This window comes from Triticum urartu, chromosome 1A (genome assembly GCF_056163025.1).
Source record: "Triticum urartu cultivar PI428250 chromosome 1A, HENAU_Tu73, whole genome shotgun sequence".
NCBI classification, from domain to species: Eukaryota; Viridiplantae; Streptophyta; class Magnoliopsida; order Poales; family Poaceae; genus Triticum; species Triticum urartu.
Window position 1 is genome coordinate 325,367,006 of NC_141873.1, and position 72,089 is coordinate 325,439,094.

Genomic DNA, 72,089 nt, shown 5'->3' on the forward strand with positions numbered 1-72,089 from the left:
AGACATAGAGTTTTTGATAAAGCTATTGCGAGGCACCAGACCAATATCGAAGAGACCGTATTGGATGCCTGCAAATGATCTGGAGGAAATTAAGAAGCAGATTAAGGAGTTATTGGAGAAAGGATATATCCGATCAAGTTCATCACCGTGGGGAGCCCCAGTGCTCTTAGTTGAGAAGAAGGATGGATCTTTGAGAATGGTTGTTGATTATCGGGCATTGAATGAAGTGACGATCAAGAACAAGTACCCACTACCGATGATCAATGATTTGTTTGACCACTTGCAAGGAGCTAAAGTATTCTCCAAGATCGATCTTCGATCAGGATACCACCAGTTGAAGATCCGAGAACAGGACATACCTAAGTTAGCTTTTACCACAAGGTATGGGCTGTATGAGTACACGGTCATGTCATTTGGATTGACTAATGCCCCTGCCTATTTTATGAGTATGATTAACAAGGTGTTCATGGAGTTTTTGGATAAGTTTGTTGTGGTGTTCATTATTGATATTTTGGTGTACTCGAAGAATGAAGAGGAACACAAGGAACACTTGCGCTTAGTTCTCGAGAAGGTCAGGGAACACCAGCTGTATGCCAAGTTTAGCAAGTGTGAGTTTTGGTTAAAGGAAGTTGGATTTCTTGGACATGTTATATCAGGAGAAGGTATAGCCGTAGACCCTACCAAAGTTCAGTCTATCACTGAGTGGTTGGCACCCACCTCAGTTGGAGAGATCCAAAGTTTTCTGGGACTCGCAGGTTATTATCGGAGGTTCATTGAGAATTCTTCCAAGATTGTGAAACCCATGACCGAGTTGTTAAAGAAAGACACCAAGTTCAAATGGACCGAGGATTGTGAGGCCAGTTTTCAGGAGTTGAAGAAAAGTTTGGTTACAGCCTCAAGACTGATTCTTCCGGATATACACAAAGATTTCCAAGTGTATTGCGATGCTTCTCGCTTGGGACTTGGAGGTGTACTTATGCAAGATGGAAGAGTTGTTTAATATGCCTCACGGCAGCTTCGACCTCATGAGTTGAATTATGCCACCCATAATTTGGAGTTAGCAGCCGTACTGCATGCGCTCAAGACCTGGAGACATTTTCTGATTGGAAACCGTTGTGATGTGTACATGAATCACAAGAGTTTGAAGTACATTTTCACGCAGAAGGAGTTGAATCTCAGGCAGAGGAGATGGTTGGATCTCATAAAGGATTATGATATGAAATTGCATTATCATCTAGGCAAGGCCAGTGTCGTAGTGGACGCTTTGAGCCGCAAAAGTTATGCCAATACCCTGGTAAGCGGAGGGTTACCGCAGGAGTTAGTTGATGATCTCAAGGAACTACATTTGGAGATAGTTCCAAGAGGTTCTGTTGCAACAATGGAGGTTCAGTCTACCTTATTTGGAAAGATTCGAGAAGCTCAGAAGGATGATAAGGAAATTGCGGAGATAAAGGAGAAGATGAGCAAAAGGAAAAGCCAAAGGTTTTCGTGAGGATGAGCACGAGACTTTATGGTTTGAGGATCGTGTATATGTGCGCAATAATGCGGAGATCAGGAAGTTAATACTTCAGGAAGCTCATGACTCGCCATACTGGATTCACCCCAGAAACACCAAGATGTATTTGGATTTGAAGGAACGTTTCTGGTGGACAGGAATGAAGAAGGATATTGCCAAGTATGTAGCAGTATGCGATGTATGTCAGAGAGTGAAGGCAGAACATCAGAAGCCATCAGGATTATTACAGCCTATGCCGATACATGATTGGAAGTGGGATAAACTTGGCATGGATTTCATCACCGGACTACCCAGGACGCGATCAAGAAATGATTCTATCTGGGTAGTAGTTGATTGCTTGACCAAAGTGGCTCACTTTATCCCCATGAAAACCACATATACAAGCGCGAAGTTGGCCAAGATATATATGACCAGGATCGTATGTTTGCATAGAGTTCCGAGGACCATCGTATTAGATAGAGGGACACAGTTTACCTCGAAGTTTTGGAATCAGCTGCACGAGACTTTGGGTACTAGCCTAGAGTTCAGTACAACCTTTCATACGCAGACCGATGGACAGACAGAGAGAGTTAATCAGATTTTGGAGGACATGTTGAGAGCCTGTGCGCTAGATTATGGATCTAGTTGGCATGACAATTTACCTTACGCAGAGTTCTCATACAACAATAGTTATCAGGCTAGTTTGAAGATGACCCCTTTTGAAGCCTTGTATGGAAGTAGATGCAGGACACCGTTAATGTGGGATGAAGTTGGAGACCGTCACTTGTTTGGACCAGATTTGATCAAAGAGTCTGAAGAGAAGGTTAATTTGATTCGAGATAGACCGAAGGTAGCTCAGTCCAGGCAGAAGAGTTATGCCGATACTAAACGCAAGGAGGTATTTTATGAAATTGGAGATAGAGCATATCTTCATGTGTCACCACTTCGAGGAGTTAAACGATTTGGAGTTAAGGGAAAGTTAGCCCCGAGATTTGTAGGACCATACCAAGTTCTGGAACGTATGGGAGAGGTTGCCTACAAGTTGGAGTTACCCGAAGGATTGTCAGGAGTACATGACGTGTTTCACGTTTCCCAGTTGAAGAAGTGTCATGCTGAGATGGCCGATATTCCTCTAAGAGATATAGTGGCCCTGGAAGCAATTCAATGGGATAATGATCTAACCTACGAGGAGAAACCCGTGAAGATTCTCGAGTTTGCCAGCCGAGTTACTCGCAACAAGGTTATCAAGTTTTGCAAAGTTTAGTGGAGCCACCATACTGAGGATGAAGCCACCTGGGAAAGAGAAGAAGACCTATGGAAAGAACACCCGCACCTATTTTCTAGCCAACCCGAATCTCGAGGGCGAGATTCATCTTAAGTGGGGTAGGTTTGTAACATCCCAATTTTTAGTTTGGATGTTATACATAGGTCATCATATGCATATCATATTTTATTTGCATATTTGGTTGTGATCCTAGAAATCTTAAGTAACTCAAGGACCCAAGGAGGGAGTTGGGGATTTCATAAATTTTCATATTTGAATTTTCTCAAATTTGAAAAGAGGATCAATTTGGTTTTAATAGTTTTCTCTCCAATTATTTCCTATATTTAAAATAAAAGAGAGAAGATAATATGACTTCTTCAAAAGAAAGGAATATTGGAGAAGAAAATTTAAAATCAAATTTATATTTCATTTGGATTTTGTTTGCTATTTTATTTGAATTTAGAAAAATATGCATTTATGAAAATTGCATTTTTAGGCCAGAAAAATGTTCACTTTGTTCTAAATAATAGGTTAAGACGGTGAAAATTGTATCTAGAATTTTTAGAATTTTTTATATTTTATTTGGATTTTCTTCGTGCGAAATTTTATTCAAAAGAAAACTTTTCCCGCCCGACTAGGCCGAAGCCTAGCCGAGCAGGCCGGCCCACCAGCCACCGCCGCCTCCTCCTCCGACTCGGGACAGAGTCCCGAGCCTCGCCACCGCCGCCACCGTGTCCTGGTCAGACACGCGCCGCCGCGCACCCTCCCGCAAGCCTCGCCCCATGGCCCCTTTAAAAGCCGCCCACCCCGCCGCCTCCTCGCCACCTTGCCCGCGCCGCCGCTGCCGCCTTGCCCGCAACCCGCGCCGTCACTTGCCTCGCCCCGCCGCCGCGAGCCTTCGTCGGAGCCCCGCCTCGCCGGACTCGCCGGATCCCGCCGCCGCCGACCCGTCGGTTTTTTAAGAACCGGTAAAGACCGCCGAACTGCTGCCCCAGTTTTTTGGTTTTTCGTTAGATCAGTTTTGTCATTTTTTTGGTTTCGCTAATTAGCGAACGTTCACTCAAACGCCACTGTTAGCGAATGTATTCGTTCGTTTGTCCCTGATGCGAACGTTCATTCGATAGGTTTTTCTCTTTACTTTTATTTTTCGGCCAGGGACCTATCTATGATTATTTTTCTCACAGATTACCCCTGATCTTCAAACCCTCACAACTTTTTGATCGATTGACCAAATCTAGTGAAACCAACGCCGAAATCTTCGTCTTGTTCCCCTCTTTCCATATAATCAACTTGAACATGGTTTTGACAATTTAAAATTTGGTTGCAAGCAGATTTAAATTAGAACTTCTTTTGACCGCAGTTTGAGGCCTCCTTTGGTTTAGAGGAATTTCATAGGAATTCTAGAGGATAGGATTCTTATAGGATTTTTTCCTTAGAGCCCTTTGGTTCATAGGAATGGATTCCTATTCCTACATAGGATTGGTTCCTATCCTCCACATTTCATAGGAAAATAAAAAAGAGCCTAGACTCAATGGAAAAATTCCTTTGGTGTCAACCAAATGATATCTTGTTTCCTATTCCTACTCATAGGATTTGAGATACATGCCATCTCATTTCCTACAAGATTCCTATTCCTATGATAATCCTATCCTATGAACCAAAAGAGGCCTAAGTTCCGTAGCTCTGATTCGATTGATTCTTTTTGCAAATCGAAGCTCTTCAGTTGAACTTTCAGTTTAGATCTTTTTATTTGAGTTTTACCCTTGCATATTATGCTTGATTGCTTATGTATGCCATTGTTTGTTCATGATAGAGTTTCAGGAGTGCGAAGCGTGCTACTACGAGTCACTAGGATTTTCAGATTGTCAGCAAGGCAAGTAACACTTTGATCATATCCCTTGTTACCCAGTTTTTATGCATTAGTCTAAATCCTCAAAACATTGCATGAGTAGGATATGTTTAACATGTGGGTTTCGGGAGGTAGTTGTTGAGGTAGTATCTATTGCCCTTTTATTCAAACCTTGGGAGTTGCTACGTTACACTTATTATACTTTGCTATGCTATGCTCGTAGACGTGGTTTGGTTTGAGTGATTCATGATAGTTGTGAGTATTATTATGAACTAAGGGTTTTACTTATGGTGGCTACTTTAACACACATCTGGGTGGATTGGTTTGTGGGCAGCTGGGGAAATCCAGTGCTGTCCAAAGGAGAATCCTGGGGTATCTATGTGATTTTTCCTATGGTTCGCCACCCAGGCTCAAAGGGATCATTATGTTATTCATGCTGGAAACTTCCGTGTGCAGCCACAAGCCATTATGGGCTCTAGCATAGTTGAGTAAGTTGTGGGAATCCTTTCCATGATGGGCTAGTAGATGTAGGGGATTGTAGGTGTACCGGCCTATCTATCGGTTAAGGGGACCTCTTCGGAAGACTATGTCCTCGTCATCCGTTTGTCAAACATCATGCAGTGCGAGAAATACAACGGAGGAGATTGAGTCTCATGGGGAAAAGTGTGCAAACCTCTGCAGAGTGTATAAACTAATCATGGTTAGCCGTGTCCCCGGTTATGGACATCTTGAGTATCTGGTGCTTGAATTACTATGTTGATCTCATCACTCTAATTTAATTAATCTGTTGGGTTGATGATTATTTTTAATTGGGATTGAGATGGGGTTACCATTCTCAATGTTTTCAACAAACTTTGCAGTTATATAAAATCTATTCCTTTGTTGTAGGGAAAAAACTAGCTTTCTGCAAAAATAACCATAGAGCCTCCACCAGCCATATATGCATATAGTTATGGCTGTTACTTGTTCATTTCTCTATAGTGTTATCTGTCGGCGTTCTGGGAACGGGGGTCCCCAGACTTGCCTACCTGCAGCCTGCGGGGTGGCTCAAAAGGGGCCCCAGCACGGCCCATCTTCATCAACACGGACCCAAGACCCTCGCGAGGGGCCAAGCCTCGCGGGGCGGACGACACGGAGCTTCCTTAGGCATGGCCTCACCAGGCTGGCTCGCGAGAAGGCGGAGAGATCAAGGCGGGGTACCTCACGAGGTGCCCGTGACGCAAGCCATGACGACCAAGGGCGCCAGGCGGGCGCCAGCCCGCCCAGTGTCCTCCTTTCCCCTTTGGTGCAAAGGGGGCAAGCGCAGCCGCGGAGTACCGAGGCCTCAGGCAAAGGTTGCCGTTTCGGTGCAACAAGACCAAGACCAGGAGGACCGCAAGACAGAGGTCATCGTGGAGCCCAAGACGGCGTCACCACCAGAGCTTTGTGCAGGCGAGGACCAACTTTAGTCAGGATAAGTGTACTAGATGTTCCCCTTCAAAATGGCCAATTGTTGGCGCCCTTCCCGCTCAATATTTGGGAAGAGGCCCAGGGCCATTGCCTATAAATAGGACCAGCCACCCACAAGGTTCGGGGGTTCGGGTTCGAGGTAAAAGGAAGGTTAGAGACAGAGATCGAGGATCAAGGATCAGATCAAAATCAGAGAGAGAGAAGGGTGACTGAACTCCTCCTAGCAGTTCGTCCCCCCAGCAAAGAACAGACCCTCACGAGGCTGTTCTCCCTTGTATTGTTCATCACCATCATCCCAAGAGGCAATCCACCACACCACACACTGGAGTAGGGTATTACACCACAACGGTGGCCCAAACCAGTATAAACCCTGTGTCTCTTGTGTTGTTCTTTCCTTAGTTTAGATCTTAGCGAGGCAGAGGGGTGCAGGTAGGTAGGAGGCGAAATCTCCGCACGCACCCCAGTGTTCGAACCTCAAGGGTCTGCCGAAACCCGAAATCCGACATTTGGCGCGCCAGGTAGGGGTGCGCCGGAATCCTCCTTCTACTGTTTCGTGCCCCGTCGCGTCGTCGTCACCATGTCCGGTGACCAGGCGGGCAACCCAGATCCATGGGCGGCATGGCCCGCCTGTGCAGAGCCGCTCGCCTCGGGCGACCCCGTGCCCCAGGCAGCTCGCGGTCCGCAGGGCGCTGCGGGCCACGGGCGACGCGGACAGGCTTCGACAGCTCTCACACCGCGGCAAGCGCGGTCAGCAGCAAGGGCCTCCAATCACGCCGCGACCACGACACCGTACACCCGCCGGGAACAGGCGAACTCGAGGGCCGCGCTCACGGTGGCCCGAGAGCTGCTGCAGTGCAGGCTGCTGCAGGGCGGCCGCGACGTGCTGCTGGAGCGGGTGGCAGAGCTCCTGGGCTTCGCCGCCTCGGGGGCTCACCCCTTCTGCACCCAGCTCCCATCTCAAGCCCAGGGCGGCCCGCGCGGGGGCTCCGCGCGCGCCCGCGGGCTCCAAGGCTACTCCAACGCCAGCAAAGCTGTCGGCACCGGACCGGCGGCGGCGCTACCCCCCCTCTCGGTCCGCAAAGAAGAAGGACTCGACGCGACCCGCGGCCCCAGTGGACAGTCGCGCTACCACCGCACGGTGGGCGTGTCAAGCAGAGCTGCGTGGCACGCGGAGCACTACGGCATGGCCTTCGGGATGACGGCGCCGGAAGAATATGTGCCCCTCATGATGGACCAAGGACACCCTTACCAAGGCAAACAAGGCTCGCTCCTCAGCCCGAGCTGGGGGGACGAGGCGCTAGAAGCTGAGCCCTTCCAGGAGCCCCGGGACGGTCCCACTGGCCACGTTGGAGGCAACGATCATCGGGTACCGCTAATTCCTCAAGAGCAAGCATACGCTAATCATGGATCGCAGGAGGTGCAGGTCGCCACAGCGAGCAGCAGCCCCGCTCCCACAGTCTCCTACCCCTCGGGAGGAGGGCGCAGGGGGCTGTAGGAGAGGGGCCGAGATCCGACATCACCACCGTGGTGTTCGGAGCAAGGTGTTCTCAGGAGGTAGGCCCTCTGCTGGGGAGGTGCCTCAGGGCCTGCCCCTGGTGGAGGACCCGTGGTCGTCGGGGGAACCGCTGGCGACCGCTCTACCCCATCGGCGGCGTCCTGGTTTCCGGTCGTCGTTGATGGCACTAGAGTGTGGCGCAAGGCGGGGCCCTCGTCTGGCGATATGAAGCAAGGCCGGTTCCTGTGAAGAAGGCCCAGTGCCTGTGAAGCTCGCCGCCCCGTGACACTCTCACGTTATAATGAGTGGGGTTGTACACGCCCCGGAGTCTCAGGGGTGCCGGCCTTAGGCCCTGGGGCTCCCTCCCATGCCCAGTGGCAGCACTTAGCTCCGCGCTGGTGAGAAGACGTCCAAGACTAGATTAGGTGCCGGACGCGGCCTTTTGTCTGCTTTCGTTGCTTTTCCCTTTGGTTGTCGCTTTCCCCCGCTGGATTCAAGTTGGATTCGAATTTGAGATTTGCGTGTGTTCGGGGAAGGGGTGCTTAGTCTCGTTCGAGCAATTCCTCGCGTTCTGGTTACCACTTCGCCTCAGCTGCCTCCCCTCGTGAGCCCCTCGCGAGCCGGGTCAGGCCTAGCTTGCGCGCAACCAAGACTGCCGCCGCCGCGTCCTCTCAGGAGGGTGTTTTACTGCAGGTCCTACGGATTCAATCAGGGAACACTCGGGACACCACAGCCTCCCACAAGCTACCTCAGGGCCAGCACGGGACAAAGGTAAACTAGCCGACCAGCGTGTCGCTTAAGCCAACCACTTGGCGCGGGCGCATGGGCAATGTAGCATCTACTAATACGATGAACACAAGTTTTACATGAGGGGCTCCCCCTCCAAAATGCTCTCACAGCCATCAGGCCAAAACCTGAGTTCTATTCATGCAGGGTAAGGAAGCAGGAACGATGCACAATCAGTCAGATAAATCCCCCAATGCGTCCTCAGGAGCACCACCCGAGCCGTTGCTGGCGTCGCTGAACTCGCCATTGCTGTCCGCGTCGCCGCCAGCGGCGTCAGGGCCGTTCACCACGCCGCCCTCGTCGGCAGCCACGATCACGCCGTCGTTGTCTGAAGCGAAGGCCCTGATAAGAGCATCCACATTGTGTTCCACCCAGTGCGCCAGGTCATCTCGGACGGCCTGGGGGACTGGGGCGATGGCGGTGTCGAAATCGAAGTGGGGATCCATGTTCCGGAGATGGCTGAAGACGCGAGAAAAGGCGCGCCCGAGCAGGGTGCGGCTCCTCTCCTCCACCAACCTGTCAGCCCTGACCGACCGCGCCTCCAGCTGCATCACCACGTCGGTGAAGAACTGAAGATTGCCGACATAGTTGACTGCGTGCGGCTCGCCAACAGCCGCCTCGTAGATTTTGCCCAAGGCTGTGTTGGCTCTCTCCCGGAGCATGGTGAGCATGGGGCCGTGCTCATGCTCTAGGATCCGCCGCTGACATATCTCGTCCGCATTCTGGCGCGCGACGACCTCAGCCTCCTCCACCCGCTGGCGAAGAAGGAGCACCTCGGCCTGGGAGGTGGTTAGCTCACCTTGCGCCACCTCAAGGGCGGCCCGGAAAGCATCGGCCCGCCGTGTCGCCTCCTCCAGCTTGGCCTCAAGGAGGCAGTCCTGCCTTCAGCCTCGGCCCGGATCAACCCCAGCTTCTCCTCGAACTCGTGCTCGAGGTTCAAACGCGCCATCGCCACCCGACGTCCGACCTCCTCCAGGACATGGGCTTCCTGTGCAGTGACATCATCCTCTGCCTGCGTCACCAAGCGCTCCCTCGTCTCCAGACGCTCGTACTCGCGGGTACGTTCGGCGGCTTCCAGCGTCAGCGCCTCCTCGCGCTTCTGGAGCTCTGTCGGGTCGCCAGAGGCCACCTTCATCGACGCGAGGGCTGCCTCGCGCAGCTCCACTTGCTCCTCCAGTGAGTGGCACCAGGCCGGGAGCTCCTGAGCCCGCTCCTCTGCCGCCTCTCGCCATCGGTCGGCTTCCTGGGCCTCCTCAGTGGCCCGAGATCAGGCCTCCCGAGAGGCCACCAGCGACGCCTTGGCTTCTGCATCGTCAAGATCGCGCTGACGGCGCGCAAGGGCGACGACGCCCTCCAGCTCGCGCCTCTCTACAGCCAGGCGCAGGCCCTCGGCCTCAAGGCGCGCATCTTCATCAGCAAGCTCCTCACCAAGCAGGCTCACCGCGTCAGCCGCCCTTCGAAGGAATCCTTGGCGAAGAGCGCGACGCTCCCGGGCGCGCTCGAGCACGTCTTCCACACCATCATCTGCCCCGAGCAAGCGCCGGGGGCCATGAATTAGCACTCCCCCTCCGGGTAGGGGGCTGGGGGTTGGCACCCTCACGATGGCCGGGCACGTCATGCCAGAAGCCCGGCCTAGAGCCAGCCCATCCCCAGATGAAGAGCGCAGGGAGCGCCTCAGCCAATCGCAGTCCATGACCAGGCGAGAAGCCCATGGCAGGCTGGCTATGCCACGAGAAGGCCCGCGAAGGAGGATCGCGAGGTGCGCAGGGCCACGACGCGCCTCGGGATGGTTCGCCTCTCCGATCGCCCTCACCACAAGGGCTCTGCTGCTCGGAGCACTTGAGGACGGTGGAGGAGGCGAAGCCAGGGGACGGCACCTCAGCCGTCTCCACGAGCTCGGCTGGAATGGGCATGCGGAGCAAGGATCAGTAAAAGCAACAGAAGGATCAGGAGCCGGGAAAGGAGAAGGCTTACTCATCAGTGGCGAAGTACTTCCTACGCTTCAGCAGGCGACAAGGGTAATCGTCGCCCAGGGCCTCCCTTATCTTCCGGAGGGCCTCAAAGTCCACGCGGAAGCGGCCCAAGAGTTGAGCGCAGGGATCAACCTACGACGAAGATGGAGCGTCAAGGCGATCTGCGTCAGGGGCGCCTGCGTGATGCGCGCTGCCAATCGCCTCGCCAGGAGAAGAAGCTGGAGCCTCAGGGGCCTCAGTCGCAGGCGCTGAGGGCAGCTGCTTGTCACCCTCAGCCTCAGCGGCACGGGCCCCAAGAGATGCTCCCTCATGAGCATCGCCCGGCGCTGCCACCCCGCCGGGAGCCCCCTCGGCCTCTGGCGCCTCATGCCTCCCTGCTCCGCCATTTGAGGAAGAGTCGCCTTGGCCGACTAGAAGGGCAGTCACCATCACTGGGTTATCGCGAGGCCCCTGGAGGCCGGCGGGGCGCGGCCCCCACTCATCAAAGATAGGCATCTGATTCACAAAATCGCCCCTGCTCTGGCAGAGGTACAGCAAGGCCCCTCCCTGCTGGATGCTACCAGGGTTGGGGTCCCCAGTCAGGGTCAAGAGCGCTGTCCTCAGCACTTCAGGCGTCAGGTCCTCTTCCTGGAGCCTCATACGATCATCGCGCCCACAGAAGGCCCACATCCGGCGGGAGTGGCGATGGAGAGGAGCAACGCAGTGTAGCAGGAACTCCTTCACCACCTTGGACGCTGTCATGCCAAGCGACCTCAAGAACGCGAAGCGGTGCCAAACGAAGACGAGCCGGAGGCTCTTAAGCGTCTCCTGGCCCCAGCCCAAATTGGGGACAGTAGGCGAAGTTGGCTCCGATAGCAGGGGGCTGGGCACCCCTGCATCCACATACAGCCACCGCTCGCGGAACCCATCCGTGGGCAGAGGGAGCTTGAAGTCAATCCCAGAGGACGCTGTCTCAGACGCGGCAACGAAGCTCACGCACGCCCAGCATTGGGTAGGGTCGACAAGGCGCAACGAGAAGAAGTGGCGCAGCAAGGCAACCGAAGGAAGGATGCCCATCATAGCCTCGCAAATAAAGGCGAAGACCAAAAGGAGGGTGATGGATTCAGGATCCAGATGCATCATGTGGATCTGATAGTGGGAAAGCATGGCATTGAAGAAATCAGAAAAGGGAGGAACCAGACCTGCCCACAGGGCGTCGGCAAAATACGGGACCTCGGTGACTATCCTGTCGATGGAGAAGTGGGACGCGGGCCAGGCCGTTGTCCTCCCGCATTCATTGAAGATAGTGGCCAGAGCCGAGCTGACCTTGCCCAAGACCTCGACGGGGGCCGCCAACGGTGGCGGGCAAGGCGGATGTTTCTTCCCTCTTCCCTTCTTCGTCGGAGCCATGGCGATGGGAAGGGGGGGGGTTCGAGATTGGGTTGAAAACAGAAGCTGGAGTTCGGGCGGAGGAAGGGCAGAGGGCGTTCGAGCAACTGAAAGGGGAGCGGCTATGTACGACTGCGAGTCCGCCTAGCATGGCGCAAAATAAGGGGGGCGTGGGGGGACAGTGCCGCCCATGTCCAATCGACCGCCACGCGGCACCCAAGGCCGCAGGCTGTTAGGGCCCGCGGCGCTTCGCTCTTGCCCTTCCGCCTCCCTGCACGGCCAAGTCCGGGCGCGCCTTGGGCCCGGGGGCTACTGTCGGCGTTCTGGGAACGGGGGTCCCTAGACTTGCCTGCCTGCGGCCTGTGGCGTGGCTCAAAAGGGGCCCCAGCACGGCCCATCTTCATCAACACGGACCCAAGACCCTTGCGAGGGGCCAAGCCTCGCGGGGCGGACGACACGGAGCTTCCTCAGGCACGGCCTCACCAGGCTGGCTCGCGAGGAGGCAGAGAGATCAAGGCGGGGTACCTCACGAGGTGCCCGTGACGCAAGCCATGACGACCAAGGGCGCCAGGCGGGCGCCAGCCCGCGCAGTGTCCTCCTTTCCCCTTTGGTGCAAATGGGGCAAGCGCAGCCGCGGAGTACCGAGGCCTCAGGCAAAGGTTGCCGTTTCGGTGCAACAAGACCAAGACCAGGAGGACCGCAAGACGGAGGTCATCGTGGAGCCCAAGACGGTGTCACCACCAGAGCTTTGTGCAGGCGAGGACCAACTTTAGTCAGGATAAGTGTACTAGATGTTCCCCTTCAAAATGGCCAATTGTTGGCGCCCTTCCCGCTCAATATTTGGGAAGAGGCCCAGGGCCATTGCCTATAAATAGGACCAGCCACCCACAAGGTTCGGGGGTTCGGGTTCGAGGTAAAAGGAAGGTTAGAGACAGAGATCGAGGATCAAGGATCGGATCGAAATCAGAGAGAGAGAGAAGGGTGACTGAACTCCTCCTAGCAGTTCGCCCCCCCAGCAAAGAACAGACCTTCGCGAGGCTGTTCTCCCTTGTATTGTTCATCACCATCAGCCCAAGAGGCAATCCACCACACCACACACTGGAGTAGGGTATTACACCACAACGGTGGCCCAAACCAGTATAAACCCTGTGTCTCTTGTGTTGTTCTTTCCTTGGTTTAGATCTTAGCGAGGTGGAGGGGTGCAGGTAGGCAGGAGGCGAAATCTCCGCGCGCACCCCAGTGTTCGAACCTCAAGGGTCTGCCGGAACCCGAAATCCGACATTATCTTGCCAGCATATTCCATGTGCTGACCTACACAGGCTGCAATGTACTATGTTGCAGAGTTTTCAGGTGAAGAGTAAGGTGCGCTAGGTCGTTGTCGTGCAGTCAGCTATGCCGTTGGAATTGATGGATCAATTTACCTTTCGAAGCTTCCGATGTTATCTTCATTAAACGGCCTTCCGCCATATTATTGTAATAAGTTCTCTTTTGAGACATTCAATGTAATAAGTGTGTGATTGAACTCTGTTATAAATCCTTCAAGTACTATGTGTCAGCATTACCGATCCAGGGATGACACTTCTATACAGAGATTTGACCGTCTGAGGTCGGATCGCTACAGAACTGGTACTAGCTAAAGAGGAAACTATTATTTATAATGTTGATCCAGTTGTTCCTACTACTTATATTGAGAATGTAAGTGCATCTAGCGCCACCCCTAGTTGGTTTTGGATTATTGACGACAAACTTGGTTGAGGGACTAATGTGTTTGTGAGAATTGCAGGATAACACAGGTAGTAGTCCCTTATTGATTCGGTTTACCTACCAGAGATGACCCCTAAAAATGTGTGAAGACATTGAAGACAATGGTGGTTCATGAAGACATTCACGGTGAAGATTATGACATGAGAAGACATTCATGTGAAGACTATGGAGTGCGAAGACATAGTTGTTTTGTAGTTTCCTTTTCTTCTTTGTTGAGTCATAGGAACCGCCGTATTATTAAGTGGGGTCCTAGTGAACAAAGTCAGAATGACTGATGTGATGCTCAATAAAAATCCTATGTCTTCGAATGAAGATAATTAGAGCAAATCTTATCCAGAGCTGGATGAGGCAGCTTTACTTGTAGCCCAAGTCAAGCTGCCGCGTGTGTTCAAAATCCGACCGTTGGACACGTGTCGGTTCCTTAGTGACCCAGGGTCATTTCAGACAAATCAGGTCGGGTTGCCTCCTGGCTATAAATAGCCCACCCCCTACACCATAAATTGGTGGCTGCTTAGAGTTAGTGCACAGCTGTTATCGTTTGAGAGCAACCCACCTCCGAAGCATTTGAGAGAGAAATCCTTGTGAGGACAAAGCCCAAAACACCTAGAGCCAAAGAGTATTAGGCATCACTGAATTCTTTCTATCCGCGTGACCTGAAGACTTGTTACACTTGAGGACTGTGAATCCTCCAGCTAGTTAGGCGTCGCATTCTGAGCATCCAAGAGCCATTGTGGATCGCCAGTGAACGGAGTATGTGAAGGTTTGGAAGTCTACCTTGAAGACTTACCAGAGTGATTGGGCAAGGACTGGGTGTCCTTAGCTCAAGGGGAATAAGGTGAAGACGCGGTCTTCTGAGTTAAATCTCACCCTCCCTAACCAGACGTACAGTTGTCACAGCAACTGGAACTGATCTACCAAATCCTTGTCTTCACCAAGCAACTGGTTCTATCCTTCACTTCCCTTTACTTTACAGTTTGTCTTCGTGAAGTCATTGCCTGCTTGTCTGATCTGATTCACTTCACTGAGTGAAGACTATTTACTGTTGGCTTCATACTGTCTTCCATCCTGATCCATACTACCTAGCTGCTGATAGTCTTCGTGCTGTCACTTCATTGATTACTTGACTATGGTTGTCTAGTGTAGTCTACCTTCTGCTGCATATCAATAGGTTCATTTCTACTGTTTGTCTTCAAAGACCTCGTGTTTTGAAGACTTTCATAAAAATCTCCTATTCACCCCCTCTAGTCGATAACTAGCACTTTCAATTGGTATCAGAGCAAGGTGCTCCCTTGTTCTGCGTGATCGGTTTAACCACCTGGAGTTTTAGCTATGTCGCAGGGATAATCAAGGTGTCCACTGCATGCCTAGTCTTCGATGGCACTGATTACCCCTACTGGAAGAATAAGATGTGTGTGCATCTTGAAGCCATTGATGTCGACCTCTGGTATGTCGTCAAGAATGGCGTTCCCGAGGTCGGTGAAGGTGTCACCGCTGTTGATGTCAAGAGGTTTATTCAACTGGATGCGGCTTCCAAGAACATCATCTATTGTCATCTGACCAAAGGACAGTATCGTCGTGTGAGTGCACTGGTAACTGCGAAGCTGGTCTGGGACTGGCTCTCCAAGGTCAACGAAGGCGTTTCAACTCAAAGAGATTCAAGGATTGATGTTCTTCGCAACCTCTTCAACTGCTTCAAGAGAAACGACAATGAGAATGTCCAGCTCACATTTCATCGCCTCACTGATATCGCAAATGAGCTCCGCGCATTTGGCGCCACTGCGATCACCAAGCATGAAATCGTCAAGAAGCTCCTGAGATCACTTGACAGCTCATTCGACACCCTGGCCCTGATGATTCAAGAATGTCCTGACTTCAAAAATCTTGATCCGTCTGACATACTTGAGAGGCTCAACACACATGAGTTCCAGCTATTTGAGAAGAGAGACATCTATGGCCCCAACTATGGCAGAACCGGGGCTTTGAAGGCAAAGGTTGTGTCCTCATCTGAAGAAGAATCTGACTGCAGTTCTGAGGATCCTGAAGACATTGGAAAGGAGCTAGCTATGCCCATGAAGAAGTTCCAAAAGTTCTCCAAGAAGAAAGGTTTCAGAAAGTCTTCAAGATCCAGCTCAAGAAATGATGAAGCTTCCACTCATGACCACAAGAATAGAACATGCCACAAATGCAAGAAACCTGGTCACTACATCTCTGAGTGTCCTCATGGGACAATGAGACCAAGAAGAAGAAGAAGAAGAGCAATGAATATGATTCTGATGACAACAAGAAGAAGAAATCCTCAAAGTCTTCTTCAAAGTCATCACCAAAGTATTCATCTCACAAGAAGAGCTCATCCAGCAAGGTTCATGCGTTTTTTGGCAAGGAGATGGATTCAGAGGAGGAGTCTGCTTCTAAGGATTCAGAAGTGGAGTCTGAGGAGGAGTCCGATTCAGGCGTGGCAAGCCTGGCCCTAGCTTCAGCTTACGCCGCCAAGTCAATCTTCAACACCGAAGATAATGGACTCGTCGCCGACGCTGATGCTGGTGATGAGGATGATTCTGGTCCTACCTACTGCTTCATGGCACGTGGTGCCAAGGTAAACTCACGCGATGCTTACTTTCAAACATCCAGTGAAGATGACTTTGAATGTGAATTTAAACCTAGATACAAAACACTTGCTAAAATTGCAACTGAACAACAAAATGCTATGGAACATATTCAAAAGTTGCTAGACAAAAGCGATGACCTATTGGACGCGGAAATGACTCAAACTTAGTCCTTAATTGAAGACATTAAAAATCTTCACGTTAAGTACGAGGAACTTGAAAGTCGTTATGAAACACTCTCAGCTACTCATGAGAAGCTTTCCTATGATTATCTTCAATGGAAGCAAGAACTTGAGAACCTGAGGGCGTCTCATGAAGATCTTGAAAAGGAGAATGAGTCACTTCCTGCTCAACAGATCAGTACCGCTCAAGAAGAATTTGAGCCACCATGTTTAAAATGCCTTGAGCGTGATAATGCTATCTCTGTTGCTGAATGTTCTACTTCTGCTACCGTTGCTATATCTTCAACTGCCGATGTGGTAACTAACCCCTCTTCTGAGGATACCACTACTATTGCTGATGAGAATGCTAGGTTGAAGACATTGCTTGAAATAGGAATGTATAAAAGCCTCAAAGGGCATCAGACACTATGTGATGTCCTCAAGAAACAGATTCTGAGCCGAAACCCTAGGAAAGAGGGTGTTGGGTTCGAGAGGAAAATGAACGTTGATGGTTCATACTGGAAGCCTGAGCAGTACCCCAAAACCACATGGGTTGCTGCAAAGGGTCCTTCAGTGGATCCATCTACCTTATCTAGTTTCACTTGTGCTAACCCGATTATCATTGATGAATCCTTTGATGCAAACTATAAACTATTTAAGAATCAGAATGGTGAAGTGTTTGCCAGGTATATTGGCACTAACTGCAGGAATGGACCTCCTTTGAAGAAGATCTGGGTGCCTAAAAGTTGTCTTGATAAGCTTCTTGTGAATGTCATCATGACACCACCTAGGAAGAAGACAAACTCTAGACCAAAGGTGTCATATGGTTCAAAGGCTTCATACAGGCAGAGAATCCACCAGGGTCACCTTAACGCCAATGTTTTGCAGAGAAACCATACCCAGACTTATGAATATGAGCGCGTTTCATCAAACCTCTATGTTCATAAAACCAAGAACTTTTTAGCTTATTCTTATGAGTATTATTCACCACCTGCAAGGCTATTTGCTAGGGCTCCAAAGCCAAAGTTCTCAGATGCTTCACTTAGACTCATTGCTTCTAAGACACCCCTAAAGATGTGGATGGTTAAGAAAAATTAACTCTCTTTTGTAGGGAAAGGTCTCCAGCCGGAAATCAAAGGCGTCTGATGCTTATGCTGGAGACCTAAAACATCTTGTGGGATGCAAGATAAAATGTCAAAATGGTCTTACTATGTATTTTGTCCCAGGATTTCTTGACAAACATCCTATCTACCCTAATAAGGATCTGAACTTTGATAATATGCTTGCTCGTCAAATGTTTATGCTTCACATTTCCCTTGGTGAAGCCTATCCCCCAAACTGCACTGTAGGGTACGACACCAAAGGCTTCTGAGTGGATTATGGATGGTGGATGCACTAACCACATGACTGGTGATCGAAGTCTTCTTATGGATTCAACCCTACGTCCGTCTAACAAGAGTCACATCACATTTGATGACACTAGTAAAAGCAAGGTATTGGGCCTAGGTAGAGTTGCAATCTCAAAGGATCAGCACATGGACGAAGTGATGCTTGTTGAATCCCTTAGTTTCAACTTAATGTCTGTCTCAATGCTTTGTGATCTAAAACATGATTATGGTATTTGGAAAATATCGTTGCCTTGTGCTTATGGAATCTAACAAATCTCTAGTCTTCGAAGGACATCGAAAAGACGATCTGTATATGGTAGATTTCTCCACAGGACCACAGTTGGCCGTATGTATTCTAGCAAAAGCTTCAGAGTGCTGGCTCTGGCATCGGAGGCTAGGGCATGCGGGCATGAGGAGCTTATACACTCTCGCGAAGAAGAAGCATTACATGGGCATCGAGGGCGTCAACTTCAAGAAGGATCATCTATGCGGTGCTTGCGAGGCTGGAAAGATGAGTAGGGCCAAGCATCCCTCGGAGACAATCATGACGACGACACGTCCCTTCAAGCTGCTTCACATGGACTTATTCGGCCCTACTCACTACTCTACCCTTACTACTATTGCTTGCCTCTATGGTTTTGTCATTGTTGATGATTACTCAAGATATACATGGGTGCACATAATTCTCTACAAGACTAAAGTGCAGGATGTCTTCAGATGATTTGCCAATCGTGCCATGACCAACTATGGCATCAAGATCAAGCACATCAGAAGTGACAACGGCACTAAATTCAAGAACACCGGCCTCGACACTTATCTTGATACATTGGGCATCACACATGAGTTCTCGGCTCCATACACACCTCAGCAGAATGGCATCGTGGAGCGCAAGAATAGAACCCTCATTGAGATGGCACGAACGATGCTTGATGAGTACAAGAATCCAAGGAAGTTCTGGCCTAAAGCTATTAACACTACATGCCATGTCATCAACCGCGTTTATCTTCACAAGTTCCTAAATAAGACATCATATGAGCTCCTGACTGGTAACAAGCCAAACGTCAGCTATTTTAGAGTCTTTGGTGCTAGGTGCTGTATCAAGGATCCACATCACACTTCAAAATTTGCACCGAAAAGCACATGAAGGTTTTATGCTAGGCTATGGGAAGGACTCATAGTCCTACAGAGTCTTTGACCTCTTTCACTACAAAGTGGTTGAAACTGTGGATGTGCGGTTTGATGAGACTAACGGCTCGCAAAGAGAGCACGTGCCAAATGTGCTAGATGAAGCAACACCAAGTGAATCTATCAAGCTTATGGGTACTGGAGAAATCATACCTTCAGAGGCATAGGCTGAAGAGGAAATCATCATTTCTGCACCTAATCAGCCTGAAGACACTGCTCATCCTGAAGCCAATGCAGAAGATGAATACAATGATCAGCAAGGGCAAAATCTTCATCTAGTTCATCCTCGTGTTGCAAATGAAGTACAGATTGAGAAGATAATTGATAGCATCAATGCACCTGGTCCACTCACTCGTTCATGAGCAACACAACTAGCAAATTTCTGTGGACATTTCGCTTTTGTCTCTATATCTGAACCCAAGAAAGTTGACGAAGCCTTCATGGAACCTGAATGGATTCAAGCTATGCAAGAAGAGCTTCATCAGTTCGAGCTGAATGATGTATGAGAGCTTGCAAAGCGTCCAGATCCTCGCAAGCACAATATCATCGGCACCAAATGGATCTATCACAACAAACAAGATGAGCATGGTCAAGTTGTCAAAAACAAGGCTCATCTCGTTGCTTAAGGTTACACACAAGTTGAAGGGATTGACTTCGATGAAAATTTTGCTCCTGTGGCTAGACTTGAAGCCACTCGCATACTGCTAGCCTATGCCAACCACAACAACATTCTTCTGTACCAAATGGATGTAAAGAGTGCCTTTCTCAATGGCAAAATTGAAGAAGAAGTGTATGTTGCACAACCACCTGGTTTTGAAGACCCAAAGCTTCCTGATATGGTATACAAGCTCAACAAGGCACTGTATGGCCTCAAACAAGCACCTCGCGCTTGGTATGACACACTCAAAGACTTCCTGAAGAGCAAAGGCTTCAAACCTAGTTCTCTAGATCCCACTCTCTTCACGAAGACATATGATGGTGAACTGTTTGTATGCCAAATCTATGTGGACATTAACTTTGGCTGCACTGACATAAATACAGTGATGAGTTTGGGCATATGATGCAAGAGCAATACCAGATGTCCATGATGGGTGAGCTGAAGTTCTTCCTTGGTCTTCAAATCCGTCAGCAGAGTAATGACATCTTCATATCAAAGGAAAAATACCTCAAATATTGCCCGAAGAAGTTTGGAATGCAAGACTGCAAAGGGTACACGACGCCAATGCCAACCAAAGGTCAATTGGGCCCCAACGACAATGGTAAAGAGTTTGACCAAAAGGTATACCGCTCTATGATTGGTTCTTTACTCTACTTATGTGCATCTAGGCCTGATATAATGCTTAGCATTTGCATGTGTGCCCGATTCCAAGCGGTACCAAAGGAATCACATCACTTAGCTGTGAAGCGAGTTCTTCGATATATGGCTTACACCCCAAAACTAGGATTATGGTATCCAAAGGGCTCGGAGTTTGATCTAGTTGGATTCTCAGATGCTGATTATGCTGGTGACAAGGTTGATCGTAAGTCCACATCAGGCACATGTCACTTTCTTGGGCGAGTCTGTTGGTCTTCAAAGAAGCAGAACTGCTTGAAATACTTCACTCTCCACTGCTGAATCCGAATACATTGCTGCTGGATCTTGCTGCGCTCAACTTCTATGGATGAAGCAAACTCTCAAGGACTATGGCATCTACCTAAAACATGTGCCACTCTACTATGACAATGAAAGCGCCATCAAGATTGCCAAGAACCCAATTCAGTACTCGAAGACAAGCCACATTCAGATCCGTCATCACTTTCTCAGAGATCATGTCATGAAGGAAGATATTGTTATCATTCACGTCAATACTGAAGAGCAATTGGCAGATATCTTCACAAAGCCCTTGGATGAGAAAAGGGTTTGCAAATTGCGGTGTGAGCTAAATATCTTAGAATCCTCAAATGTCCTGTGATTGGACACACATCCTGATGCTTATTCATGTTGATAACTTAGGTGTGCAACACACGAAGTAACGTATATCTTCAATCAATGAAGACTTACCCTCTACGTGTGAATACATTAACGCGTAATTTGACTTCGGAGCGCCACGATAATTGTGCGCCATGTCTGTGTCTAATACTTCCTATACGGTGGGTAACGCCATCGCCAAGCTTTCTCGAAGATTTTCATCTGGCATCATGATTGCATTATCTTCGCCTTTTGGTTTGTCTTCAACATTCATTTGACTTCAAGGTTTATTTTCGCAATGTTTATTTGGTCTTCTCTGATATATAAATCTATATATGTTCTGTCCTCTACATCATTCACTTATAGCTATGTCTTCAAACTTGCCATCCTCTGAACTAAGTGAATGTGATCGGACCCTAATCCCTTCTGTGCTTCTTCCTCAAATTCTATCTATCTAGTCATATGCATTCTGTTGAAATGTGTCGAATGTGTTCACCGCGTCATTGTCAGCCGAAGATAGAGACACACATTTAAAACTGCTTTTAATGCTATATCTCTTTTGCCTGAATACCGGAGAAGCTGGAACGACCACCTGATAAACCAAGTGTGCATGGGAACATGGACCAACTTTCAATGAGTTGCATGCAGACGCGCCAGGTTTCCATCAGATGTGAACTGCCTGGGGCACCTGCGTAATTACGCTGCATAGCCCTTTACCTTATAAATACACATCCACACATGGTCATTATCTCCTCTTCCATCTCGCCACCTCGCTCAAACCCTAGCGCCACCGCTAGCTCGCGTCGACGCTGGAGACGAAGCGCTTAGCTGCCGCGACCTCTTCGAATCCATCCTCACGCCGGCCGTAGACCTCATCTTCTCCGCCACTGCCGTAGGTGTCTTCCACCCCCAAGTTAGGGCGCGGGAGATTGGACTGCTCGGCCTCCCTTCTGCCTCGTCTAGCAGTTCGTTTGGGGTAAATAAATCTCACTTTTTACAGTCTTTTTGATCTGTCAAATCCATCCACTTCCACCAAAAGTGGTTTCTACACTTCCAAATCTGGATCTGTCTCTTTTTTAATCTCATATCTTGCAAAGTATATTCACTTATGCTTCATAACTAGTTAGATTCCTCACTTGTACCTATTCATGGATTCGTACAAATCTAGAACCAACTCACTTCTAATAAGTGAATGTCTTCGCACTATGAGGTCAATGTCTTCAAACTGATTTATGTTCAAAATCTTCTGAGAATGCATATGACCTCTTCCCCTTCCCTCGCATCTCTAATGATGTCTCAGGTACATGTCCATGGGAGAATCCCTTGGTTCTCGTAGTCTGCATTCGTTTGCAAAATTCTTACAACATCATATTCACTCCCCTGAAGCCAGTTCTTGCTTGACAAGTAGACGAAAGCCTTTCACTGTTCTGAAGCCTATCTGTCTAAATATCATGGCTACTGAGAAATCTACTAGGAAGGGTGGCAGGCTGCGCCGTGGAAATACATCTCTAGATCTGCCCCCGGATCAGTATGAAATGTACAAGACCGATCCAGAGGAGAACTACAATCAGCGCAAAACCCGGATCCAATGGATTCGAAGATATTGGGCAGAACAGTGATTCAAGTACAACTTCGTCACTGCTGAATATGCTGAGAAGAACGTCATCAAGCGCCCGTGGGGCGATATTCTCTACAATAATCTGCAACCCAAGTCCAAGCCTGAAGCCATTGCTCAAGGATTCTATTCTTGCATGGTCAGAGGACCGCAGCCTGAAAATGCCAACCCATCATCTTTGTTATGGTGTCGTGATGACAATCTCTTCAAGTGCAACTATCAGTTTTCAAAGGAGTCAGCGGCCAAGAATAGGAAGGATCTCGGACTCAACTTCAACCCTGGTCCATCTGCTCCAAGACAGGATGTCTCACGTGAAGCCAATCCCAATGTCATCGGCCCATTCACTAGCTTCGATGGGCTTCTCTCTCACATTGCTGCTCAGAGGGCCACCGTGGATCAATCTGCTGATGATGTAGACTCTGAAGATGTTCCTGCACCACCAAAGTAGAAGAAAAAGAAGCCAAAAACTTCAACGCCCTCTGTTGCACCAACCGCTTCGACTGTGAAGCCATTGAAGACTTGTCTCGTGTATCCAAGAGGACCAAGAAGACCGAGAAGCCCAAGAAGTCTTTAGGGCATGACCTGACTGTTGTTGCTGTTCTACGCAACGAGGAAGCCACCACTGATCTGTCTAGTGATGAAGATCTGGGTGATGAAGCTCTAGAGATGCTGATCAAGAGCAAGCAAGAGGTTGAGATCTTTCAAGATCTGCCTCTGTTTGATGTTGATATTCTGAACAACTTCATCGATGAATGGTTTGAGAATCGAAGCATCAACATTGATGATCTGCAGTTGCTAGTGGACATCAGCGTCACATTTCATGGAGCCATTGCTAATGAACTGACCTTGGCTCAGAAAATCGTTGAAATCAAGAACAAGATTGATTATGAGAAGGAACACTTCAAGAAGCACATGGCCAAGCTTAGTGTGGCAGATGTGTAAATCTTCAAGAAGATGATGAATGACCTTAAGGCCGAGTTCACCAAGAAGTGTGAAGAAACCAAAGGCTCACGCGAGCGCATGAAGTACTATGTGCAGAAATGCGTTCAAGCGCACAATGAGGCTGAGAAGCGAAAGGCTCTTGGGCGTCCTGGCATCGACCCTAGGATGGCTGCCAAGCAAAAGAAGAAGTCTTCTAAAGCTCAATCCGAAGCTCAATGGCAGGAATGACCAAGCATTGTCTTCCCTGCCAGCATGACTGACTCGAAGCCAAAGGTCCCCTTAGTAGCTTCAGAAATGAATAAGACAAGAAAAGCTGAGGTCGAAGCTAGGAAGAGGAAGCTCAAGGACACCTCTGATGATGCTCCCTCCAAGAAGAAATTGAAGACAAAGCCTTCAAAGTCTTCAAAGAAAGAGTGTGTTGCTGCCCCAGAGCCCCTCATAGTTGAACCTATCTCAGTTGCTCTCCCTACTTCAACCAACCAAGAATGTCGCCTTGTGATTCATGAGACTGCTTCCACAGAGGCTCCAGAGAGTGAAGAACTTCCAGCTGTGGACCCCAACGCAGCTAAAGACATTGGTCATGAAGACAATATGCATGATGATGAAGTCCTTCCTTAGATCGAGCCCCAGTCGGTATCATCGCCTGCTCCTACGAGCGGTGAACTTATTAGCATTGGTTGTCCATTGACACCAATTACTCAAGATGACCAACAATAAGTCACCCCAGTGCAATTGGCGTCAATGGACGACCCATGCTAATAAGTTCACGTCAGGAGCTAAAGCCGCGTCTGCCAAGGCTTCCAAGTGCTGTCACAACCCATGGTTCATTCAGCGTGCTCAGCTTCATAGAGCACAATACTTTCTTTGACAGCGCCAAGAACCCATACACGAAGCCCAAGATCACCTCTGACAGATTTTGGAGCCATCTGCAGCGAAGCTATTACTCTTGCGTCATGTACAACCAAGACCGGTTTTTTCCGCACAAGCGTTTGGATTGTGATGCTATGGCTGGGCTGCCATGTCTTAAAGATGCCCTTGACTGCTTTAGGTATGTTGGTCTTCTGCCCTTTGTGATCGACAAGGAACATTGGAACGAAGAGCTTCTGCTGCAGTTCTATACTACTCTCCATATTCGAGGCTACAATAGGGATCCGAAGACTTGGATCCTTGAGTGGATGACAGGTGATGTACATCACGAAGCCAAAGCTCAAGATATCATCGAGCTTACTTCCCTGCCCACTCCAGGTGAGTTATACGAACTTGGTTGTCAGATTTATTAGAATGAGATGCAGAGCATTTTTTAGAAGCTTGGGCCAAATATGAGCCAAATGCTTAGCATGATGAAGCCATTGCCACAAGACGCTGAATACCTAAAGGAGTTCTTTGTCAAGGACCTCGAGCACTTGCCACGCACAGTATAACATATTTTGAGGCGTACTCTGGCCCATCAAAGGAAACTATTCTGAAGCTAAACTTGAAGGCGCCATGAAGACTTTTGTATTCTATATCATCAATGGCATCAGATTCAACACTCATGATTTCTTCATTTGACAGCTTGCTACTTCTGGGATTGATCTGTTTGGCCTGAAATACTATGCTCCATGAATGATGCGCTTGATTAAGCTTCATTCAACCATTTACTATCAACCCTCAGCGTGCAACCACATTGTCTTTCTGCCTGATGTTGATATGTCTATTGAAGCCATCTACCCCGAGCCAACAAAGAAGCAAATCCACCTTCAGAATGCAGAGTTCCAGAGCTTCACATAGTCTATTTAAGGGATTCATGTGCCCAATGCTGCAACTCCTGCATACCCTCTGGCTGGCAACATACGCATACCGCACCGAGCCAACACTGAAGCCACTACAAGCACAATTGCTCAAAGGCCTCAGAAGCATCCTCGTTTACTCAATGACCGAGAGCATCTGGTGGCTTTGCATCAAAAGAAGGATAAGCATCATGACTGGCTAAAGCGTCAGATGCAGGGTCTCTTGGTGGATGTCAATCGTATTCGTAACTTGGCCACCAAAAACACATTTGTTGCACATGAAGCCTGTCGGCGGTCCCGGAAGAGCCTCACATTGCTCTGTTCTGAAGATGATCTGCGCGTAGATGGCTTCACACAGAACTTCAAGTTTGACTCCAGGCCTGTGATACATCTCCAACGTATCTATAATTTTTGATTGTTCCATGCTACTATATTATCCATCTTGGATGTTTTATATGCATTTATATGCTATTTTATATGATTTTTGGGACTAACTTATTAACCTAGAGACCAGTGCCAGTTTCTGTGTTTTCCTTGTTTTTGAGTTTTATAGAAAAGGAATACCAAATGGATTCCAATTGACGTGCCAATTTTTGATGATTTTTATGGACCAAAAGAAGCCCCCGAAGTAAAAGAGTTGGGCCAGAAGAGTCCCGAGCCATCCACGGGGGTGGAGGGCGCGCCCTACCCCCTGGGCTCGCCCCCTTATCTCGTGGATGACTCGGAGACCCCCCCTGATGTGAGACTGACGCCAAAAATTCCTATAAATACAGAAACCCCCGAAAAGAAACATAGACCGGGAGTTCCACCGCCACAAGCCTCTATAGCCACCAAAAACCAACCGGGACCCTGTTCCGGCACCCTGCCAGAGGGGGGAATCATCACCGGTGGACATCTTCATCATCCTAGCACTCTCCATGACTAGGAGGGAATAATTCACCCTCGGGGCTGAGGGTATGTACCAGTAGCTATGTGTTTGATCTCTCTCTCTCTCTCTCTCGTGTTCTTGATATGGCACAATCTTGATGTACCGCGAGCTTTGCTATTATAGTTGGATCTTATGATGTTTCTCCCCCTCTATCTCCTTGTGATGAATTGAGTTTTCCCTTTGAAGTTATCTTATCGGATTGAGTCTTTAAGGATTTGAGAACACTTGATGTATGTCTTGCATGTGCTTATCTGCGGTGACAATGGGATATTCACGTGATCCACTTGATGTATGTTTTGGTGATCAACTTGCGTGTTCTGTGACCTTGTGAACTTATGCATAGGGGTTGGCACACGTTTTCGTCCCGACTCTCCGATAGAAACTTTGGGGCACTCTTTGAAGTTCTTTGTGTTGGTTGAATAAATGAATCTGAGATTGTGTGATGCATGTCGTATAATCAAACCCACAGATACTTGAGGTGACATTGGAGTATCTAGGTGACATTAGGGTTTTGGTTGATTTGTGTCTTAAGGTGTTATTTTACTACGAACTCTAGGGCTGTTTGTGACACTTATAGGAATAGCCCAACGGATTGATCGAAAAGAATAACTTTGAGGTGGTTTCGTACCCTACAATAATCTCTTTGTTTGTTCTCTGCTATTAGTGACTTTGGAGTGACTCTTTGTTGCATGTTGAGGGATTGTTATATGATCTAATCATGTTATTATTGTTGAGAGAACTTGCACTAGTGAAAGTATGAACCCTAGGCCTTGTTTCGAAGCATTGCAATACCGTTTGTGCTCACTTTTATCATTAGTTACCTTGCTGTTTTTATATTTTCAGATTACAAAAACCTATATCTACCATCCATATTGCACTTGTATCACCATCTCTTCGCCGAACTAGTGCACCTATACAATTTACCATTGTATTGGGTGTGTTGGGGACACAAGAGACTCTTTGCTATTTGGTTGCAGGGTTGTTCGAGAGATACCATCTTCATCCTACGCCTCCCACAGATTGATAAACCTTAGGTCATCCACTTGAGGGAAATTTGCTACTGTCCTACAAACCTCTACACTTGGAGGCCTAACAACGTCTACAAGAAGAAGGTTGTGTAGTAGACATCAAGCTCTTTTATGGCGCCGTTGCCGGCGAGGTTAGTGCTTGAAGGTATATCTTTAGATCTTGCAATCGGATCTTTTAGTTTCTTGTTTTATCACTAGTTAGTTTATAAAAGAAAACTACAAAAAGAAATTGGAATTAAGGTTGCCTCATATGCTTCATCTTTTTAGTGTCTTTCGTGAAAATAAGGATTCCGATAATTGTGCCAAAGTGTTAGAAGAGGAATGTATTAAAATGTTTGGCACTAGATCTTTGGATGGTGAGCATGATTGCAATGTTGTTAGTATGAATTCTTTGAATATCCATGATGCTAATGATATGCAAAGCCACAAGCTTGGGGATGTTATGTTTGATGAAGATGATATTTTTTGTCCCCCAAGTTTTGATGAGCAAGTTTATTATGATGAAAGCATCCCTCCTATCTGTGATGATTATTGTGATGACACACATGCTATAAAGAATAATGATATCCTTGAAACTTGTCATCATGATTTTAACTTTCAATTGGATTATGCCTCACATGATAGTTATTTTGTTGAGTTTGCTCCCACTACTATTCATGATAAGAAATTTTCTTATGTGGAGAGTAATAAAAATTCTATGCTTGTAAATCATGAAAATAATGCTTTATGTGTTGTATATTGTTGAATTCATTCATGATGCCACTGAAAATTATTATCAGGGAGGAATATATGCTCGTAGGAATTGCAATAATATCAAGTTTCCTCCCTATGTGTTGAAAATCTTGAAGTTATCCTTGTTTTACCTTCCTATGCAAGTTGATTCTTGTTCCCACAAGTTGTTTGCTCACAAATCCCTATGCATAGTAAGTGGGTTAGACTTAAATGTGTTTTTCATATGCTTCATGATGCTCCCATTATGTTTCAATTCTTATCTTTTATGTGAGCATCATTGAAATCATCATGCCTAGCTAAAAAGGCATTAAAGAAAAGCGCTTGTTGGGAGACAACCCAACATTTACCCCTACTGTTTTTGTGTGTTCACATGATTAAGCTACTGTAGTAATCATGTTTTATAGCTTTTGTTTCAATAAAGTGCCAACTAAGACCTTTGGGATGGCTTACGGTGATAGTTGATTTGATCTTGCTGAAAAACAGAAACTTTTGCGCCCCGGAGATTAGTTTTCGTTTTTAACAGAAGCGCGATAAAATACTGATTCGTTTCGAGGACGACTAATAAAATAATTTCCTAGGACTTCCTAATTTCTCAGGATTTTTGGAGTTACGGAAGTATTCGAGAGTTACAGATTACTACAGACTGTTCTGTTTTTGATAGATTCTGTTTTCAATGCATAGTTTGCTTGTTTTCTAGTTTCTATGGCTTATATCGCTTAATATAAATTGTAGAAATGATATGGTACAATAGGCATCATGTAAGAAAAATTATGAATCTTGTCTTGACAGTTCCTAAGTGGTGATTTGCTTTCTTATACTAACGGAGCTTACAAGTTTTCTGTTAAGTTTTGTGTTGTGAAGTTTTCAAGTTTTGGGTAAAGATTCGATGGACTATGGAATAAGGAGTGGAAAGAGCCTAATCTTGGGGATGCCGAAGGCACCCCAAGGTAATATTCAAGGACAACCAAGAGCCTAAGCTTGGGGATGCCCCAGATGACATCCCCTCTTTCGTCTTTGTCTATCAGTAAGTTTACTTGGAGCTATATTTTTATAAACCACATGATATGTATTTTGCTTGGAGCATCATTTTATTTCATTAGGATTTGCTTGCTGTTATTTATAGTAATGTTTTGCATCTTTTAGTTTAATAAAAAGGTCAAGTGTAGCCTTTACCATGCTTATTTTTCAAGTCTATTTGTTGTTGTTTTAAAAATAGAAGATTTGCTATTATGTTTTGAATATTGGTGAATAGTCATAACATGATAAAATCTTGAAATTTTTACACCATCAGTAACAAAAAATTATCTACAGTGTGGTAATTTTTCAGAATTTTTGGAGTTAGGGAAGTATGATTCCTCTTGCATTCTTTATAGACTGTTCTGTTTAGACATATTGTTGTTATGTTTGCATTGTTTGCATATGATTAATGATCCTATTTGAGGATAGGAGTGTTAAATATGCAGAGGCATTTAGTATGCAATGTCAAAATTATAATTTTTAGTGATTTTCTACAGTAGAGAATGATAAGGTTTAGCATGGATTTATACTAACTTATCTCACGAGTTCTTGTTGAGTTTGGTGTGGATGAAGTTTTTAAGATTTAGGGAAACCGCGATATGAATGAAATTAAGGAGACAGAAAAGCTCAAGTTTGGGGATGCCCAAGGTATCCCTAGTCAATATTTCAAGAAGTCTCAAGCATCTAAGGTTGGGGATGCCCCGGTTGGCATCCCACCTTTCTTCTTCAACAACTATCGGTCAATTTTGGTTGAGCCTAAGTTTTTGCTTCTTCACATGGTATGTGCTATAGTTGCAATGTCATTTTATTTTGTTTTGATTGCTGTTCGAATAAAGTACTTAAGATTAGAAATTTTATTTATGAGAACGAGTCTTCACATAGTTACATAATTATTCAACTACTCATTGTGCTTCGCTTATATCTTTTGGAGTAGTTTGTCATTTGCTCTAGTGCTTCACTTATATCTTTTTAGAGAACGGCGGCGGTTTTATTTTGAAGAAATTGTTGAACTCTCATGCTTCACTTATATCATTTTGAGAGTCTCTAAACAGCATGGTAGTTTGCTTTGGTTATGAATTTAGTCCTAATATGATGGGCATCCAAGAGGGATATACTAAAAACTTTCATATAAAGTGCATTGAATACTATGAGAAGTTTGATTCCTTATGATTGTTTTGATATATGAGGATGGTGATATTAGAGTCATGCTAGTAGAGTAGTTGTGAATTTGAGAGATGCTTGTGTTAAAGTTTGTGATTCCCGTAGCATGCACGTATGGTGAACTGTTATGTAACGAAGTTGGAGCATGATATATTTTTTGATTGTCTTCCTTATGAGTGGCAGTCGGGGATGAGCGATGGTCCTTTCCTACCAATCTATACCCCTAGGAGTATGCACATAGTACTTTGTTTCGATAGCTAATAGACTTTTGCAATAAGTATGTGAGTTCTTTATGACTAATGTTGAGTCCATGGATTATACGCACTCTCATCCTTCCACCATTGCTAGCCTCTCTAGTACCGCACAACTTTCGCCGGTACCATAAACCCACCATATACCTTCCTCAAAACAGCCACCATACCTACCTATTATGGCATTTCCATAGCCATTCCGAGATATATTGCCATGCAACTTTCCACCGTTTCGTTTATTATGACACACTCCATCATTGTCATATTGCTTTGCATGATCATGTAGTTGACATTGTATTTGTGGCAAAGCCACCGATCATAATTCTCATACATGTCACTCTTGATTCATTGCACATCCCGGTACACCACCGGAGGCATACATATAGAGTCATATTTTGTTCTAAGTATCGAGTTGTAATTCTTAAGTTGTAAGTAAATAAAAGTGTGATGATATTCATTATTAGAGCATTGTCCCATGTGAGGAAAAAAAGGAGAAAGGCCAAAAAAAAGTAGGCCCCAAAAAAACAAAAAATGAAAGAAAAATAGAGAAGGGGCAATGCTACTATCCTTTTACCACACTTGTGCTTGAAAGTAGCACGATGATCTTCATGATAGAGAGTCTCCTATGTTATCACTTTCATATACTAGTGGGAATTTTTCATTATAGAACTTGGCTTGTATATTCCAACGATGGGCTTCCTCAAATGCCCTAGGGCTTCATGAGCAAGAAACTTGGATGCACAACCACTTAGTTTCTTTTTGAGCTTTCATAAACTTATAGCTCTAGTGCATCCGTTGCATGGCAATCCCTACTCACTCACATTGATATATATTGATGGGCATCTCCATAGCCCATTAATACGCCTAGTTGATGTGAGACCATCTTCCTCCTTTTTTTCTTCTCCACAACCACCACTCTAATCCACCTATAGTGCTATGTACATGGCTCACGCTCATGTATTGCGTGAAAGTTGAAAGAGTTTGAAAAGGCTAAGTATGAAACAATTGCTTGGCTTGTCATCGGGGTTGTGCATGATTTGAATATTTTGTGTGATGAAGATGGACCATAGCCAGACTATATGATTTTGTAGGGATAAGCTTTCTTTGGCCATGCTATTTTGAGAAGACATAATTATTTTTTTAGTATGCTTGAAGTATTATTGTTTTTATGTCAATATTAAACTTTTGTTTTGAATATTATGGATCTGAATATTCTTGCCACAATAAAGAACATTACATTCATAAATATGTTAGTTAGCATTCCACATAAAAATTCTGTTTTTATCATTTACCTACACGAGGACGAGCAGGAACTAAGCTTGGGGATGCTTGATACGTCTCCAATGTACCTATATTTTTTGATTGTTCCATGCTATTATATTATCCATCTTGGATGTTTTATATGCATTTATATGCTATTTTATATGATTTTTGGGACAAACCTATTAACCTAGAGCCTAGTGCTAGTTTCTGTTTTTTCCTTGTTTTGGAGTTTTATAGAAAAGGAATACCAAATGGAGTCCAATTGACTTGCCAATTTTTGATGATTTTTTATGGACCAAAAGAAGCCCCCGAAGTAAAAGAGTTGGGCCAAAAGAGTCCCGATCCATCCATGATGGTGGAGGGCGCGCCCTACCCCTAGGCTCGCCCCCTATCTCGTGGATGACTTAGAGACCCCCCTGACGTGAGACCGACGCCAAAAATTACGATAAATATAAAAACCCCCGAAAAGAAACCTAGATCGAGAGTTCCGCTGCCGCAAGCCTCTGTAGCCACCAAAAACCAATTGGGACCCTGTTCCGGCACCCTGCCGGAGGGGGGAATCATCACCGATGGCCATCTTCATCATCCCGGCGCTCTCCATGACTAGGAGGGAATAATTCACCCTCGGGGCTGAGGGTATGTACCAGTAGCTATGTGTTTGATCTCTCTCTCTCTCATGTTGTTGATATGGCACGATCTTGATGTACCGCGAGCTTTGCTATTATAGTTGGATCTTATGATGTTTCTCCCCCTCTATCTCCTTGTGATGAATTGAGTTTTCCCTTTGAAGTTATCTTATCGGATTGAGTCTTTAAGGATTTGAGAACACTTGATGTATGTCTTGCATGTGCTTATCTGTGGTGACAATGGGATATTCACGTGATCCACTTGATGTATGTTTTGGTGATCAACTTGCGAGTTCTGTGACCTTGTGAACTTATGCATATGGGTTGCCACACGTTTTCGTCTTGACTCTCCGGTAGAAACTTTGGGGCACTCTTTGAAGTTCGTTGTGTTGGTTGAATAGATGAATCTGAGATTGTGTGATGCATGTCGTATAATCAAACCCACGGATACTTGAGGTGACATTGGAGTATCTAGGTGACATTAGGGTTTTGGTTGATTTGTGTCTTAAGGTGTTATTTTACTATGAACTCTAGAGCTGTTTGTGACACTTATAGGAATAGCCCAACGGATTGATCGGAAAGAATAACTTTGAGGTGGTTTCGTACCCTACAATAATCTCTTCTTTTGTTCTCCGCTATTAGTGACTTTGGAGTGACTCTTTGTTGCATATTGAGGGATTGTTGTATGATCTAATTATGTTATTATTGTTGAGAGAACTTGCACTAGTGAAAGTATGAACCCTAGGCCTTGTTTCGAAGCATTACAATACCATTTGTGCTCACTTTTATCATTAGTTACCTTGCTGTTTTTATATCTTCAGATTATAAAAACCTATATCTACCATCCATATTGCACTTGTAACACCATCTCTTCGCCGAACTAGTGCACCTATACAATTTACCATTGTATTGGGTGTGTTGGGGACACAAGAGACTCTTTGCTATTTGGTTGCAGGGTTGTTTGAGAGAGACCATCTTCATCCTACGCCTCCCATGGATTGATAAACCTTAGGTCATCCACTTGAGGGAAATTTGCTACTGTCCTACAAACCTCTGCACTTGGAGGCCCAACAACGTCTACAAGTAGAAGGTTGTGTAGTAGACATCAGCCTCCTCAAAATGCAAGCTGGCGTCGCACTCCCTCTATCGAAGATTCTGAGCATTGATCTTCGGCTACAACTGTTGTTGCGAGAGTCATCGACGAAGAACACAATGCGACTTCACCAACCTTAGCTGCACTGCATCACAATTCTGCGTCAGGCCCGTCAGCACCACCAAACTCCAACGACGACCCTGCTCCATCCTCTACTCCAACTAGGAACGAGTAGATCCTCTATGTCTTCAAACCTTTTTGGTCCTTACTGACAAAAGGGGGAGAAGCATATGAGGTTGATAGTCTTCAAGTGGGTCCCTATGGGTGGTTGCATTATTTTTGCTAAGTTCTTACAACTCTCGTTTTGAAACTATTTGGCTTTTGAGTTGTAACACTTAAACTCGATGGTCGTCTGCTACCTTTTACTGCTACTTTGTGATGCGATGGTAAATTCCGCATGAATTTATTCTGCAGACGCCCATTTTTCATTGTGCATGTCATTATGTTCGTTATTCTCACATATGCATGATAAATTGTCTTCGTAAGTTGAAGAGGATCTCCACAAAGTAAAACCCACCATGTGCATTTGCATTCAAAAGGAAACTACTTATATGCACATCTTCAAGGGGAGCCTTTTGCAACTTATGAAGACAATGCCTTTATCCTTATCTCTCACATACTTTTATCCCCATTGAAAACTTCAACCAGTTTGTCATCGATCACCAAAAAGGGGGAATTGTAAGTGTATATAGTGCCACCCCTAGTTGGTTTTGGAGTATTGACTACAAACTTGGTTGAGGGACTAATATGTTTGTGAGAATTGCAGGATAACATAGTAGTAGTCCCTTATTGATTCGATTTACCTACCAGAGATGACCCCTAAAAATGTGTGAAGACATTGAAGACAATGGTGGTTTGTGAAGACATTCACGATGAGGATTATGACATGAGAAGACATTCATGTGAAGACTATGGAGTGTGAAGACATAGTTGTTTCGTAGTTTCCTTTTCTTCTTTGTCGAGTCATAGGAACCACCGTACTGTTAAGTGGGGTCCAAGTGAACAAAGTCAGAGTGACTGATGTGATGCTCAACCAAAATCCTATGTCTTCGAACGAAGACAATGAGAGCAAATCTTATCTAGAGCTGGATGAGTCAGCTTTACTTGTAGCCCAAGTCAAGCTGTCACGTGTGTTTGAAATCCGACCGTTGGACACGTGTCGGTTCCTTAGTGACCCAGGGTCATTCCGAACAAGTCAGGTCGAGTTGCCTCTTGGCTATAAATAGCCCACCTCCTACACCATAAATTGGTGGCTGCTCAGAGTTAGTGCACGGCTTTTGTTGTTCAATAGCAACCCACCTTCGAAGCATTTGAGAGAGAAATCCTTGCAAGGACAAAGCCCAAAACATCCCAAGCCAAAGGCTGTTAGGCATCACTGAAGTCTTTCTATCCGCGTGACCTGAAGACTTGTTACACTTGAGGACTGTGAATCCTCCAGCCGATTAGGCGTCGCGTTCTGAGCATCCAAGAGCCATTGTGGATCGCCAGTGAACGAAGTTTGTGAAGGTTCGGAAGTCTACCTTGAAGACTTACCAGAGTGATTGGTTGAGGACTGGGTGTCCTGAGCTCAAGGAGAATAAGGTGAAGACACAGTCTTCTGAGTTAAATCTCAGCCTCCCTAACCAGACGTATAGTTGTCACAACAACTGGAACTGGTCTACCAAATCCTTGTCTTCACCAAGCAACTGGTTCTATCCTTCACTTCCCTTTACTTTACAGTTTGTCTTCGTGAAGTCATTTCCTTCTTATCTGGTCTGATTGACTTCACTAAGTGAAGACTATTTACTGTTGGCTTCATACTGTCTTCCATCCTGATCCATACTACCTAGCCGCTGATAGTCTTCATGCTTTCACTTCATTGATTACTTGACTATGGCTTGTCTAGTGTAGTCTACCTTCTGCTGCATATCAATAGGTTCATTTCTACTGTTTGTCTTCAAAGACCTCGTGTTTTGAAGACTTCCACAAAAATGCCTATTCACCCCCTCTAGTCGATAACTAGCACTTTCAGAGAAACCACCTTCCCTGTTAGGATCAAGGAACATGCTAAAGTTTCAACTGTGGTCAACAAAAGTTATATTAGAACATCTAAACCTGATGAACAAATCAAAGTAAAACCTAGTGTTTCTATGGTTAAAGATCTCCTAGAAGAAAATATAGATAGGCATGTTATTTACTTCTGTGAAGAAGCTGCTAGGATTGCCCAACCTGATAAAATGGATAAACATAGACCTGTTGTTGGCATGCCCGTTGTCTCAGTTAAAATAGGAGATCACTGTTATCATGGTTTATGTGACATAGGTGCTAGCGTGAGTGCTATTGCCTTTACCTTAAATCAAGAAATTACGAATGACATAGCACCCGCAGAGATAGTGTAACATCCCAAAATTTCAATTTGGAATGTTATACACTAGATCATCATTGCATATCATATTTATTGCATTTTGGTTGATCCTAGAAATTTTCGCAACTCAAGGACCCTCGGAGAGAGTTGGGGATTTCATTATTTTCATGTTTGAGTTGTCTCAAATTGTGAGAATAGGATCATTTGATTTTATTTATTTTATCTTCAATTATTTCTAATATAAAAATATGAGAGAGGGAATAAAATGACTTTCCCAAAATAGAGAAATATTGAGGATTTAATAAAAAATCAAACAAGATTTTATTTGCTATTTTATTTGAACTTAGGAAAAATGCACGTTTTTCAAATTTGCATTTAGGCCCCAAATAAATGTTCATCCTGTGCGGCTTGATTTTAGAAGCCGGGGAAAATTTATTTCGGGATTTTTGGAGTCCGTTTAGTAGTCCTTTTGTTTTTTTCTTAGCGTAACTATTTATATAAAAAAAACGCAACCGACCTACGGGCCGTGTCCGACCCGGACACTAAGGCCCGTCCGGCTTTATAAGCCGGGGAGGCCCAGCCGGAACCCCCCAAACCCTAGCCCCGCGCCCCGCCGCCGCCTTTGCCCCGTGCCGCCGCCGCCTTCGCCCCGCGCCGTTGACCGCCGCCGCCGCCTTGCCGCCCCGCCGCCCCGCGCCGCTGACCACTGCCGCCGCCGGACTAGTCGCCGGAGTTGCCGGAGGTAGTTTTTTTAGTCGCCGGTTTTTCCCGAAAAACCGTTCGGTTTTCCGACGGTTTTGTTCGTTTTTTTAAGTTTCGATTTTTTTAAATAGATCCGTTTTCTAGTTTATTTAAATAGTGAGCGTTCGCCCGTTCATTCATTTTAATGAACGTTCGTCGTTTTTCTTTTTCTCAGATTAAATCTGCGATTTTTCTGATCGCGATTTCTGATCCGATTTTCGTTTTAGTCTAACTTTTCGCTCGTTTATCGGAATCAGGCGATTCAAGCGCCTGGAGTTTTGTCTCGAAACCCTCTTTCCGATTAACCAACTCAAACAAGTTTTTGCCACTATAAAAAATTGCCTTAGATCCAGAATAGTAAACGAAGCCTGTTTCTTTTGCCGTTTGTCTTTCGTTGCTTTGTTCGATTTGATTCTTTTTGCCAACCGGAGTTCTTAAGTTGAACCTTCTAGTTAGATCTCTTATTTGAGTTTTACCTGCGCATTATTTGAGTACTTATTGTATGCTTGTTTGTTTGCGATAGAGTACCCGGAGTGCGCCGCTTGTTACTTCGAATCGCTAGGTTTCCCGGATCATCAGCAAGGCAAGTAACACTTTGATCATACCTCCTACTACCCAGTTTTATTGCATTAGATCAATCCTTACACATTGCATGATTAGGATCCAAATTGAATTGTGGGTTTGGGAAGTAGTTGAGGTAGTACCTATTACCTGTTTATTATCAAACCTTTGGGAGTTACTTCTACGTTGCTTATTATGCCATGCTATGCTAGTAGACGTGGATTGGGTGAGTGTATCCATGACAGATGTGAGATTGTTAATTAATGGTTTATTTAAGGTGGCAACTTAAACACACATCTGGATGGATTGAGGTACCTGGGGTATTCCAGGATTGCCTGTTTTTCTTCATGGACCGCCACCCAGACTCGAAGGGATCATGAGATTATTCATGCTAGAAACTTCCGTGTGCAGTCACAAGCTATTATGGACTCTAGCATAGTTGACTAAGTCGTGCGAACTCTTACAGTGGTAGACTAGCAGATGTAGGGGATGTAGGTGGTACGGTCTACCCATCGTAAGGTGCTAGCGCTTCTGAAAGACTATGTCTCGGTCATCCGTTTCTCAAACACCGTGTAGTGCGAGAAACCAAACGGAGGCGATCGAGTCTTGTGGGGAAAAGTGCGCAAACCTCTACAGAGTGTATAAACTAAACATGGTTAGCCGTGTCCCCGGTTATGGACATCTTGAGTATCTAGTACCTGGATTATCATGTGAATCTCAACATGTTACTATAAAATTTAATTTTGACGGGTTTGTTTAATGATGATGTTTAATTGGGATTGAGAATGCTGTCAACCATTCTCAATGTTTAACAACCACCATGATAGTTAAATAAATTTATTCCTTTGCAGTAGGGAAAAATTAGATTTTCGCAAAACTGTAACCATAGAGCTTTCCACCAGCCAAAGATGCATATAGAACAGCTGTTTCTTTCCATTACTCTCTATGTGTTACATTGCCAGCATATTCCATGTGCTGACCCATTTCGGGCTGCAACGTTAATGTTGCAGGCTTTTCAGACGATGATTAAGGAGTTTTAGGTCGTGGTTCTATACTCAGTGATGCCGTTGGAGTTGATGGACTCACTTATCTTCCAAGCCTTTCACTGTTATCGTTATTAGATGGCCTTAAGCCATATTTACTGTAATAAGTTCTCTTTTGGAGACACTCGATGTAATAAGTGTGTGATCGCTACTCTGTTATAAATCCTTCAAGTACTGTGTGGTGTCAGCATTACTGATCCAGGGATGACACCGGAGCACAGAGATTGGACCGTTTGAGGTCTGGTCGCTACGAGATGGTATCAGAGCACACGCTAATTGTAGGACACGACCACTAAGCTAAAGACCTAGATCACTACTCACTCTCTTCTCTTTCTGACTCCTCATCTTTTCTACTCTTTTAGGATGGCGGATGCAAGGAACAAGTTCACTCAACCGGAGGAAGATACACCCTTTGGACGTCACTTGAAGGAAGTCACTAGATACCTGAACATAGGAGTACCAAGCTTCACCAGAACTTGCAACGCCACTTTACCCGAAGAAGAGCGCTGGATGATTCAAGTTCAAGTTCCAGGAAGGACGTTCATGCCAGTCACTGAGCCCATAGAGTTTTCTTTTGATGCACCAACTTGGAGCCTAGGAAAGAGCATGGTAGCTCACAACGCCATGGGACGCATTGGAGAAGTCTACCGCAATGATCTCAAGGATACTATCTACCAGATTTGTGGGCGCCGAGATGAGCACTGGGAGATGATCAGCACCAGGAAGGATAGATCAGTTGCAGCTTTTATCCAGGAGTTAAACCAGCACATTAGACGTCAGGAGAACCAGATGTGCACCGACATGATAGACCTGAAGAAGGCAAAGACAAGAATCAAGGAACCGGAGGAAGAACTCAAGGCTACACATGAAGATTGTGAAGAAGAAATTGAAGTATTAGTAGAGAAGAATGACGATCTGATCAAGAAGATTGGAATATTTATGGGAGGCCCTACACCAGTAGAAGAAGACTAAGAACCCAAGGAGATTCGCCCAGAAGACTACATCATCATCGACGACACCGACTCGGATCCCGACGATAGCGATGATGACTATGTTGATGAAGCCGGAGCAGATATCATGGAGTCTGCAACCGAAGAATTTTTCTAGTAGACCACCCCAACAGTAGTAGTAGTCCACATGTAAATATTATAGTCCGAGCACTTTTGCGATAGTTAGATCGATTGTATGCCCTTGTTTGATTGAATGAATTGTTTGCTTTTGCCTCATGTGCATATGGGTAGTGTTTTCTCTTTAGACCCCCTCTATTCTTAAATCTCATCTTTTCTAAACCCTCAGATGCCTCCGAGACGTGACCCCGGATTTACCTTTCCACCGGAGCTCACCCAGTTGATCCAGCAGCAGAACACATTGATGAAGTTACTAGTCCAGAATCAGAATCAAGGGAACAACAACAACAACAACCCACCGCCACCACCACCACCTGTTGATCACTTAGCCCATTTTCTTAGGCTAAATCCACCGGTGTTTTCCAGTAGCACCGAGCCGATAGTAGCAGATGATTGGCTCCGCAAGACAGCTAGAGAGTTGACCACAGCAGGATGCACGGATGCGGAGAAGGTGAAGTTTGCCGCACATCAGCTTGAAGGACCCGCAGCATCATGGTGGGAGAATTTCACAGCCACTTTCCCTGTCGATACTGTCACATGGGACCAGTTTCAGCAGGCTTTTCGAACTGCCCATGTTTTAGCAGGAGCTATGGCCATGAAGAAGCGAGAGTTTCGCAACTTGCGCCAAGGAGGACGGACAGTTGGCCAGTATGTGGAGGACTTTAGTAAATTAGCACGTTATGCCCCAGATGACGTTGCTACGGATGCAGCAAAGCAGGAGAAATTTCTGGAAGGACTGAATGATGAGTTGAGCATGCAGTTGATGGTAGAAACCTTCAACAACTACCAGGAGTTGGTAGATCATGCTCTTATGATTGAAGGGAAGCAGCAGCAAATTGAAAATCGCAAGAGGAAGTATGGACAAGGAAAGTACAATTCAGGAGCTCAGCAGAAGCCATGTTTTACCCCTAGACCGGGAGGACATTTCCAGCATACCCATGGAGGAGGAAGCTCACACAACCACAACGGCACCAAGAATGGTAATGGGAATGGAGGAAGCAACGGCCAGAACCGCCCCAACCCATCGACCCCAGCCAAGAGAGACCTGAGCCAAGTCACTTGCTTTAAGTGCCAGAAGACCGGACATTATGCCAATGAATGTCCTGAATCCCAGAATGGAAATGGCAATGGAAGCTCTGGGAAGAAGCCGAACCCTTTCAACAGGGGACAGGTGAACCACGTTAACGTGGAAGAGGTTGAAGAGCAGCCGGATGCAGTAACCAGTAAGTTTTTGGTTAAGTCATTTACTACACTCGTTCTTTTGATACTGGTGCATCGCATTCATTCATATCAAGGGGATTTGTGGATAAGTATAAACTGCCAACCCAAGCCCTTAGGTCACCCATGTTAGTAACTTCGCCTAGAGCAGAATATATGGCTAGCCTATGGTGTGATCTGTTACCATTAAGGATTGGTAACTAAGTATTTCCCTCAGACCTAATAGTGTTGGAATCTCAAGGATTGGATGTGATATTAGGCATGGATTGGTTGTCAAAGTATGAAGGGAATATTGAATGTGCCAGTAAGTCAATTTTGCTTACCACCCCAGAAGGGAGAAGGATCAAGTATGTATCTTGACATGTGCTAAAGAGGACTCAAGTAAATTGTTTAACATGAGTTGTGCAGGAGGAAGTACCAGTAGTGAAGGATTTCCCCGACGTATTTCCAGAAGAGTTGCCAGGCATGCCACCGGATAGAGATATTGAGTTTTTGATTGAGCTTTTGCCAGGCACAGGGCCAATATCAAAGAGACCATATAGGATGCCTGCAAAGGATTTGGTGGAAATTAAGAAGCAAATTAAGGAGTTACTGGATAAAGGATATATTCGCCCAAGTTCTTCACCTTGGGGATCGCCAGTACTTCTAGTAGAAAAGAAGGATGGATCATTAAGGATGGTTGTCGATTATCGAGGATTGAATGAAGTAACCATCAAGAACAAGTACCCACTACCGATGATCAATGATCTGTTTGATCGATTCCAAGGAGCTAAGGTATTTTCCAAGATCGATATGCGATCAGGATACCACCAGTTGAAGATTCGGGAACAGGATATACCCAAGACGGCTTTTACCACCAGGTATGGGATGTACGAGTATACCGTTATGTCATTTGGTCTGACTAACGCACCTGCATATTTTATGAACATGATGAACAAAGTGTTTATGGAGTTTCTGGATAAGTTCGTCATAGTGTTCATTGATGATATCCTGGTTTACTCGAAGAATGAAGAGGAGCATAAGGAACATTTGCGTTTGGTTCTTGGAAAGCTCAGAGAACATCAGTTATATGCCAAGTTTAGCAAATGTGAGTTTTGGTTGAAAGAAGTTGGATTTCTAGGACACGTTATATCCGGAGAAGGTATAGCAGTAGATCCCACTAAAGTTGATACCGTGACTAAGTGGGAAGCACCAACCACAGTTGGAGAGATCCGGAGTTTTCTTGGACTCGCAGGATACTACCGGAGGTTTATTGAGAACTTCTCAAAGATTGCGAAGCCTATGACGGAGTTGTTGAAGAAGGATACCAAGTTCATATGGACGGAGGAATGTGAGGCTAGTTTTCAGGAGTTGAAGAAACGTTTGGTTACCTCATCAGTGTTGATTTTACCATACCAGACCAAGGATTATGAGGTGTATTGTGACGCTTCACGTCGAGGACTTGGAGCAGTGCTTATGTAGGAAGGGAGAGTTGTTTCATGTGCCTTACGACAGCTTAAGCCTCATGAGTTGAACTATGCTACGTATGATTTGGAGTTAGCAGCCGTAGTGCATGCACTGAAGACTTGGAGACATTTTCTGATTGGAAACCATTGCGAAGTGTATACGGATCATAAGAGTTTGAAGTATATTTTCACACAGAAGGAGTTGAATCTCAGACAAAGGAGATGGTTGGAGCTCATCAAGGATTATGATATGAGATTGCATTATCACCCTGGAAAGGCTAACGTAGTAGCTGACGCGTTGAGCCGTAAGAGCCACGTCAACACCTTAATGACGGGAGATTTACCAAGGGAGTTAGCCGAAAATCTTCGAGAGCTATGTTTGGAAATAGTCCCGAAGGGCTATGTAGCAGCATTGGAGATTCAGTCTACGTTGATGGAAAAGATCAGAGAAGCTCAAAGGACTGACAAGGAGATTGCCTCTATTAAGGAGATAATGAGCAAAGGAAAAGCTAAGGGATTTCGTGAGGATGAGCACGATACCTTATGGTTTGAAGACCGTGTCTATGTACCAAATGATTCGGAGATCAGGAAGTTAATTTTACAAGAGGCCCATGATTCACCATACTCGATTCACCCAGGAAATACCAAGATGTATTTGGATTTGAAGGATATTTTCTGGTGGACCAGAATGAAGAAGGAGAATGAAGAAGGATATTGTGGAGTATGTAGCAGTTTGTGATGTATGTCAGAGAGTGAAGGCAGGGCATCAGAAGCCAGCAGGATTGCTACAACCATTGCCGATACCCGAATGGAAGTGGGATAAGCTAGGCATCGATTTTATTACAGGATTGCCCAGAACACGTTCAGGCTATGACTCGATATGGGTTGTAGTCGATCGTTTGACAAAGGTAGCTCATTTCATTCCAGTGAAGACTACCTATACCAGTGCAAAGTTGGCAAAGATATACATGACCAGAATCGTATGTCTGCATGGAGTTCCAAGGAGCATTGTATCAGATAGAGGAACCCAGTTTACCTCAAAGTTTTGGAATCAGTTGCATGAGACTTTGGGAACCAGACTAGAGTTTAGCACAGCTTTCCACCCGCAGACAGATGGACAGACTGAGAGAGTCAATCAGATTTTGGAGGATATGCTAAGAGCTTGTGCGCTAGATTACGGATCTAGTTAGGATGAGAATTTGTCGTATGCAGAGTTCTCTTACAACAACAGCTATCAATCCAGTTTGAAGATGGCCCCTTTCGAAGCCTTGTACGGAAGGAGGTGCAGGACCCCATTGTCCTGGGATGAAGTTGGAGATCGCCAGTTGTTTCGACCGGATCTGATAAAGGAGTCTGAACAGAAAGTGAAATTAATTCGCGACAGGCTAAAGGTAGCTCAATCCAGGCAGAAGAGTTATGCAGATTCTAAATGCAAGGAGACAGTTTACGAAGTTGGAGACCGAGTTTATCTTCGAGTATCACCACTTCGAGGAGTTAAGCACTTTGGAGTTAAGGGAAAATTAGCGCCACGTTTTGTAGGCCCATACAAAGTTTTGGAGCGTATGGGAGAAGTAGCCTACAAGTTGGAATTACCCGAAGGACTGTCAGGAGTTCACGACATGTTTCATGTATCCCAGTTGAAGAAGTGCCACGCAGAGATGGCTGACATACCGCTGAGAGATACGGTACCACTGGAAGCAATTCAGTTGGATAGTGATTTGACCTATGAAGAGAAACTAGTTAAGATTCTAGAATATGCAAGTCGAGTCACCCGCAGCAAGGTTATCAAATTTTGCAAGGTTCAGTGGAGCCACCACACGGAGGATGAAGCCACCTGGGAACGAGAGGAAGATTTGCTGAATGACCACCCTCACCTATTTTCTAGCCAACCCGAATCTCGAGGGCGAGATTCATCTTAAGGGTGGTAGGTTTGTAACATCCCAAATTTTCAATTTGGAATGTTATACACTAGGTCATCATTGCATATCATATTTATTGCATTTTGGTTGATCCTAGAAATTTTCGCAACTCAAGGACCCTCGGAGAGAGTTGGGGATTTCGTTATTTTCATGTTTGAGTTGTCTCAAATTATGAGAATAGGATCATTTGATTTTATTTATTTTATCTTCAATTATTTCTAATATAAAAATTTGAGAGAGGGAATAAAATGACTTTCCCAAAATAAATAAATATTGAGGATTTAATAAAAAATCAAACAAGATTTTATTTGGTTTTATTTGCTATTTTATTTGAATTTAGGAAAAATGCGCGTTTTTCAAAATTGCATTAAGGCCCCAAATAAATGTTCATCCTGTGTGGCTTGATTTTAGAAGCCGGGGAAAATTTATTTCGGGATTTTTGGAGTCCGTTTAGTAGTCCTTTTGTTTTTTTCTGAGCGTAACTATTTATATATAAAAAAACGCAACCGACCTACGGGCCGTGTCCGACCCGGACACTAAGGCCCGTCCGGCTTTATAAGCCAGGGAGGCCTAGCCGGAACCCCCCCCCCCCAAACCCTAGCCCCGCGCCCCGCCGCCGCCTTCGCCGCCGCCGCCGCCTTCGCCCCGCGCCGCCGCCGCCTTCGCCCCGCGCCGCTGTCCGCCGCCCCGCGCCGCTGACCACCGCCGCCGCCGGACCACTGCTGCCACCGGACCACTGCCGCCGCCGCCGGACCACCGCCGCCGCCGAAGTTGCCAGAGGTAGTTTTTTTTAGTCGCCGGTTTTTCCCGAAAAACCGTTCGGTTTTCTGACGGTTTTGTTCGTTTTTTTTAAGTTTCGGTTTTTTTAAATAGATCGGTTTTCTGGTTTATTTAAATAGTGAGCGTTCGCCCGTTCATTCGTTTTAACGAACGTTCGTCGTTTTTCTTTTTCTCGGATTAAATCCGCGATTTTTCTGATCACGATTTCTGATCCGATTTTCGTTTTAGTCTAACTTTTCGCTCGTTTATCGGAATAAGGCGATTCAAGCGCCTGGAGTTTCGTCTCAAAACCCTCTTTCCGATTAACCAACTCAAACAAGTTTTTGACACTATAAAAAATTGCCTTAGATCCAGAATAGTAAACGTAGCCTGTTTCTTTTGTCGTTTGTCTTTCGTTGCTTCGTTCGATTTGATTATTTTTGCCAACCGGAGTTCTTAAGTTGAACCTTCTAGTTAGATCTCTTATTTGAGTTTTACATGTGCATTACTTGAGTACTTATTGTATTCTTGTTTGTTTGTGATGGAGTACCCGGAGTGCGCCGCTTGTTACTTTGAATCGCTAGGTTTCCCGGATCATCAGCAAGGCAAGTAACACTTTGATCATACCTCCTACTACCCAGTTTTATTGCATTAGATCAATACTTACGCATTGCATGATTAGGATCCAAATTAAATTGTGGGTTTGGGAAGTAGTTGAGGTAGTACCTATTACCTGTTTATTATCAAACCTTTGGGAGTTACTTCTACGTTGCTTATTATGCCATGCTATGCTAGTAGACGTGGATTGGGTGAGTGTATCCATGACAGATGTGAGATTGTTAATTAATGGTTTATTTAAGGTGGCAACTTAAACACACATCTGGGTGGATTGAGGTACCTGGGTATTCCAGGATTGCTTGTTTTTCTTCATGGACCGCCACCCAGGCTCAAAGGGATCATGAGATTATTCATGCTAGAAACATCCATGTGTAGCCACAAGCTATTATGGGCTCTAGCATAGTTGACTAAGTCGTGCGAATTCTTACAGTGGTAGACTAGCAGATGTAGGGGATGTAGGTGGTACGGTCTACCCATCGTAAGGTGCTAGCGCTTCTGAAAGACTATGTCTCGGTCATCCGTTTCTCAAACACCGTGTAGTGCGAGAAACCAAACGGAGGCGATCGAGTCTTGTGGGGAAAAGTGCGCAAACCTCTGCAGAGTGTATAAACTAATCATGGTTAGCCGTGTCCCCAGTTATGGACATCATGAGTATCTAGTACCTAGATTATCATGTGAATCTCAACATGTTACTATAAAATTTAATTTTGACGGGTTTGTTTAATGATGATGTTTAATTGGGATTGAGAATGCTGTCAACCATTCTCAATGTTTAACAACCACCATGATAGTTAAATAAATTTATTCCTTTGCAGTAGGGAAAAATTAGCTTTTCACAAAACTGTAACCATAGAGCTTTCCACCAGCCAAATATGCATATAGAATAGTTGTTTCTTTCCATTACTCTCTATGTGTTACATTGCCAGCATATTCCATGTGCTGAACCGTTTCGGGCTGCAACGTTAATGTTGCAGGCTTTTCAGACGACGATTAAGGAGTTTTAGGTCGTGGCTCCATACTCAGTGATGCCGTTGGAGTTGATGGACTCACTTATCTTCCAAGCCTTCCACTGTTATCGTTATTAGATGGCCTTAAGCCATATTTACTGTAATAAGTTCTCTTTTGGAGACACTCGATGTAATAAGTGTGTGATCGCTACTCTATTATAAATCCTTCAAGTACTGTGTGGTGTCAGCATTACTGATCCAGGGATGACATAGGAGCACAGAGATTGGACTGTTTGAGGTCTGGTCGCTACAGATAGAAGACATAGATTTTACTATTAAACTTGCTAATAGAGATACTATATCACCAATTGGGATTGTTAGAGATGTTGAAGTCTTGTGTGGGAAAATAAAATACCCTACAGATTGTATTCTTCCTGGTTCCCCACAAGATGATTTTTGTCCCATTATCTTTGGTAGACCTTTCTTGAACACCGTTAATGCTAAAATAGATTGTGAGAAACAAACTGTCAGTGTTAGCCTTGGTGATGAGCCTCATGAGTTTAATTTTTCCAAGTTTAGCAAAAAGCTTCATGAAAAAGAATTGCCTAGTAAGGATGAAATAATTGGTCTTGCTTCTATTGTTGTGCCTCCTACTGATCCACTAGAACAATATATGCTATACCATCAAAATAATTTACATATGCATGAAAGAAATGAAATAGATAAGATTTTCTTTGAACAACGTCCTCTGCTTAAACACAATTTGCCTATTGAAACTCTAGGAGGTCCTCCTCCGCCTAAGGGTGATCCTGTGTTTGAATTAAAACAATTGCCATACACTTTGAAATATGCTTATCTTGATGAGAAGTAGATATATCCTGTTATTATTAGTGCCAACCTTTCAGAACATGAAGAAGAAAGATTATTGAAAGTTCTAAGGAAGCACCGAGCTGCTATTGGATATACTCTTGATGATTTAAAGGGCATTAGTCCCACTCTATGTCAGCACAAGATTAATATGGAACCTAATGCTAAACCCGTTGTTGATCACCAACATCAGTTAAATCCGAAGATGAAGGAAGTGGTAAAAACAGAAATATTAAAACTTCTGGAAGCAGGTATAATCTATCATATATTTGATAGTAGATGGGTAAGTCATGTTCTTGTGTCCCTTAGAAAGGAGGTATTACCATTTTCCTAATGATAAGAATGAACTTATTCCACAAAGAATTGTTACAGGCCATAGAATGGTAATTGATTTTAGAAAATTAAACAAAGCAACTAGAAAAGATCATTACCCTCTGCCTTTTATTGATCAAATGCTAGAAATATTATCTAAGCACACACATTTTTGCTTCCTTGATGGATACTCTGGTTTTTCACAAATACCTGTTTCTCAACTTGATCAAGAAAAGACCATGTTCACTTGTCCCTTTGGAACTTATGCTTATAGACTTATGCCTTTTGGTTTATGCCATGCACCTGCTACCTTTCAAAGATGTATGACTGCTATATTCTCTAACTTTTGTGAAAAGATTGTTGAGGTTTTCATGGATGACTTTTCTGTTTATGGGAAGTCTTTTGATGATTGTTTAAGCAATCTTGATCTAGTTTTGTAGAGATGCGAGCAAACAAATCTTGTCTTGAATTGGGAGAAGTGCCACTTTATGGTTAATGAAGGTATTGTTTTGGGCCATAATATTTCAGACAGAGGTATTGAAGTGGACAAAGCTAAGGTTGATGCAATTGAGAAAATGCCATGTCCTAAAGATATCAAAGGTATTCGTAGTTTCTTAGGTCATGCTAGTTTCTATAGGAGATTTATCAAAGATTTTTCTAAAATTTCTAGGCCTCTTAAAATCTTTTACAAAAGGATGTTGCTTTTGTTTTTGATGATGATTGTTTAGAAGCTTTCGAAACACTCAAGAAAGCCTTAATTTCTGCACCTATTTTTCAACCACCTACCTGGAACTTGCCTTTTGAAATTACTAGTAGAATGCCCGTGCGTTTCCACGGGCTTTTTAATTTTTTTTACTTGTTTCATATGCAAATATAATGCATGTCAAATTTTACATGTATAGAAAAGAGAGTTGGTAATAAAAGAAAAATATTGAAATTTCACTTGCAATATATTTGTATAAAAAAATGCAATTCGACGATGTATACATAAATGGACTTATATACCTGGATTGATGCACAAAACAAAGAAAGTGGTACAAAAACATATAACTCTTTATTATGCGTCACATTACAAATGCTAGATAGCACCTGCATGCCTTCTTATGCTTAAGATCGACCGTCTCATGAAGCATGTCCATTGTTGTTATCCATTAATTAAACATGTGGAGGATTTTGTTGTTGGGGAACGTAGTAATTTCAAAAAAATTCCTACGCACACACAGGATCATGGTGATGCATAGCAACGAGAGGGGAGAGTGTTGTCCACGTACCCTCGTAGACCGAAAGAGGAAGCGTTTGCACAACGTGATTGATGTAGTCGTACGTCTTCATGATCCGACCGATCAAGTACCGAACATACGACACCTCTGAGTTCAGCACACGTTCATCTCGATGACGTCCCTCGAACTTCGATCCAGCCGAGCTTTGAGGGAGAGTTCCGTCAGCACGACGGCGTGGTGACGATGATGATGGTCTACCGACGCAGAGCTTCTCATAAGCACCACTACGATATTATCGAGGTGGACTATGGTGGAGGGGGGCACCGCACACGGCTAAGAGATCCAACGGATCAATTGTTGTGTCTAGAGGTGCCCCTGCCCCTGTATATAAAGGAGGAAGGGGGAGAGGCGGCCGGCCAGGAGGAGGCGCGCCAGGGAGAAGTCCTACTCCCACCAGAGTAGGAATCCCTCCTTTCCAAGTTGGAGTAGAAGAAGGGGGAAGGAGGAGGGAGAGAGGAAGGAAAGGGGGGCGCCGCCCCCCTCCTTGTCCAATTCGAACTAGAGGGAGAGGGGGCACGCGGCCTGCCCTTGCCACCCCTCCTCTTCTCCACTAAGGCCCATCTTGGCCCATTAAACCACCCCCCCGGGGGGGGGGGTCCGGTAACCCCCGGTACTCTGGCAAAATCCCGATTTCACCCGAAACACTTCCGATATCCAAATATAGGCTTCCAATATATCAATCTTTATGTCTCGACCATTTCCAGACTCCTCGTCATGTCCGTGATCACATCCGGGACTCTAAACTTCCTTAGGTACATCAAAACACATAAACTCATAATATAACCATCATCGAACTTTAAGCGTGCGGACCCTACGGGTTCGAGAACTATGTAGACATGACCGAGACATGTCTCTGGTCAATAGCCAATAGTGGAACCTAGATGCTCATATTGGCTCCTACATATTCTACGAAGATCTTTATCGGTCAAACCGCATAACAACATACGTTGTTCCCTTTGTCATCAGTATGTTACTTGCCCGAGATTCGATCGTCGGTATCTTAATACCTAGTTCATTCTCGTTACCGGCAAGTCTCTTTACTCGTTCGGTCACACATCATCCCGCAACTAACTCATTAGTTTCAATGCTTGCAAGGCTTATAGTGATGTGTATTACCGAGTGGGCCCAGAGATACCTCTCCGACAATCGGAGCGACAAATCCTAATCTCGAAATATGCCATCACAACAAGTACCTTCGGAGACACCTGTAGAGCACCTCTATAATCACCCAGTTATGTTGTGATGTTTGGTAGCACACAAAGTGTTCCTCCGGTAAACAGGAGTTGCATAATCTCATAGTCATAGGAATATGTATAAGTCATGTAGAAAGCAATAGCAGAATATTAACCCATCGTGTGCTAAGCTAACGGAATGGGTCAAGTCAATCACATCATTCTCCTAATGATGTGATCCTGTTAATCAAATGACAACTCATGTCAATGGCTAGGAAACATAACCATCTTTGATCAACGAGCTAGTCAAGTAGAGGCATACTAGTGACACTCTGTTTGTTTATGTATTCACACAAGTATTACGTTTCCGGTTAATACAATTCTAGCATGAATAATAAACATTTATCATGATATAAGGAAATAAATAATAACTTTATTATTGCCTCTAGGGCATATTTCCTTCAGTCTGCCACTTGCACTAGAGTCAATAATCTAGATTACATAGTAATGATTCTTACACCCATGGAGTCTTGGTGCTGATCATGTTTTGCTCGTGGAAGAGGCTTAGTCAACGGGTCTGCAACATTCAGATCCGTATGTATCTTGCAAATTTCTATGTCTCCCACCTGGACTTGATCCCGGATGGAGTTCAAGCGTCTCTTGATGTGCTTGGTTCTCTTGTGAAATCTGGATTCCTTTGCCAAGGCAATTGCACCAGTATTGTCACAAAAGATTTTCATTGGACCCGATGCACTAGGTATGACACCGAGATCGGATATGAACTCCTTCATCTAGACTCCTTCATTTGCTGCTTCCGAAGTAGCTATGTACTCCGTTTCACACGTAGGTCCTGCCACAACGCTTTGTTTAGAACCGCACCAACTGACAGCTCCATCGTTCAATGTAAACACGTATCCGGTTTGCGATTTAGAATCGTCCGAATCAGTGTCAAAGCTTGCATCGATGTAACCATTTACGACTAGCTCTTTGTCACCTCCATAAACGAGAAACATATCCTTAGTCCTTTTCAGGTATTTTAGGATGTTCTTGACCGCTGTCCAGTGATCCACTCCTGGATTACTTTGGTACCTCCCTGCTAAACTTATAGCAAGGCACACACCAGGTCTGGTACACAGCATTGCATACATGATAGAGCCTATGGCTGAAGCATAGGGAACATCTTTCATCTTCTTTCTATCTTCTGCAGTGGTCGGACATTGAGTCTTACTCAACTTCACACCTTGTAACATAGGCAAGAACCCTTTCTTTGCTTGATCCATTTTGAACTTTTTCAAAACTTTGTCAAGGTATCTGCTTTGTGAAAGTCCAATTAAGCGTCTTGATCTATCTCTATAGATCTTGATGCCCAATATATAAGCAGCTTCACCAAGGTCCTTCATTGAAAAACTCTTATTCAAGTATCCCTTTATGCTATCCAGAAATTCTATATCATTTCCAAACAGCAATATGTCATCCACATATAATATAAAAAATGCTATAGAGCTCCCACTCACTTTCTTGTAAATACAGGCTTCTCCAAAAGTCCGTATAAAACCATATTCTTTGATCACACTATCAAAACATTTATTCCAACTCCGAGAGGCTTGCACCAGTCCATAAATGGATCGCTGGAGCTTGCACACTTTGTTAGCTCCCTTTGGATCGACAAAACCTTCCGGTTGGATCATACACAACTCTTCTTCCAGAAATCCATTCAGGAATGCAGTTTTGACATCCATTTGCCAAATTTCCTAATCATAAAATGCAACAATTGCTAACATGATTCGGACAGACTTAAGCATCGCTACGGGTGAGAAAGTCTCATCATAGTCAATCCCCTGAACTTGTCGAAAACCTTTTGCAACAAGTCAATCTTTATAGACAGTAACATTACCGTCAGCGTCAGTCTTCTTCTTGAAGATCCATTTATTTTCAATGGCTTGCCGATCATCGGGCAAGTCAACCAAAGTCCACACTTTGTTCTCATACATGGATCCCATCTCAGATTTCATGGCCTCAAGCCATTTTGCGGAATCTGGGCTCACCATCGCTTCTTCATAGTTCGTAGGTTTGTCATGGTCTAGCAACATAACCTCCAGAACAGGATTACTGTACCACTCTGGTGCGCATCTCACTCTGTTTGATCTACGAGGTTTAGTAACAACTTGATCTGAAGTTTCATGATCATCATCATTAACTTCCTCACTAATTGGTGTAGGTGTCACAGGAACTGGTTTCTGTGATGAACTACTTTCTAGTAAGGGAGCAGGTACAGTTACCTCATCAAGTTCTACTTTCCTCCCACTCACTTCTATCGAGAGAAACTCCTTCTCTAGAAAGGATCCAAATTTAGCAACAAAAGTTTTGCCTTCAGATCTATGATAGAAGGTGTACCCAACAATTTCCTTTGGGTATCCTATGAAGACACGTTTCTCCGATTTGGATTCGAGCTTATCAGGTTGAAGCTTTTTCACATAAGCATCGCAGCCCCAAACTTTAAGAAACGACAACTTTGGTTTCTGGCCAAACCACAGTTCATAAGGCGTTGTCTCAACGGATTTTGATGGTGCCCTATTTAATGTGAATGCAACCGTCTCTAAAGCATAACCTCAAAATGATAGCGGTAAATCAGTAAGAGACATCATAGATCGCACCATATCTAGTAAAGTACGATTACGATGTTCGAACACACCATTACGCTGTGGTGTTCCGGGTGGCGTGAGTTGCGAAACTATTCCGCATTGTTTCAAATGAAGACCAGACTCGTAACTCAAATATTCTCCTCCACGATCAGATCGTAGAAACTTTATTTTCTTGTTATGATGATTTTCATCTTCACTCTGAAATTCTTTGAACTTTTCAAATGTTTCAGACTTATGTTTCATTAAGTAGATATACCCATATCTGCTTAAATCATCTGTGAAGGTGAGAAAATAACGATACTCGCCGCGAGCCTCAACATTCATCGGACCACATACATTTGTATGTACGATTTCCAACAAATCTGTTGCTCGCTCCATAGTTCCGGAGAACGGCGTTTTAGTCATCTTGCCCATGAGGCACAGTTCGCAAGTACCAAGTTATTCATAATCAAGTAGTTCCAAAAGTCCATCAGTATGGAGTTTCTTCATGCGCTTTACACCAATATGACCTAAACAGCAGTGCCACAAATAAGTTGCACTATCATTATCAACTCTACATCTTTTGGCTTCAATATTATGAATATGTGTATCACTACTATCGAGATTCAATAAGAATAAACCACTCTTCAAGGGTGCATGACCATAAAATATATTACTCATATAAATAGAACAACCATTATTCTCTGATTTAAATGAATAACCGTCTTGCATCAAACAAGATCCAGACATAATGTTCATGCTCAACGCTGGCACCAAATAACAATTATTCAGGTCTAAAGCTAATCCCGAAGGTAGATGTAGAGGTAGCGTGCCGACCGCGATCACATCGACTTTGGAACCATTTCCCACGCGCATCGTCACCTCGTCCTTAGCCAATCTTCGCTTAATCTGTAGCCCCTGTTTCGAGTTGCAAATATTAGCAACAGAACCAGTATCAAATACCCAGGTGCTACTGCGATCATTAGTAAGGTACACATCAATAACATGTATATCACATATACCTTTGTTCACCTTGCCATCCTTCTTATCCGCCAAATACTTGGGACAGTTCCGCTTCCAGTGACTAGTCTGTTTGCAGTAGAAGCACTCAGTCTCAGGCTTAGGTCCAGACTTGGGTTTCTTCTCTTGAGCAGCAACTTGTTTGCCGTTCTTCTTAAAGTTCCCCTTCTTCTTCCCTTTACCCTTTTTCTTGAAAGTAGTGGTCGTGTTGACCATCAACACTTGATGCTCCTTTTTGATTTCTACCTCCGCAGCCTTTAGCATCGCGAAGAGCTCGGGAATTGTCTTATTCATCCCTTGCATATTATAGTTCATCACGAAGCTTTTGTAGCTTGGTGGCAGTGATTGAAGAACTCTGTCAATGACACTATCAATAGGAAGATTAACTCCCAGTTGAGTCAAGTGATTATGATACTCAGACATTTTGAGTATATGTTCACTGACAGAACTATTCTCTTCCATCTTGCAGCTATAGAACTTATTGGAGACTTCATATCTCTCAATCCGGGCATTTGCTTGAAATATTAACTTCAACTCCTAGAACATCTCATATGCTCCATGACATTCAAAACGTCGTTGAAGTGCTGGTTCTAAGCCGTAAAGCATGGCACGCTGAACTATCAAGTAGTCATTAGCTTTACTCTGCCAAATGTTCTTAACATCATTAGTAGCATCTGCAGTAGGCTTGGCACCCAGCGGTGCTTCCAAGACATAATTCTTATGTGCAACAATGAGGATATTCCTCAAGTTACGGACCCAGTCCGTGTAATTGCTACCATCATCTTTCAACTTTGCTTTCTCAAGGAACGCATTAAAATTCAACGGAACAACAACACGAGCCATCTATCTACAATCAACATAGACAAGCAAAATACTATCAGGTACTAAGTTCATGATAAATTTAAGTTCAATTAATCATATTACTTAAGAACTCCCACTTAGATAGACATCCCTCTAATCCTCTAAGTGATCACGCGATCCAAATCAACTAAACCATGTCCGATCATCACGTGAGATGGAGTAGTTTCAATGGAGTAGTTTGTCAAGTTAGTGCTGTTTTAACCTTCTTAAGGACCGGCGTAGCCACACTTGGTTAAACTAAAGTTGGAGAAACTGACACCCGCCAACCACCTATGTGCAAAGCACGTCAGTAGAACCAGTCTCGTGTAAGCGTACGCATAATGTCGGTCCAGGCCGCTTCATCCAACAATACCGCTGAACCAAAGTATGACATGTTGGTAAGCTGTATGACTTATATTGCCCACAACTCACTTGTGTTCTACTCGTGCATATAACATCTACGCATAAAACCTGGCTCGGATGCCACTGTTGGGGAACGTAGTAATTTCAAAAAAATTCCTACGCACACACAGGATCATGGTGATGCATAACAACGAGAGGGGAGAGTGTTTTCCATGTACCCTCGTAGACCAAAAGCGGAAGCGTTTGCACAACGCGGTTGATGTAGTCGTACATCTTCACGATCCGACCGATCAAGTACCGAATGTATGGCATCTCCGAGTTCAGCACACATTCAGCTCAATGAAGTCCCTCGAACTCTGATGCAGCCGAGCTTTGAGGGAGAGTTCCGTCAGCACGACGGCGTGGTGACGATGATGATGTTCTACCGACGCAGGGCTTCGCCGAAGAACCACTACGATATTATCGAGGTGGACTATGGTGGAGGGGGGCACCGCACACGGCTAAGAGATCCAAGAGATCAATTGGTGTGTCTAGAGGTGCCCCTGCCCCCTATATAAAGGAGCAAGGGGGGAGAGGTGGCCGGCCAGGAGGAGGCGCGCTAGGGAGGAGTCCTACTCCCACCGGGAGTAGGACTCCCTCCTTTCCTAGTTGGAGTAGGAGAAGGGGGAAGGAGGAGGGAGAGAGGAAGGAAAGGGGGGCGCCGCCCCCCTCCTTGTCCAATTCGGACTAGAGGGAGAGTGGGTGAGCGGCCTGCCCTAGCTTCCCCTCCTCTTCTCCACTAAGGCCCATCTTGGCCCATTAAACCCCGGTTGGGGGGGTTCCGGTAACCCCCGGTACTCCGGTAAAATCCCGATTTCACCCGGAACACTTCCGATATCCAAATATTGGCTTCCAATATATCAATATTTATGTCTCGACTATTTCGAGACTCCTCGTCATGTCCGTGATCACATCTGGGACTCCAAACTTCCTTCGCTACATCAAAACACATAAACTCATAATATAACCGTCATCGAACTTTAAGCGTGCGGACCCTACGGGTTCGAGAACTATGAAGACATGACCGAGACATGTCTCCGGTCAATAACCAATAGTGGAACCTGGATGCTCATATTGGCTCCTACATATTCTACGGAGATCTTTATCGGTCAAACCGCATAACAACATACGTTGTTCCCTTTGTCATCGGTATGTTACTTGCTCGTGATTCGATCATCGGTATCTTAATACCTAGTTCATTCTCGTTACCAGCAAGCCTCTTTGCTCGTTCTGTAATACATCATCGCGCAACTAACGAGTGAGCCCAGGGATACCTCTCCGACAATCGGGGTGACAAATCCTAATCTCGAAATACGCCAACCCAACAAGTACCTTCGGAGACACCTGTAGAGCACCTTTATAATCACCCAGTTACGTTGTGACGTTTGGTAGCTGTAACACCCCAGTGTCATGCTATAGTAACCCTCTGTGATTAAGCTAATAATTTTTCCAAACAGTGCTTAATCACCTTTGTTCGATATCCCATTTGAAATTTCAGTCAATTCAATTTGCAAGTGAGATATGGAGTTGCACCAAAGTTGCTGCAAAATAGTTCATCACTTGGACAAAATTCCATAACATTTAATTGTTAAGGAAAACTACACCTAAGAGCTAAGATGAACTGTAGCAATTATTACAATGCAATTTCAGCATTTTAAAGTGCTATTTTATTTGTGAAAATGCAAATGGATTTCCTTTGGCCTCGAAACCTTTTTGTAGCATCGCCTAAAGATGCAAACTATTTGATAGGCTAAGTCCATTTTCTTAGCTCTTTTGGTTACCCTAAATAATCATTTTCAATCTCTGTTTTTCTATAAAATAAAAATATGGAGAAAGACAGACCCCCCTCCCTCGGGCCTCTCGGTCCAGCTGGCAGCGGGGCACGGCCCACCCCGGTCCAACCGGCCACCCATCTCTCTGGCCTACTAAAGCCGCTGCAACCACCCGACAGAAACCCTAACCACTACCCCTCACTCTCCCTTGTTCCCTCCCCGCGCCGTCACCCACGACGCACTCACTTACACACACACACGCAGACGCATAGAGGAGGGGCGCCCCCTGTCCGATCTCCTCCTCCCGGCACCCCCATGCTCGAGGACCGCCGTGCCCTCCCCTGTCGCCGCTCGACAACATCGCCACCGTCACCCGGAGGCCTTTCCCCCCTCGCCGGACCTTGCTGGACGCCGCCCTCGACCTCTTCGTCCCCGACGTCGTTCGCCTCGCCATTGCAGACTCCGGCCACCCCCGCCTCGAGCCCACTGCCCCCTCCCTACCGCTTCGCGGTGAGCCGCCGCGCCGGTTGCGCCTCCCCTCTCCTCCCCCCTCTATGCTCTTGTACTCCGCCGCGGTCGCCGCTTGTGTCGTGCGACTCGGCCGCGCCCGATGCACGTACCCGCGCACCACCGTCCTCCCGATAGCAGCGTCCGCCGTGCCCCCTTGCACGCCCACCTCCAGCCGCTGTCGCCGATGTGACCGTTGCCGTCCCCTGCAGCGCCGCCCTCGCTTCCCTCCATCGCTGGTGAGGCCCCTGGCCTCATCTCCCTTTCTCTCCGCCCCCACGCTCGCCGGCGTCACCCTATGCAGCTGATACGTCTCCAACGTATCTATAATTTCTGATTGCTCCATGCTATATTATCTACTGTTTTGGACTATATTGGACTTTATTTTACACTTTTATATTATTTTTGGGACTAACCTATTAACCGGAGGCCCAGCCCAGAATTGCTGTTTTTTTGCCTATTTCAGTGTTTTGGATAAACAGAATATCAAACGGAGTCCAAACGGAATAAAATCTTCGGAAACGTGATTTTCTCACCGAACGTGATCCAGGAGACTTGGACCCTACTACAAGGGATCAAAGAGGTGGTCACGAGGGTGGGGGCGCCCCCCCTCGTGGGCCCCTCGGTGCTCCACCGACGTACTCCTTCCTCCTATATATACACACGTACCCCCAAACGATCAGAACAGGAGCCAAAAACCTAATTCCACCGCCGCAACTTTCTCTATCCACGAGATCCCATCTTGGGGCCTGTTCCGAAGCTCCGCCGGAAGAGGGCCGTCATCACCGAGGGCTTCTACATCATCCTAGCCCCTCCGATGAAGTGTGAGTAGTTTACCTCAGACCTTCGGGTCCATAGTTAGTAGCTAGATGGCTTCTTCTCTCTCTCTGAATCTCAATACAAAGTTCTCCCCCTCTCTTGTGGAGATCTATTCGATGTAATCTTCTTTTTGCGGTGTGTTTGTTGAGACCGATGAATTGTGGGTTTATGATCAAGTCTATCTATGAATAATATTTGAATCTTCTCTGAATTCTTTTATGCATGATTGGTTATCTTTGCAAGTCTCTTCGAATTATCCGTTTGGTTTGGCCAACTAGATTGGTAGTTCTTGCCATGGGAGAAGTGCTTAGCTTTGGGTTCGATCTTGCGATGTCCTTACCCAGTGACAGAAGGGGCAGCAAGGCACGTATTGTATCGTTGCCATCGAGGATAACAAGATAGGGTTTATTTCATATTGCATGAATTTATCTCTCTACATCATGTCATCTTGCTTAAGGCGTTACTCTGTTTTTAACTTAATACTCTAGATGCATGCTGGATAGCGGTCGATGAGTGGAGTAATAGTAGTAGATGCAGAATCGTTTCGATCTACTTGTCACGGACGTGATGCCTATATACATGATCATGCCTAGATATTCTCATAATTATGCACAATTCTATCAATTGCTCAACAGTAATTTGTTCACCCACCGTAGAATACTTATGCTCTTGAGAGAAGCCACTAGTGAAACCTATGGCCCCCGGGTCTATTCTCATCAAATCAATCTCCATCACTTTTATATTGTTTTGCTATTTACTTTGCTTTTACTTTTTACTTTGCATCTTTATATCAAAAATACCAAAAATATTTTATCTATCAGATCTCACTCTCGTAAGTGACCGTGAAGGGCTTGACAACCCCTAATCGCGTTGGTTGCGAGTAGCTATCGCTTTGTGCAGGTACGAGGGACTTGAGCGTGGGCTCCTACTGTTTTGATACCTTGGTTCTCAAAAACTGAGGGAAATACTTACGCTACGCTGCTGCATCATCCCTTCCTCTTCGGGGAAAACCAACGCAAGCTCAAGACGTAGCAAGAAGGATTTCTGGCGCCATTGCCGGGGAGTCTACGCAAAAAGTCAATATACCAAGTACCCATCACAATCCCTATCTCTCACATTACATTATTTGCCATTTGCCTCTCGTCCCCCCCAATTCACCCTTGCCGTTTTATTCGCCCTCTCTCTCTATCCTCCCTCTCTATTTGCCTCTTTTGTCCGCTTGCTTTTTGTTTGCTCGTGTGCTAGATTGCTTGTTTGTCGTGATGGCTCAAGATACTACCAAATTGTGTGACTTCACCAATACCAATAATAATGATTTCCTTAGCACTCCGATTGCTCCTCTTACCGATGCTGAATCTTGTGAAATTAATACTGCTTTGTTGAATCTTGTTATGAAAGATCAATTCGCCGGCCTTCCTAGTGAAGATGCCGCTGCTCATCTGAATAGCTTCGTTGATTTATGTGATATGCAAAAGAAAAAATATGTCAATAATGATGTCGTTAAATTGAAGCTATTTCCTTTTTCGCTTAGAGATCGTGCTAAAGCTTGGTTTTCGTCTTTGCCTAAGAATAGTATTGATTCGTGGAACAAATGCAAAGATGCTTTTATCTCTAAGTATTTTCCTCCCGCTAAGATCATCTCTCTTAGAAACGATATAATGAACTTTAAACAACTTGATCATGAACATGTTGCGCAAGCTTGGGAGAGAATGAAATTAATGATACGTAATTGCCCTACTCATGGTTTGAATTTGTGGATGATTATACAAATTTTTTATGCCGGATTGAATTTTGCTTCTAGAAATCTTTTAGATTCGGCCGCGGGAGGCACTTTTATGGAAATCACTTTAGGAAATGCTACTAAACTCCTAGATAATATTATGGTTAATTATTCTCAATGGCATACTGAAAGAACTTCTAATAAAAAAGTGCATGCGATAGAAGAAATTAATGTGTTGAGTGGAAAGATGGACGAACTTATGAAATTATTTGCTACTAAGAGTGTTTCTTCTGATCCTAATGATATGCCTTTGTCTACTTTGATTGAGAATAACAATGAATCTATGGATGTGAATTTTGTTGGTAAGAATAATTTTGGTAACAACGCTTATAGAGGGAATTTTAATCCTAGGCCATATCCTAGTAATCCTTCTAATAATTATGGGAATTCCTACAACAACTCTTATGGAAATTATAATAAGATGCCCTCTGATTTTTAATCTAATATTAAAGAATTTATTTCTTTGCAAAAGAATTTTAATGCTATGATTGAAGAAAAATTGCTTAAGATTGATGATTTGGCTAGGAACGTTGATAGAATTGCTCTTGATGTTGATGCTTTGAAACTTAGATCTATTCCACCTAAGCATGATATTAATGAGTCTCTAAAAGCCATGAGAATTTCAATTGATGAGTGTAAATAAAGAACCGCTAGGATGCGTGCTTCCAAAGATGCCTTTATTAAAGCATGTTCTTCCAATTCCTATGAAAATCAAGATGAAGATCTAAAAGTTATTGATGTGTCTCCAATTAAATCTTTATTTTGCAATATGAATCTTGATGAAACTGAATATGATCTTCCTTTACCTAGAAGGCGTTCAAAAAATTCAGAGTGTTTAGATCTTAATGATGAAATTGATGAAAGTGGGATGGAAAGAAATAAAAATCTAGATGTTGCTAAACCCACTATATTGGATTTCAAGGAATTTAATTATGAAAATTGCTCTTTGATTGATTGTATTTCCTTGTTTAAATCCGTGCTAAATTCTCCATATGCTTATAGTCGAAATAAAGCCTTCACCGAACATATTGTTGATGCCTTGATGCAATCTTATGAAGAAAAACTTGAGTTGAAAGTTTCTATCCCTAGAAAACTCTATGATGAGTGGGAACCAACTATTAAAATTAAAATTAAATATCATGAGTTTTATGCTTTGTGTGATTTTGGGTGCTAGTGTCTCTACTATTCCCAAGACTTTGTGTGATTTACTAGATTTCCGTAATTTTGATGATTGCTCTCTAAACTTGCATCTTGCGGATTCCACTATTAAGAAACCTACGGGAAGAATTAATGATGTTCTTATTGTTGCAAATAGGAATTATGTGCCCGTAGATTTCATTGTTCTTGATATAGATTGCAACCCTTCTTGCCCTATTATTCTTGGTAGACCTTTCCTTAGAATGGTTGGTGCGATTATTGATATGAAAGAAGGGAATATTAGATTTCAATTTCCATTGAAAAGGGCATGGAACACTTTCCAAGAAATAAAATAAAATTACCATATGAAACTATCATGAGAGCCACTTATGGATTGCCTACCAAAGATGGCATACCTAGATCTATTCTTGCTCGTTATGCCTAGCTAGGGGCGTTAAACGATAGTGCTTGTTGGGAGGCAACCCAATTTTATTTTTATTCCTTGCTTTTTTCTCATGTTTAGTGATAAATAAATTATTTAGCCTTTGTTTTGGTTGTGTTTTTTGTGTTTAATTAGTGTTTGTGCCAAGTAGAACCGTTGGGAAGACTTGGGGAAAGTCTTGTTGAACTTGCTGTAAAAAACAGAAACTTTAGCGCTCACGAGAACTGCTGTCGTTTTTATTTGAAGAGTGCTATTTAGTTAATTCTTTTTGAATATGATTAATAGATAAATTCCTCACGTCCAGCAATTTATTTTAGAATTTTTGGGGTTCCAGATCTTGCGCTAGCTACAAATTACTACAGACTGTTCTGTTTTTGACAGATTCTGTTTTTCGTGTGTTGTTTGCTTATTTTGATGAATCTATGGCTAGTAAAATAGTTTATAATACATAGAGAAGTTGGAATAAAGTAGGTTTAACACCAATATAAATAAATAATGAGTTCATTACAGGACCTTGAAGTGGTGTTTTGTTTTCTTTCGCTAACGAAGCTCACGATTTTTCTATTTTGAGTTTTGTGTTGTGAAGTTTTCAAGTTTTGGGTGAATTCTTTTGATGGATCATGGAAAAAGGAGTGGCAAGAGCCTAAGATTGGGGATGCCCATGGCACCCCCAAGATAATCCAAGGACACAAAAAAGTCAAAGCTTGGGGATGCCCCGGAAGGCATCCCCTCTTTTCATCCAATTCCATCGGTAATTTACTTGCAGCTATATTTTTATTCACCAACATGATATGTGTTTTGCTTGGAGTGTCTTGTATTATTTGTGTCTTCGTTTGTTAGTATGCCACAATCATCCTTGCTGTACACACCTTTTGAGAGAGCCATACATGAATTAAAATTTGATAGAATACTCTATGTGCTTCACTTATATCCTTTGAGCTAGATAATTTTGCTCTATGTGCTTCACTTATATCTTTTGAGCTAGATAATTTTGCTCTATGTTCTTCACTTAGATCTTTTAGAGCACAGTGGTGGATTCGTTTGAAAGAAACTATTGATCTCTCATGCTTCACTTAAATTATTTTGAGAGTCTCTTAATAGCATGGTAATTTGCCTAATAATAATATGCTTGGTATTCAAGATTTGTGAAACTTTCTTTTGAGTGTGTTGAATACTAAAAAAATATTGAAGCATGATAATTGTTTTAAGATATGGAGGTGATAATATTAAAGTCATGCTAGTTGAGTAGTTGTGAATTTAAAGAATACTTGTGTTGAAGTTTGTGATTCCCGTAGCATGCACGTATGGCTAACCGTTATGTGATGAAGTCGGAGCATGATTTATTTATTGACTGTCTTCCTTATGAGTGGCGGTCGGGGACGAGTGATGATATTTTCCTACCAATCTATCCCCCTAGGAGCATGCACGTAATACTTTGCTTTGATAACTTCTAAATTTTTGCAATAAGTATATGAGTTCTTTATGACTAATGTTGAGTCCATGGATTATACGCACTCCCACCCTTCCACCCTTGCTAGCCTCTCTAATACCGTGCAACTTTCACCGGTATCATATGCCTACCATATACCTTCCTCAAAACAGCCACCATACCTACCTATTATGGCATTTCCATAGCCATTCCGAGATATATTGCCATGCAACTTTCCACCATCTAGTTCATCATGACACATCCATCATTGTCATATTGCTTAGCATGATCATGTAGTTGACATAGTATTTGTGGCAAAGCCACCGTTCATAATTCATTCATACTTGTCACTCATGATTCATTGCATATCCCGGTACACCGCCGGAGGCATTCATATAGAGTCATACTTTGTTTTAGTATCGAGTTGTAATCATTGAGTTGTAAATAAATAGAAGTGTGATGATCGTCATTCAATAGAGCATTGTCCCAAAAAAAGGCCAAAAAAATAAATAAATACAAAAGGGGCAATGCTACTATCCTTTTTTCCACACTTGTGCTTCAAAGTAGCACCATGATATAGCAAGTCTCATATATTGTGCTTCAAAGTAGCACCATGTTCTTCATATAGAGAGTCTCATATGTTGTCACTTTCATATACTAGTGGGAATTTACGTTATAGAACTTGGCTTGTATATTCCAATGATGGGCTTCCTCAAATTACCCTAGGTCTTCGTGAGCAAGCAAGTTGGATGCACACCCACTAGATTCTTTTGTTGAGCTTTCATACATTTATAACTCTAGTGCATCCGTTGCATGGCAATCCCTACTCACTCACATTGATATATATCGATGGGCATCTCCATAGCCCGTTGATACGCCTAGTTGATGTGAGACTATCTTCTCCTTTTTGTCTTCTCCACAACCACCATTCTATTTCACCTATAGTGCTATATCCATGGCTCACGCTCATGTATTGCGTGAAGATTGAAAAAGTTTTGAAAAAGTTAGAGTATGAAACAATTGCTTGGCTTGTCATCGGGGTTGTGCATGATTTAAATACTTTGTGTGGGGAAGATGGATCATAGCCAGACAATATGATTTTGTAGGGATAACTTTCTTTAGCCATGTTATTTTGAGAAGACATAATTGCTTTGTTAGTGTGCTTGAAGTATTATTATTTTCTATGTCAATATAAACTTTTGTCTTGAATCTTTCTAATCTGAATATTCATACCACAATTAAGAAGATTTGCATTGAAATTATGCCAAGTAGCACTCCGCATCAAAAATTCTCCTTTTATCATTTACCTACTCGAGGACGAGCAGGAATTAAGCTTGGGGATGCCTGATACGTCTCCAACGTATCTATAATTTTTGATTGCTCCATGCTATATTATCTACTGTTTTGGACTATATTGGGCTTTATTTTCCACTTTTATATTATTTTTGGGACTAACCTATTAACCGGAGGCCCAACCCAGAATTACTATTTTGGACTAGATGGCTTCTTCTCTCTCTTTGAATCTCAATACAAAGTTCTCCCCCTCTCTTGTGGAGATCTATTCGATGTAATCTTCTTTTTGCGGTGTGTTTGTTGAGACCGATGAATTGTGGGTTTATGATCAAGTCTATCTATGAATAATATTTGAATCTTCTCTGAATTCTTTTATGCATGATTGGTTATCTTTGCAAGTCTCTTCGAATTATCCATTTGGTTTGGCCAACTAGATTGGTAGTTCTTGCCATGGGAGAAGTGCTTAGCTTTGGGTTCGATCTTGCGATGTCCTTACCCAGTGACAGAAGGGGCAGCAAGGCACGTATTGTATCGTTGCCATCAAAGATAACAAGATAGGGTTTATTTCATATTGCATGAATTTATCTCTCTACATCATGTCATCTTGCTTAAGGCGTTACTCTGTTTTTAACTTAATACTCTAGATGCATGCTGGATAGCGGTCGATGAGTGGAGTAATAGTAGTAGATGCAGAATCGTTTCGATCTACTTGTCACGGACGTGATGCCTCTATACATGATCATGCCTAGATATTCTCATAATTGTGCACAATTCTATCAATTGCTCAACAGTAATTTGTTCACCCACCGTAGAATACTTATGCTCTTGAGAGAAGCCACTAGTGAAACCTATGGCCCCCGGGTCTATTCTCATCATATCAATCTCCATCACTTTTATATTGTTTTGCTATTTACTTTGCTTTTACTTTGCTTTTACTTTGCATCTTTATATCAAAAATACCAAAAATATTTTATCTATCAGATCTCACTCTCGTAAGTGACCGTGAAGGGCTTGACAACCCCTAATCGTGTTGGTTGCGAGTAGCTATCGCTTTGTGCAGGTACGAGGGACTTGAGCGTGGGCTCCTACTGGATTGATACCTTGGTTCTCAAAAACTGAGCGAAATACTTACGCTACTCTGTTGCATCATCCCTTCCTCTTCGGGGAAAACCAACGCAAGCTCAAGACGTAGCAGCAGCCGCCCTGCGTCCTCCTCCCGCTCCACCGTATCTGCCTCCCCGCCTCCTCCCAGCGCCGCGCTGCCCCCTGCCCTGCAGCCACGCTCGCCGCCGCCGCCTGGCCCCAACCGAGCCATGTCCGCTCGGCTGGGCCTTGCCGTGGCCTCGGTCGGCCGCCCACGGGCGCCCGCGCCTGGCAGGCCCGTTTTCGCCCACACGCGCATGCGGCGCCGGCCGCCCCTCACCCCGCAGGCGCCACCCACTGCCGCTATCGGGCACAGCTCCGGCCGGCCGGCCTCGCCGCGGCCCCGCTTACTGGCCGCGCCCTGATCCGGCGCCTGCACCCGCTAGGGCCTGTGTGCCACTGCACATGGGGCCCGCCCCCAGAATGTTTAAGAAAATTAAACGAAACGAAAATGTTTTTTTAAATAATAATAATTAAAATTAATTTAATTAATCGATTAACCTAATTAATCATGTTAATTAACCTGTTAACTACTTAATTAGTTAAACTAATCCTATTAGTTAAATAGGCAGGCAATGACAGGGGGGCCCACCCCCTGTTGACCAGTCAAATGTTGACTCGTCAACTGGGACCCCCTAGCCCACCTGTCAGCCCCTGGATACACTTCTATGTACCCTGTGCTGGGTGCATCTAGCATTTTAGCTCTTAATTTCGAATTAATAATAATTTGAGAATATTGTTTAAATCTTTGAAAAATCATATGAATTAATCCATAGCTCGGATCAAAAAACTTTGTACATGAAAGTTGCTCAGAACGACGAGACGAATCCGAATACGCAACACGCTCGTCCTCCACACATCCCTAGCATAGCAAACACGCAACTTTCCCCTTCTGGTTCATCGGTCCGAAAACGCGAAACACCGGGTATCCATTCCCGGTAGATTTCCCCTTTACCTATATCGTGTAGTCTTATGTTAGGTCACACCCGGCACATCATATTGCCATGTTATGCTTTGTGATGCTATGTTTGCTTTATATTTATGGTTTCTTCCCCCTCTTCTCTCCGGTAGACCCCGAGACTGCTGCTGATGCCCCTGTGATCGACTACGTCGATGACGACACTTCTTTCTTTTCAGCAGAGCTTCCAGGCAAGCAACCCCCCCCCTTGAGCATTCCGGTATCGCCCATTCCTTTCCCTCTCATGCTTGCATTAGAACTGCTTCTGCTTTCTGTATGATCCTACTCTGATGCATAGCCTGTTTTTGTTACCTGCTTTCATACCTTACTTGCTTATCCTAAACTGCTTAGTATAGGTTGGTTAGTGATCCATCAGTGACCCCCACCTTGTCCCTGTTGCCCCTGCTTCATCATCGAGGACCCGATCAACGGGATCGAAGACCAGGCCCCAACACCGCACATCACTTTCCCCTTAGTTGCTCGACACTACTAGGTTACTATCAAGTGCCGAGGGTGAGACCTCATCAGCACTTCTGATGTTACCCTGTAGTGTAGCTATTCGGTCGTGGTCATCGAGGGTGATTCCGCCTTAACCACTTCCGATACGACTCTGTCGTGCAACCGCTCAAGTGTGAACTTCGAGGGTGGTTCCTCTTACGTTCACCTTGATGATAACATCGAGTGGAATTCACCAGGGTGATTCCACGGGTTTTCCCCTTGGTGTTAGACACACAGTTACTATGGTTACTATGACTTTATACTAAACCATGTTACTAAAGACGGGTCGGCCCTAAGGGGTACCCGCGCGAGCTTAATAGCGAGTGATGTGGAGTCGGGTTGACCTGGAAGGTGCCCGCGAGATACTTAGGAGGCGTGGCCGGGCATTCTTAGCCCTTGCCACAAGTACTCGAGACAGGGCGGCGGGGTCACATCGATCGTGAGTCTCTGCTCGTTACCGCGTGCTCCTAATCCACTACGATTTGCATATTTGATCCGAGGGGCCTCTGGCCTGATAGCACTAACCATCACGTGGGCATAGTATGGGTGTTCTGCGTCATATGCATCAGCCGAAGCTTAATAGACATCAGCGACTGAGCGGCACGCGCCGGGTTGGACTAGTAAGCACCTGCCTTTTTGAAGGGGGTAGCTAGGTCTGCTCACCGGCCACCCATGCAACGTGCAGGAGTTCCCGGGGCGATGGCCCATGACCCCTGGGGGCATAGGTTTAGTTCGGCGTGCTTGACCTCTCTATTAAGCCTAGGTCGGGTTGCGGCGTATTGTTTGGCCGAGGCCGGACATGACCCAGGAAAGTGTGTCCGGCCGGAGTTAATCGAGCGTGGTGGGTAAGTTGGTGCACCCCTGCAGGGAAGAAAACATCTATCGATAGCCTGTCCTACGGTAACAGACACTTGGAGTTGTATGCCGATCGATACAACTAGAACTAGATACTTGTGGTGAGAAATGAATGGGTATGAGAAATGGATAGTCTGGCTCTGGGATTGCTTTCTCGCAGAGAGTCGAGAAAGGATCTCTGGCCGAGGTTGATAACACTAATGATATTTTTACTTTATGTTACTCTACTCCCTCCTGTTGCTGCAAGATGGTGGTTTCCAGAAGATGCTAGTCTTTGATAGGCCAGGCTTTCCCCTTCTTTCTGGCATTCTGCAGTTTAGTCCACGGATACAACCCATTTCCTTTGATACAGATGCATACTTAGTTTAGATCTGATGTAAGTCTTGCGAGTACTTTGGATGAGCACTCACGGCTGCTTTGCTACCTCTTTTCCTCCATACCCGATTGTTGCGACCAGATGACGGATCCCAGGAGCCAGACGTCACCATTGATGACTACTGCTACCCCGAGGATGCCTACTACTACGTGATGGCCGTTGACGACCTGGAGTAGTTAGGAGGCTCCCAGGCAGGAGGCCTTGCCTTTTTGATCGATGTTGTTTTTGTGCTAGCCTTCTTAAGGCAAACTTGTCTAACTTATGTCTGTACTCAGATATTGTTACTTCTGCTGACTCTTGTGTATTCGAGCTTATGTATTCGAGCCCCTGAGGCCCCTGGCCTGTAATATAAAGCTTGTATTATTTTAATTTGTGTCTAGAGTTGTGTTTTGATATCTTCCTGTGAGTCCTTGATCTTGATCATACACATTTGCGTGTATGATTAGTGTACGATTGAATCGAGGGCGTCACAAGTTGGTATCAGAGCCGACTGCCTATAGGATCTCCCCTTTCCAACTCCTTGGCCGAAGTTGAGTCTAGAAACCGAAAACCGTTTTACTAACTTGGCTGTGTGTCTTATGGGCCCACGTCGCCAATTGAGTGGTATTAGGATCTTTTATTCCTCGTCTATACTCTGGGACTCTGATCTCTCTTCTATTCGGGTTAAATGGTTTTACTAACTCGAACATTAGGATCTCGTGATCACATCCGCCCGAGAGCCTCTTATTTCAGATGATCGCCTGCTGCATCAGAAGATTCCGAAGATACTCTATGATATTCTCTCGAGACTTTGTGCCTATTGCCTTTGCAATTCCTTACCACCGAAATATCCTTATGGATAACTACACACACTTACCAATCTTACATTCTATCCCATTGATCTTGTTATTACAAGATGCCCTAAACTGCTCTCCTTTTTCCGAGAATCCTTTGAGCTTACTGCCTTGTAGTTCCTTGTCGTCTGAATACCCCTACGGATAACTTTGTGCACCTATCGAGTATCCACTCATCCTCAGTTGATTCTTGTACTTCACCAAAGTCTTCGTAATACCATTCGTTCTTGTGAAAATCCTCAACAGCCTATTGTTCTTGGATTTCTTGCTTGCTTGCATTATGGTTAATACCATAAGTCTAGTAATCTTATTGCCAGCCTTTGTCATTATCATTTTGAGTCCGTTGATACAATATGTTGCGAATGCTCGCAATCCTCAATCAGATCCTAGAATTCATCCTTCCGGCTCAGACGTCATTCTAACATGTGCTGAATCTCGATCAATCAAATCACCATCAATTGTACCCCTAAGGCTATTCTACCTATCCATCCCTTATCAGAGCATTGCTTCTGATACCTTTTCTTGGAATTCATAATTCCTTTGCAATTGAGCTTTGAGTTAGTCAGTTGTTTCTATAATCTAATCTCCTTGAATTCTTTCTTCCTCTGGTTGAATATTGATGCTCACATCAGATCCCTTGTGGACCACCAGACCCCTTTTTCGGATTTTATCCGACAATGTCCTTCATATTCAATAAGCTTGTGAGCCTTTCCTCGGATACATAATGCTTTTGGTAAATTGTATCCTCCGCTTTCTCAAGCATGCTCTACTACCGAGCTTGTGTTATTTATTCTCGAAATTATGATATATGTTCCTAAGATGCCCCGATGGGTTGAACCTATGCCTTCCCTAATCTGTGTGAACTCGAAAGTTATGCGGGTTATACTGTACTGGCTTTTCGTCAGTTAAAATTCAATACAACAGCTTCATCACGAGCGAGAAGTAAAACGAAAGGTTATGCATTGAAGAAGTGGGAGTCGACCTTGAACCTTTGTGTTCATGCCCATTTACCCGATGTAGAACTTATCATGGAAGCTGCTCGTAAAAATAATTACCCCTTATTATAAGTTCATCTTGTATCGGTGGTTTCATCATTCATAATCGTGGTTCCGACCATGATTGTTCTCCTTTGATTCCATTTTTCAGACAAGTTAAATCACTTGTCTTCTGCAGATCAATACATCTCCGCAACCTCTATTTTGATCTTTCTTCGAGTATTATCCTCTGGTATCTCGAGGATATCAAAGAACAATGTTGCTTCCTATGAGTATTCATCTAGTATTACTTCTCACCGATTTCAGATTCCCCCCGGGTTCTTAGTTATCAGTCACTCAAGAATACCGATAAGAGAATCGATCCTGCACTCCGATTCAACAACTCCAAGTAATTTTCGTTGCTTACAAGTTTAATAATCCTTCAAGTCATTCCTAGCCTGATCGACTATATCATTATCATGCTAAATTTTAACTGTGCTACCTGGTCCCTCCTCCCGGAGCAAAATTTTCGGCGATGAGCTAAACTTACGTCGATCTTCCTCGTCATATCATTTTTCCTTGAATAACAAGCTTGATTTCGAGTTTGTGTCGTATCCGTGGTTCCAATAGCCTTTCACTTCATCCTTCCTTTTCTGCTCGGTGGCATCTTCTTATAGTCTCTCGACAAAATTTGTCTTGATCGCCGTCAACACTTTGGCTTCTTCAGAGATGTCAACTGAATTCATGGCTAGAAATACCATCCTTGCCTCTCGATGACTTGCGTCAGCTTCAACAACATTCTTGTCTTCCCCCCAACACAAACTTCTTCATATAATTTTGGAAATACATCCCTTTTTGGCATGTCGATGGATTGCTGCTGAGCCCATCGGCCACACCCTCATCTTTTCCATGATAAAATTGTATGACCTATTTTCTAAATTGTTTCCGATGGATCCTTGGTGTATCCAAAGTCTGACCTTTGGTTGAAACCATGTCAATGCTATCTCGAAGCATGTCTGTGGTAATCCAATCTCCAATAAGAACATTTGAAGCACGATACTGAATCTTCTTTATCAATTATCCAAACACCGTTGTATGGGTAATATCATGATTCTTCCCTCGCCCCATTATCTAAATGCTTTTGAACTTGTTGTCCTATCATGTATATCATGCTCTGTTTGTCCTTGGGAAGGATATACCCCTGAAATATGTGTTTAAACACATTTTCCTTTCCATTGTTCTGTTTAATCTAGCAATTACATTTTCCTTTCCATTGGTTTATTTAAACCTTATTGTGATCTAAATTATATAAGCAGTAATATTTCCCTGCTTATGTAAACACCTCGTTGTATCACTCTGTCAGTAAGACCCTATTACTATTGTTGATAACATTCAGGTAGCCACCGATGGACGAGAACTTTGCCTAATGGCCCACCTCGTTTAACGAGCAGGAAAATGGTTCTCTTCGTCCCTCGCCCTTGGTACCAACGTTGTTGCCGACATAACTGACAGGCTACACTCTAACATGCCTTGCTATCATGACCGTGCAAGATGTCATCGCTCCTTCTATTTTAACCCACATGGTGGGCCCATAACCCACAGTTCCACATGATCGGAACCTGACTCTCCTGTATATCCTTTATTCGGAAGTATCATTTGCTCTTGACTTTGTGTGTTGTCATGAGCCACCATCCGAGAGATGATCTATTACTGATGCTCTGAACCCCCTTCTCACACTTTGTTCAGGTATCAATCGTTTGTCCATTCGCTTGAAACTTCCTATTGTACCTTCATATTTTGCTCTCGATGTTTTCTTAAGTTTCAACTCGAGAGACACTTCTGCCACATTCCCTGAATTGTTCACTAGATAATCAACCCTATAAGGGTCAGTTCTTCCGAAGTTACTCTTTACTTCCGCACTTAAATCTCGGGACAAGATTTCTTGTAGTGGAGGAGATTTGTAACACCCCAGTGTCATGCTATAGTAACCCTCTGTGATTAAGATAATAATTTTTCCAAACAGTGCTTAATCAGCTTTGTTCGATATCCCATTTGAAATTCCAGTCAATTCAATTTGCAAGTGAGAATTGGAGTTGCACCGAAGTTGCTGCAAAATAGTTCATCATTTGGCCAAAATTCCATAAAATTTAATTGTTAAGGAAAACTACATCACCTAAGAGCTAAGATGGACTGTAGCAATTATTACAATGCAATTTCAGCATTTTAAAGTGCTATTTTATTTGTGAAAAATGCAAATGGATTTCCTTTGGCCTCGAAACCTTTTTTTAGCACCGCCTAAAGATGCAAACTATTTAATAGGCGAAGTCCCACATTTTCTCAGCTCTTTTGGTTACCCTAAATATTCATTTTCTATCTTTGTTTTTCAATAAAAGAAAAACAAGGAGAAAGACAGACCCCCTCCCCCGGGCCTCTCGGTCCAGCTGACAGCTGGGCACGACGCACCCCGGCCCAACCAGCCACCCATCTCTCTGGCCTACTAAGGCCGCTGCACCCACCCGACAGAAACCCTAACCACTACCCCTCACTGTCCCTCGTTCCCTCCCCGCGCTGTCACCCACGGCACACACTCACACACACACACCCACGCAGACACATAGAGGAGGGGCGCCCCTGTTCGATCTCCTCCTCCCGGCGCCCCCGCGCTCGAGGACCGCCGTGCCCTCCCCTATCGCCGCTTGACGACATCGCCACTATCGCCCGGAGGCCTTTCCCCCTTCGCCGGACCTTGCTGGACGCCGTCCTCAACCTCTTCGTCCCCGACGTCGTTTGCCTCGCCGTTGCGGACTCTGGCCACCCCCGCCTC

At 44.6% G+C, this 72,089-nt stretch overlaps 1 pseudogene; it reads right to left on the bottom strand.

Moving 5' to 3' along the window:
• Positions 1–24,109: 24,109 nt before the first annotated feature.
• Positions 24,110–54,050, bottom strand: LOC147991069 (uncharacterized; annotated as a pseudogene).
• Positions 54,051–72,089: the final 18,039 nt, after the last annotated feature.